Genomic DNA, 72,089 nt, shown 5'->3' with positions numbered 1-72,089 from the left:
GTTCAACTTCTGAGAACAACACCTCACTCAGGGCCAGCCAGGTGTGGTCTCTATTTAATCATTCTTAAGTAGGTTCTCAGTCAGTTTCTCAGTATCACCCAATTCAATCAATTATAAATCAATCTTCAGGTGGGGCCCCTGGGCATCTGCCAAATCCCATTATTTTATCACACCTGTCTGGTGGGCAATATATTTCATCCTTAGTCTTCTAGAATTATGATTTGTCATTGCACTGATAGAATTTTAAAGTCTTTAAAAGTTGTTTTTCTTTAAAATAATGTCACTGTGTGAATTGTTCTCCTGGTTCTACTTACATCATTGCATTAGTTCAAAGAGGCCTTTCCAATTTTCTCTGAAACTGTTCACTTCATCATGTTTTATGCGACAAAATATTCTGTTACATTCACGTACCTTACTTTGTTTAGTCAGTTTTCAATAGGTCAACACCTTTATAATGTTCAGTTTCTTGCAACTATGAAAAGAACTCCTAAAAATATTGTTGTATAGATTGGACCTTTTCTTCTATCTCTGGTCTCTCTGGGGGTATATAATTAAAGGTGTTATCACTAAGCAAAAGAGTATATGCGGTTTAGAGAACTTGGGAGCATGATTCCAAATTATATCATGTACATTCTTGATAAGGTTATTAGAAAACAAGAGATAGACTTTCATAAATAATATTTTATAGTAGATCACATATTTACAATTATAGAATTAACTGAAATATACAGGAAAAATAGGATTCCATTATGTGTGTGAGTGTGTGTGTAAAAAAATAATATTTGATTTGAGATAGTAAAATGGTTCCTTTGGGGCTCTGCTCCAACAAGTTGTCTCCCAAATCATACAATTCTTGGAGTATTTAACAACAGATATAATTTTGTTCTAGAGCAATTAGGTGGCAGAGTAGATAGAACACCAGGACTCAGGAGGACCTGAGTTCAAATCTGGTCTCAGACACTTAATAGTTGTATGACCCTGGGCAAGTCACTTAACCCTGTTTTCCTCAGTTTCCTCATTTGTAAAGTGAACTGGCAAACTACTACAGCACCTTTGCTAAGAAAATCCCAAATGGGGTTAAAAAGAGTCAAACATGACTGAAAAGCTAAACAATAATGATGACAACTTTGATCACCCCATGACAGCAATATCTATACTTATCAAAAGTCATAGAAGATGACCACTGCACAAGTTATCCAGATTAGAATCCAAAATAAAAAAGCCAAAAGCCACTAAATACTTTTATTTAGGAATGGCATTGTACTGATTTTATCAAGCCTTGGATCATTCAAAAGATTTTCACCTAACTACTCACATAAGGAAAAACAGGTGGAGGAAGTATGTGTATTGTCCAGATTATGATACACAGTTGGATGGACAACTATATAGTATCAGTATCTAGATCCTGAAGCAAACACTGAAGTAAATGGATAATGAGATTAGTCCAGAACTAACATCTCCATCCTTCTCCTGGAAACAAAAATCAATATTTTAGACACTCATATTTTCCTGGCGATGTTCTAATGTTATGGTCAAGAATACCACCATTTCCAAAGAATCACAGTTTCCAAAGAATGAAGTTGAAAATCACCCAAATAGCAATAAAAACACACATTGTGAGTGTACAAAAGATGTGACACAGTACAATCTATCAGTTAATCAATAAATAAGCATTTATTAAGTGGCCACTACATAATAAGCACCCTACTAGATGCTGGCAATATAAATATAAAGAATAAAATAATAATTACTCTTAAGAACCTTATGTTCTAATGAAGGAAATGTAGAATTTAATGGGAAACTAGACAAAAATATAAGAATCAACAGAAAAGGAATTAGAAATTATGGGGAAATGGTTTAAAGCAGAGTTGTCAATATCTACACTGCCAACCTACGAAATCCTCAGAGTGCCAGTCAGAATCAGATCAAAATGTAATTGAGAGATGTTTAATAAGAAAAAAAAACTAGAGTAAAACATAATGTTAATTTTTGGTTTCTAAGTTAATATGTGGTCTGCAGTGATCCATTTCTATTTGAGTTTGACACTACTGGCATAAAAGCTATCATTAGTGAATGAATAACCAGGAAAAGGGTGTATCAATCATGTAATGACATCAAGGAACCATGGGACACATGGTCACTAGCTATCCATATAATATCAAGAGATCCAGAGGAGGTTTTCAGAAAAATATTACGTAGATGCTTTGTGGTAAATTAATGGGAGGGCATGAAGGATATTCACACAGGATGATTAAACACAACCAGGTTACCTCATTGGCAGTAATCACTACACACATGAAATCATAGCTAAAATGAAGTGCTGAGGAATTTAGAACATGATAAGTACATAGGAGAGTGCAAAAGTGTTATGAAGTATTCCAGCAGAGAAATATAAATGGACAGATAATCTTTCTTAGCACTCTACTAAGAGGTAAAGAGAATTTTTAAGAATATAGGCAGCTAACTGGTTTAGTAGATAAGAGTGCAAGACTTGGAGTCAAAATGGCATAAATTTACATTTAGCCTTGGATACTTACTAGCTGTATAACTGCATAAGGCATTTAACCTCTCTCAGTTTCAGTTTCCTCAACTATAAGATGAGGATAATAATAGCACAAACCAGACCAGGTTGTTTTGAAGAACAGATGAGGTAAGATGGACAAAGCACTCTATAGACCTCAATTCCTACAACAGCCACACCGTGCCATTTGCTTCCCACTTCCTCAAAGTGTTATTGAAATACTAGTGATGACAATGATGATGATGATGGTGATTCTTAAACTCAAGAAATTTATAATTTATTGTGTTAAGTAATAATAAATAAACAAATAAATAGTAGGGCAACTAAAGAAAAATACATAAAGTAACAAGTAATAGTGTATGATAGTATACAACTATTTTACATACTTTATTCTCTAAATAGTCTGGAATAGCCAGGAAAGACTTCATACAAAATGTTGGACTTGAACTGGACACTGAAAATAGGGCACAATTTAGCATATTGAGAGTGGATAATAATGTATCCAAGTAAGTGGAAGAGCACCAGCTCTTCAAATGCAGGGAAGTAAGAATAAGCAAAATAGCATGAGGAAATAAAGAGCTAGGTCAAACTATAACAGAGAGCTTGTTTCAGGGAGCAGTAGAAGTTTGTTTAGGGTGGTTAGGTAAGAACATACAGGGCCTCAAAGTTTAGTCTTGAGCTTAGACTTGAAGGGGGTCAGAAATAATCCTTCTCTAACAATTTCTTAAAAAATAATTCCCAATCACCTTCTTATTCCTATCTCACACACACACACACACACTTTCTTCCTCTATTTACTTACCCCCAATCTATATGTTGTCAGTTGTAGGATTTTGTTACTTCCTCTATATCACTGGCTGCTCATTTATACATGCAAGAAAAATATGCATGTGAAGATGAATCATTTTCTGCCTTCTTTTAATCTGTATGTAAGAGAAATGCTAATTTCAAGAATCAGCAAGTCCCTAACTGACCCACTGAAGTCTGCCTGGATTCTGGGATCTGAGTGAAAATGGATATTTGTGCTTGTTCCCACAATCACATGCAGCAGCTTGAGTTTCAGCTCTCAATTCCTACTTCCCTCTGTTTGCCAAGAGTTGTCCAAAAATCAAAAGAAAAGAAATTTTAATTATAACTTGAAGGAAATAAGTTAGGCATGTGATAGTTGTCAAACATTAGCTCTGGGGTATAGCCCTGATCGTTGTTCTTTGAAAATATAGATTAAATTACTTAGATTCAGTACTTCTTGGTGGGCAGGATTATTCATTAAGTGGCTCCTTACTCTAATGAATAATTTTTTGAATTCTTCCAACAGCTATGGATTTTTAAAATATTTCTTCACACTATCATTACCCCTGCATTTCAAACTCATTGCTTTCTCCATTGGGCACACAGTTTACAACTCTAGACTGGCAATTCAAGGACACAGCCCAACTACAAGGAGCCTGATAAGATGCTGTTTCCTTGGTGCCTCAAGAAAAAAACACCAGGGAGATTAATTTTAAAATTGTTTTCTCTGGGGCAGGTAGGTGGTGCAGTGGATAAAGCACCAGCCCAGCCCTGGATTCAGGAGGACCTGAGTTCAAATCCGGCCTCAGACACTTGACACTTACTAGCTGTGTGACCCTGGGCAAGTCACTTAACCCCCATTGCCCCGCAAAAAAAAATAAATAGAAAAAAGTTTTCTCTGTGATGCATAGAGAGTTCTGATTGAGGCAACCACTAAAGAAAGTTTATCTTAATTTATGTCAACCAGGGAAAAAAATGCATGCCAGAGATTGTGTGTGTGTGTGTGTATGTGTGTGTGTGTGTATGTTTGTATCCCTATGGGTATGTCTATTTATAATATAGATTTAGGAGCCTTAAAGGCCATCTAGTGCAAATCTCTCATTTTACGGATAAGGAAACTAAGTCCAGAGGGGTTAAGTCACTTACCTAAGGTCATGCAAGTAGTCAATACCAGACCTGGGATGCTAACACAGGCCCTCTGACTCCAAATCCATCACTCTTTCTAGCCAAAGATGTCTCCTATTAATCCCATTGTGGGAAAGAATCATTGAAAACAAATTCTTTTTTTTTTTTAGTGGTCATAATACTATACAGTGGCCTCCTTGTCTTTTACTGTGGAATTCACTTTGGAAGAAATGAATTTTGATGAATCACCCAGCATTCTGGACAAAGGAAAGAAGGGAGGAAGGAAGGAAAGGAGGGAGTGAAGGAGGGAGGGAAAGAGGAAGGAAAAAAGGAAGAAAAGAAGGAAAGAAGGAAGGAAGGAAGGAAGGAAGGAAGGAAGGAAGGAAGGAAGGAAGGAAGGAAGGAAGGAAGGAAGGAAGGAAGGAAGGAAGGAAGGAAGTGAGGAAAGGAGGAAGAAAAAATTCAATCTCAGGCTATTCAAAGTATTATTTGTTAGAATGGAGAAAGAAGGAGCAAACCTGTGATTTCATTTTTTATAAGGTAACTTTCATTGGGGAAACTCTATCCACTCATGTACATCAGCAACCTGACTGCAATATATAGTTTCAGAGAGTTACCCAGGGCATTAAGAATTTAAGCTATTTAAGATGCTCACACAATTAGTAGATTATAGAGTCAGGATCTAAACCCAGGTCTTTCTACACCAAAGATAGTCCTTTAACTACTCCATCACACAGGGCTTATAGGACTAAAGAAATTATAATTATACTGTATTCTGTTTACCCATGATTATGCTGGTAAATATTTAAAAGATGGCTCTTTGTAAAAATCCCCCTTCCCCCCAAAATACATGTCAAATAATATTGTGACACACTTTTAACTTTAATCTACCATATTAATATTTTCTCCATCACTTTATTAGGTCTAGACAATCAACAAAATAACAAATCAAGCCCTAACTTATGGTATTTGCTGTTTCACATAATATTAATGCTCATACTGAAAATTTAACAATAGGTTCTTAGAAGCCAATTTGAACTAACATACCACTGTAAAATAATTTAAAAGATATTAAATCTCCACATAATGTTTATAGGGTGGCAACTAGGACTACCTATAGTTCATGCCATATGAAGATTGTTTAAAGCAACTGAGATGTGTCTGATGCAGTGAATAGAAATGGCTTTAAAGGCAGGTAGACTTGAGTTCATGTCCTACTTTTGATACATATTAGCTGTGTGACCCTGGACAAGTTTCACTTAACCTCAGTGCTCTAGACCAGGGGTGTCAAACACAGAATCCTAGTCCACCAAATGCCTTAGTGCAGCAGAACTAGATTCCGATGTAACTGGGAAATGTTTAACAAAATAAATAAAAATACAATAGAATATAGATAATGCTCATTGGTGGTTTTTCTGAGTAAATATCATTCCTACTGGGATTGTTTTCTATTAGAGTTTGACACAGCACTAGACAGCTGTCTTAAAATGTAAGTTGCAGAGAAGGTATCGACTTGCATTAGTAGAGGAAGTTTCTTCATGAAAGAGTTCCCTATGCCACTGAAATCACAGATCTAACCCCCCTGGAAGGAAATGCCAATGCTTAGCTTGAATAAGAGAAGACAGCGGTATTTTACTGTACTTGTCAAGCACCCATCAAGGGCTATCAACTAGAAAAGGGACTAGCCTTATTCTGCTTAGTCTCAAAAGGCAGAAGCAGGATCAGTTGTTGAAAGTTTAAAATAAGTAAATAAAATTTTGATGGAAGAAATCACTTCATAACAATTACAAAGGTGAAATGGACTTCCATGGAAGGCAATAGACTTTATTGGAGCTCATTAAGCAAAGACTTGGGTGATTCTACACTGGGTAAGAATATCCTCTTGCACATATGATATAGACATGATTGGTCCCTTTTTGTCCTTTCTAATTCTGAAATTCTGTGATTCTGTAACTTGGTGGCATGATGGGTATAGACTATATTCTGGAGGCAGTCTGTAAAAGGACAAGATAGAACTATTTCTATTCCATTTTGCCTAGAAGTGGGGAAGTCAATCAACTAGTTTAATCTTTCATTGTATAATTCTTCGAGTCCTTCCCAGAGCATCATATTCTACAATTTCATCCCCTAATACCACCTGGGAACCCATTACATTGTACATTATTCACACAACTCTCTCTTAGGGACCAACAATTCAGAGTAAGAGAGAGCATTGCAACAATTTGCTTGGGACTCCAGGGAGTAAAGAACCTGGGAGATTCGTTTTAAAGTTATATTTTCTGTGGAATCCTGACTGGGAATTCTGACTGAGTTGAAAAATGGGGGTAATTCCTGAGTTTTCGTTAATAAAAAAACCCAGTGGTTGTTCCTTTAACTTTTAAAGGACAGAAAGTATGTGCAATGATGCCAATCTTTCGCTAGGATTTATCAAGTAACATTCCTCTTGTAGCATGTTCATTTGGCATTCCAATCAAGTGTATAGAATCTTGTGCTGGGCTTACTTCTGGATGTGTTTGATGAAATATCCACTCCCCTGCCCCTTCCCACCCAATTCAGAACAGACACAGGCATCTTCTGATTGCTTAGTCAACCATAATGATTAAGAGGTTTGTATTGTATAGTGATTCAGTCTTTTAATTGGCTGCTGAGCTGGAACCCCATTATTTAAGAGGCAATCCATACCTCCACAGGACTCTTCTTCTTGCCAACCTTGAAGCATAAAAAGTCTCTGTACTGGGACAGTCATGTGGAAAGCATCACATCCTCCCCACTTCATCACAATCCATGTGCTCATGGCCTCCTAGGCAAGAGGGTACCTGGGATGGCTCTCCCTCCCATTTGTGTCTTCTTTCTTTTGGTACAGGGTCTTATGAGGTCCCAAAAGGCATTTAGTATCTCTTCCTGATCTAAATCGCCAAGTATTGGCTACCAGAGTAGTTTTAGCAGCAATAGCAACAGAGGCAGCCTAGTTGAAAAGGCATTGATCAAGTTATACATAGTAGAAATGAAATGTTGAATGACTAATTAGCAGCTCTGCCTTTTATATATGTCCTAATAAGCCTTCATGACTAGGTTCTCAGCTGATTCTAGTCATTTTATGATTCTTAGTGGTGTAGCATTCCTTTTTCTATATGGTAACAAACTACCTTCTCTGTACCTGCTTTCTAAGTCATGTTTGAAATCTGAGTGCCTTTTTTTGTTCCCAATTCCTCCTTCTCCCCTTTGCTGGGGAGAAATCTTAAATTAGAACTAAAAATAGAATTATTACTCAGCCATCTAAAGAGAGGGTGAAACCGAAACCCTGGGAAGCCTAGATCCCTCACTGAGAAGATAGTTAACCCCAAAGTAAAGAACCCAGAGCAAATCTTGAGGACAGGTAAAGGATAAGGAATGGAGAAAGTCACCAGCTCTTGTGGCCTCAGTCAAAAACTGCCTGGACAACCTTGGTGCATGAGTTGTTATTCTATTTTTATTCAATGGGTCCCTTTTCTTGATGTAGTTAGCTTAGTATAAAGCAGGCTCATTTAAAACAGCTTTGGATGGAATGGATTTTAAGAAATCATGAAACAATATGGTCCCTTTATTCCTGGCATTTACCACAAATGTCATCAACAAAGAAAATCCAAGTGTGCTCTTGTCTTGTAAGACAATTCTCAATTTACCAGGAAATGTTTAAGTTCTGAGTACAGCTGGAGATAACCCTTACCCAAAGCTATTCATAATCCCAACTTCAAACCAGTCTCTGCCCAGTTATAAAGAAAAAGGATCTGGGTCTTCCAGAAGTCCTCAGAAAACACATGAAAGTCCCTCTTGTTGAATTTTAAGTGTGAGCATTTATACCTCAAAAATCAGAAAACGTAAATCAGATATTTATTTATTGTTTTGTTCATTGTTCACACTTTAGAAAGCAATGGAGAAAATGTTCACAATGACGATTAATCTTCAAAGCATGTGTGATGTGTGTGCATGCATGTACTTCTGTGAACATACACATATTTTTTTCCTCCAGACACTAATTGGCCAAATATTTCCCAGCATTCCCTTGTTCTTCCCCCACACCTGGGGAGGTCAAGTAGATTGAGGAATAATGCTTACCACTGGTGGCTAGAGGAAGAGTCTGTCTTAGGGAAATTTGGGGGTACTTCTCTATTCTCCAGCATGATTAGATCTTCTCAAATGATTAGATCTTCTGTGCATATATCCTATAGACCTGGAAATGTCTGCAGGATAATTTTTCTCATAATAATAATCCATATAGTTGGATAAAGTTATACTCTTCAAAAAGTACTTTCATATATAATGTCTCACTAGAACCTTACAAGAACCCTGTAGAGAAAAGAAGGACAATAAATTTTATGCCTTATTTAAAGATACCTATACTGAGGTAAGTGATTTAGCCCAGGTCACACAGTTTAAATGGAGAAAAACTATGACATACTAGATTCATGAGAGTTCAACAGACCTACTGTAGTGGAACTAAGGGTTGGCCCAGGGTTTGCTGCATCATCCAAAACACCAGATTCTTAAGCTCTGAGTACAGAGTAATCTGTCTCCAGAAGTAATCAGAAAAGTTTTTGCATTCCAAAGGAATTGTCCTAGACAAAAAGAACAATATAATCTGAAATTGGCAGGGCCCAAATCTTTCACTGTGCGTGTTCTGTGGGATGGCCATATTACAATAGAAACAACAAGATTTAGCAACTGGTTGGATGTTGGAATTACAAGTCAAGGGTAAATCCAAGGTGACTAGAATGATAAGAGGCAAACCTGACCAGAAAAAGGGAAATTAGGGAAGAATTAAAATCCTTTATGTGTGTATTAACACAAATTTCTTTTTTTAAATAATGTTTTTCTCAAATATATTTAAAAACACTTTTTAAAATTTATTTTTAAAAAAATGTGCTGCAAATTCTCTCCCTCCCCCCAGAAAAGGAAAGCAGAAATCTGGAGAATTTTTTATAAGTATCTTTGATAAAGGCCTAATTTCTCAAATATGTAGAGAACTGAGTCAAATTTATAATACAAGTCATTACACAATTGATAAATGGTGAAGGGATATGAACAAGCAATTTTAAGATGAAGAAATCAAAGCTATCTATAGTCATATGAAAAAAATTCTCTAAAACACTATTGATTAGGGGGCAGCTAGATGGCGCAGTGGTTAAAAGCACCGGCCCTGGATTCAGGAGTATCTGAGTTCAAATCCGGCCTCAGACACTTGACACTTACTAGCTGTGTGACCGTGGGCAAGTCACTTAACCCCCATTGTCTAAAAACAAACAAACAAACAAACAAAAAAAAACCACTATTGATTAGACAAATGCAAATTAAAACAACTCTGAGTACTACATCACATTTGATTAGCTAATATGACAGAAAAGGAAAATAATAAATGTTGGTGGTAATGTGGAAAAATTGGAAAACTAACATACTGTTGGTGGAGCTGTGAATAGATTTTTCCCAAAGGGCTATAAAATTGTGCATAACTTTTGATCCAGTAATAGCACTAATAGATCTATATCCCAAAGAGATAAAGAAGTGGAGGAGGGAGAGAATCTGTTAGTACAAAAATATTTAGAGCAACTCTTTTTGAGGTAAAAAGAGTTCAAAGTTAATGGTATGGTTATCAATTGGGGAATGACTAAACAAGTTATGGTATATAATTGAAATGGAATATTATTGGGCTATAAGAAATAATGAGCAGGCAGATGTCAGAAAATCTGGGAAGACTCATATGAACTGATACAGAGTGAAGTAAGCAGAACCAGGATAATGTTGTACATAATAACAGCATGATGAACAATTGTGAATGACTTAACAATTCTCAATAATACAATGGTTCAAGAGAATTCCAAAAGATCCCATCAAAAATGCTACTTGCCTACATAAAAAGAACTGGTAGAGTCTAGATGAAGATGAAAACATTATTTTTCACTTTATTTTTCACATAAGAGTTTTCTTCCTCAATATGACTATTATGGAAATATTTTATGTGACCACATATATAACCCATATCAGATTGATTAGGGAAGGGGGAATCACAGAGTTAGAGGGGGATATTTTGGAACTCAAAATTTTTTAAAAATAAATATTGAAAATTATTTTACATGTAATTGGGGAGAAAAATAAAATATTTTTTGGAAATTTTGTAACTTATTCAATCATTTATTTCTGTCCCTAACACAGTATTTTGCACAGTATATTTGCTAGGAGAAGTTGACATGTGAATTTCCTAAAAGTGTTATGGTGAGATTGAATCACTAGGACCTGAAGACCCCTCATTTGTGGAGACTGACCACTCGGTGCTCCCTTTCCAGGGAAGATGAGGGAGGGGGGATGTGGCAGAGTTGGCAAGAGTTTCAGGGAGGAGAGATCTTGGTCTTCTACCAGTTTCAAAAGAGAACACATATGGTTCCAGATTCTCTTCAGGATGGAGTCCCTAAAGATATACAAGGACTCTGAAAGGAAACTGAAGTGAAGAGCTAGCATTTCAATCATGCCCCCAAGCTTAGCATCCCATCCTAGGGACATCAGGGAATTTTCCCCTGAGGAACATCAAGAATTCTCTATCTTAGTTGATATTAGATAACTTTCTCTAATTGGGAGAGATCATTTTCTTCTGTGTATTGCCTGATACATATCTCATGCGTCTAATTTCTCTGACTTGTTTGCTATCAGCTGAGCTCTGAGAGCAGCAAATGCATAACCTTAGCATAACTGACCAAAAATCACTGAAATAAAAATCCCCTCTATAATATCCTCAACAATTAGTCATCAAGCCTCCTCTTCAACAGCTCCAGTCATAGGAAAAGAAGACAGCAGTGAATGTCACTGTTGATTCTCATAAAAATCCAACCTAGTTGTATTTTGATGCTCTGATTGGAACAATAACTTCCTTGGTTTTTTCCCTGTATCTACTGGAGTCTTATGGGAAACTTCTCAATCCTTTGGGTTTTATGTCTAATAATCTTCTAGGTAGCAAGGGATGTTGTTGTTTGTCCTTCATTATCAAAGAGGACCATGACAGATGTCATGACTTGTAATGAATTGGATTTAAGTGAGGAGGGTTGTGCCAGCCTCACTCTCTCCTCCAGAACCATGTGGGTCCAGTGGCAAAATATACATCAGGATGACTTGAGATGGCTCCAAATGTTTTAAGGCAATTGGGGTTAAGTGACTTTCCCAGGGTCACACAACTAGGAGGTGTCTGAGCTGAGATTTGAACATGTGTCCTCATAACTCCAGTGCCCATGCTTTATCCACTCTACCACCTAGCTGCCCCACATAGCAAAAGATAGATAAGAACACCCAGATATTTACCAACAAAAGAAAAACAGAACTTTGTCCCAGGTCTTGACATGCAAGAAACACATGCCTTTTATTTGGTAGCAAGATTTACCACTCAGACTACTTGCTCCTTGGCTTAGAAAAAAAGCTGATGTATACTCCAGGGTACACCAGGATACTTAGACCACCACAGCTTTCTACCATGGCTCATCTGAAGGAACAAAGTCCTCCCAATGTACTTCTTGGACAGAAGATCCATGCACTATGAACCAAAGACAAGTAAATATATTAACCGAGATCAACAATTATGGAAGTGTTGCCTGACACAGTTCACATAGTCCTAAACTATAAAAGTTCATCATCTTTCACAGCACTCTACAACTTTTTTCCATTATTAAGAAACTCCTTTTCATCCCAAATATTTCTTGTCATATTATTTCTATTTGATGCTGTTCATTGAAACCTAGTATTATCCTAAAGACAAATTTATGAGCAATCTTTTCAAGGATACATGTGCTTTCTCATTTACCCTTCTATCATCAGGATTAGGAGGAGAAATTGTCATATTATTGGCTTGGCATTGTCAACTCCAGACCTTCACTCTATCACTGTTATGCAGCAACTAACCTATTAAGATCCTCGTTGCTATTAACTATGAATTTCCAGTTCATTTTATCTCTTCTCCTACAAATTTAGTGCCTGACTCACATGCTTCTCAAGTGTCCAACTTCCTCAACTACCATCATATCTGTATGATCATACTTTTAACAACTGTCCCAAACTTCCTGAACACCAATTCAAATAAATTGGTCCCAGACATAATTCCTCAGCAAAGTAATGGTATCAAATTCAGGGAAGATGACTATATACATAGAGGACTAGAATCAGGAACTAAAAGAAAACAGTAATGACTTTGCAAAAAAGGGGGAATTCCTTGTGATATGAGTCTCTGTAGGAATCTCTGTCTGTATATTACTAATGAGGTCCCAGGAATTTTCTCAACAACAATAAAACCCTTACATTACATCATCAAGAGCTTTGTAGACATAAATAAATGCTATTTCCTTACCTATAAATGAAGGGGAAATTCTGGATAATGTCACAATTAGAAATGTTAGTCTTCAGAGCAAATCAACTCCTAAAGCATTTCAGAGATTGAGTTCTGTGCCCTCATTCTCATCAATGCTAAAAAGGATTAGAAGTCTCTGTACCATGACCATAATAACTTTCATAGAAGACATTGACCTACCAAGACTCTGTCTCTGAAGAAGCTTTAAGATTCAATGCTAGAAGGTAAGTATTGGATAAAGTTGATATTATTCTTCATTCTCAAAAAAAAGATTTAGGGAACTCCAGGGATTTGCAAATGAAAGGACATCTCCACATTCTATTCTACCCATCACTGACAATAGCAATGGACAAAAGACTGGGTTTATGTGGTTTAAAAAGAGAGAGAGATTTTGGAGTTCTGAGGAACTCCAGCTCAGAATTAAAGAAATACAGATTTTGAGAGGTAGAAAGGAGCTTTCATCTAATTCAAGTCATATATCACAACTCCACCCAAATACTCACTAGAGCAATGAAGGTAATCCAGCTTCTCCTTGAAGGAGAACCCATTACCTACCAAGTCTAAATTCACTTCTTTGCAACATTCATACTTTGCCATTGTTACTACTCTTTGAGGACAAGCTGGAAAAAATCTAATCTCATTCAGAGATAAGTCTTTAAAATACTTGGAAACAGTTATCATGTCCAACTGATTCTTCCCTTCTGCAAGCTAAATTTTCACAAGTCATTCAAATTATCCTCATATGGTATGTACTCAAGAACATTCATAACTTTCATTGTCCTTCTATGAATATTCTCCACTTTATCAATGTCCTTCCTAAACTATGGCAAGCAGAACTGTGGTTTGACCAAGGTAGGGTGTTGTTGGACAATCACTTCCTTATCCCTGGAAAGTATGCCTCTTTTCATTTAACCAAAGATTACTTTAGGGTTTGTTTTTTGTTTTTTTAACTGCCATATTAAATTGCTCAGTTACATTAAATTTCTAGTCTACTAAATACCCTGATCTTTGTCAAAGAAGCTGACTTTTAAACTTATCTCCATCTTTTTTTTTATTTTTGGAATTAATTCCTATAACTGTAATGTAGGATTTTACATTTATTCCTATTAAATTTTGTCATACTAGATTAAGTCTACTGTCCTGAACTATCATGATATTTTTGGATCCTGCATTGGTCAAACTATGAGTTACATATCTCTCTGAGCTTTGTGTCATATTCAAATGTAAACCATCAATACTTTCATTTAAATCACTGATCAATGTGTGAGCAATAGCCCAAGACAGAATACTAATCCCTAAAACACTCTATTGAAGACTACCTTTCAAGTTGACATTGAATTATTAAAGACTACTCTTTGTGAGGTGTTCCACCAAGTTCAAATTCATAAAACTTCACTTTATTTCCATTTCATGTCTCTTTCCATTTTCCATTATATGTTTTTATCAAATATTTTGTCAAAATTTAAATATAATAAGTGTATGCTATTTCTCTTGTTGCCCATTATATTAATCTGCCATTTTATTCAAAAATGTGCTAAGACCTGAAGAACTCTCCCCATGGAAGACAACCAAATTTCTTACTAGCTCATAGAATTCCAATTATGTGCCCCTAGTAATGACTCTGAATCCCCTTTTCCTTATCTTTGAAAAGGAGACTGAGGTAATAATAATTCCCAACTTGATAAGCTCCAAAAGTAATTGATAGGAAGCTCAACAGCCACTGGACTGTGAATAGTTTCACAAAGATTCAAGAACTTTGATGAATTGCTGTGAAGTGAGTTGATTTTTGGTTCTATATTTTATGTTGTACTTGCTATGTGAACTTAAGCCATAATGTTCTTTAAAATTTATATATATATATATGTATTTACATATATATATATGATACCTACTTAAATATTTTCACATACATTCTATTTTAGTTGTATGGGTCAACATTATTATTATTGGATGTGAGAGAGAAGTTCAAGCATGGCTCTTTACAGAAGTCTGGTTTACATGCCTTATATACTTGGTAGGCTGACAGTCTTCAGTTGATGGAAGGAAAATAGGCAGAGACAAAAGAAACAAAAAAATTTATAGGGGGCAGCTAGGTGGCACAGTGGATAAAGCACCAGCCCTGGATTCAGCAGGACCTGAGTTCAAATCCAACCTCAGACACTTGACACTTGCTAGCTATGTGACCCTGGGCAAGTCAATTAACCCTTATTGCCCTGCAAAAACAAACAAACAAAACAAAACAAAACAAAAATTTTAAAAGGATAGGAAAACAATTTCTATTATAATTTCACTGTTCTTCCTGAGGTCTCACTAAAGACTGGCAATAATGAGAACCCCCTTTTCCCCTCTTGTCAACAGATTATATCTTTTTTTACTCTACATTCAAAAAGAATGGAGAAAGGAAATTATTCACTAGTGACTGAATTCATCCTCATAGGACTAACAGACCATCCTGAGCGCCACCTGCCACTCTTCTTCCTGTTCCTAGCAATTTATTTAATCACTGTGATGGGGAACTTGGGCATGATTATACTTATTGGGCTGAGTTCTCATTTTCACAACCCAATGTATTTTTTTCTCTGCAATTTGTCCTTCATTGATCTCTGTCAATCAACTGTCATCACACCCAAAATGCTAATGAACTTTGTGTCAGAGAAGAACACCATATCTTATTCTGACTGAATGACTCAGTTCTATTCTTTTGGGTTTTTTGCCATTTCTGAATGTCAGATCCTGGGTGTGATGGCATATGACCGTTATGTTGCTATTTGTCATCCCCTCCGTTATAGTCTTATTATGTCCTATCAGGTGTGCTCATGGTTGGTGGGTGGGGCGTATGCATTGGGTTTGGTTTGGACCATAGCTCACATAGGCTGCTTGCTTCAAGTACTATTCTGTAAGGAAAATGTCATTAATCATTACTTCTGTGATCTTCTTCCACTCTTGGAACTCTCTTGTTCTAGCACCCATGTCAATGAAGTGTTGGCTCTGGCCTCCAGTGCGTTTAATATCCTTTGCCCATTCCTGATCATTATTTGCTCTTATGTTTTAATCATTGCTAGCATTTTGAAAATTCACTCCACTGAAGGCAGATCAAAAGCCTTTAACACCTGCAGCTCCCATATTGCAGCAGTTGGTGTCTTCTTTGGCTCCCTTGCATTCATGTACCTGCAGCCATCTTCATTCAGCTCCATGGATCACGGGAAAGTGTCCTCTGTGTTTTACACTATCATTGTGCCCATGCTAAACCCCCTCATCTACGGTCTTAGAAATAAAGATGTCGAAATTTCTTTAAACAAAGTGATAGCTAGAATACTCCAGTGAAAGGAGAAATCCTAGAAAAATGGCTTAATAGGTTTAGTGCATGCTGAGCAGGGGAAGGCAGGGAGTGGGAGAGAGATGGAGAGGGGAGAGAATGAAGGAGAGAGAGAGAGAGAGAGAGAGAGAGAGAGAGAGAGAGAGAGAGAGAGAGAGAGAGAGAGAGAGAGAGAGAGATTAGTATAAAACAGACACTATGCCCCACACCTATAATTCATTAGAAGACTAAATTAGAGCTACTTTGGGGACATTTCTCAAACTAGTCAGATACATTTCTCTTTCCGCATTTATCCTTTTTGACTTGCATTCCAGCTGGGCTGTAAAATTCAAGCATAGCTTGACCTGCTCCTGATATTTAAAGAGTTGCTTTGCTATTTTAGATTTCTCTATGTATATTCAGTTTTCCCAGATGCCCCTCTGTGGGCCAGTGATTCCTGTAGCTAGCAGTTAAATCTCAAAGGTTTCATAGGATGATTGTTACTGAGAATGCTAAAGCTAGAAGAGCATTTAATGGTTTACAAGTTCAAGTTCTTGTTCTTCCGCTGAAGATACTGCCTTTAAAAAACATAAATTATTTGCTCATAGTCACAGAACAGGTCAAGAACAAAACCAGCTCTTGCTTCCAAGTCTCTTGATTCTTGGCCTATTTTCTTCTCCAAAACATCAAGTAGTCATCTAGACAAAGGAATTAGATGGAGGGAAACACAATTACAACCTTCAGTGCGAATGGATGTGTAAAGGAGGTATTAAGGATCCATCCTCTAACACCATAATAGTTGGCCTCATAATGGTAAGGAGGAGTGTTTCTAACAGACATTATTTTTCTTCTTGCCCTGAATAAAGCACAGCACCAATAGCAGCTACAAGAGCATGAGTTGTTAGAGAATTCTGCTACACTGGATGTTTTGTTTTTGGTCTTTTTGTGGGGCAATGAGGATTAAGTGACTTGCCCAGGGTCACACAGTTAGTAAGTGTCAATTGTCTGAGGTCAGATTTGAACTCATATCCTCCTAAATCCAGGGCCAGTGCTTTATCCACTGAGTCACCTAGCTGCCCCCTACACTGGATGTTTTATTTTTTATTTATTTATTTTTTTTTAGTGAGGCAATTGGGGTTAAGTGACTTGCCCAGGGTCACACAGCTAGTAAGTGTTAAGTGTCTGAGGCCGGATTTGAACTCAGGTCCTCCTGACTCCAGGGCTGGTGCTCTATCCACTGCGCCACCTAGCTGCCCCCTACACTGGATGTTTTAAAGCTGACTTTGGCACAGGTGTGAAAATGGCAGATATTTTTAGATTTTTTTTAATGTATTGATTGGGTTTGATCATTTTTATCCTCCCTCTTCTTTTTCTTTAAAAAGTGTTATTTGTTACATGGGAAGCCTCTGTGAGAAATGGAGAAAGCCCTGATTATTAATAGAGAATTTAATTACAAAAAAAGGTTTTCCAGGCCCAATAGTTTAAAATTTGTAAATTACCTTTCATCATGTCTTCTTTAAAAGTACACCTCACTGCCATTATACTCTGGGCTATCTATTTTCATGAATGTTTTCTATATTTGTGTGTGACATTTCTCTCAAGGTTTAACTGTGAGACCAACATTTTGCTCTTGCTCTGATATCTTAAATAACCTAAACTATGCTTATGTAGTGGAAAGGATTAAGACTGTCATGAATTCTGAGTCAAGCACTGCCTCAGGAGTGTAATCTCTGGGACAGAGGATGTGACATATGCAGGAATGGTTGGAGCCACATCAGAAAGTACTGAATGTGGTAATGTGTGTTTGGTACAAGGAAGAGATGGAATAGCAGCTAGTGTAAGATATTTGATAGGCGTGTTGAGGTTCAGTAGACTCTAGGACAGCTTCCTAAGCCCTTGGCTCTGACACCACCTGTACTTTCAAAGGCCAGAATGAGAGGTTGTTGACTAATTTTCTAGTTGGGAGAATAGATAACAAACTCTGAAGTATGGTGTCCATTTCTTTCTTCATCTTCTCTTGCCTGAGGAGGGCAGAAGGTGACTTCAAAGCTTGATTCATTTTGGAATTGCTTTTCGAATTTCTTCATAAATAATTTCAATTTTTTCTTGTCTAGATAAATCTAATCACAATACCTGCTCTTAAGTTATGTGTTGTCTAATTTTCCAATATGATGAGTAACTGAATGTGTTATGATACATGATTAGCAGGTAATATTATAACCTATAAAACCATTAATGTGGGGGAAAATTGGGGCAATATAATAAACATAAAGCTTATGCCTCAAATTTATAGTTTTATTTGAAATTAAATAGAATATTATAGTTATGAAACTAGGACATAAACCATAGATTAAACTTTATTGCATATGTACTTACAGAAAGGTAAAGAAATTAAGCCTATTCTAAAAGCTGTTCATTCCAAGAATGTACCAAGTTTTTTATCTGTTTATTTTAGTAATTTTCAAATGTTTGGGTCTCATCCCAGAGTCCTTAAAACCCTATGTTATATTCTGTTATGCTTCACAATAGAAATGCATCTTTGAATTGCTTCTTTATTATTTTGAGGAACAAAATTTGTCATGATTTGCAACTTTGCATGTAGAAAGATATTCATCAAGAAAGTATTATTTAGGTTGCTTTTTAGAATATATAAAATTTTTCATTTCCTTCAGTGCCTTTAACTTCTCTCTTATTTCATATTGTAACTCTGTTGTACCTCTCTCCTTGAAATTACCTAATATATAAAATACTATACACACAAGTATATAAATTTAAAATATAGATACATTTGAGTGTGGAGACAGAAACATTGTGGTAGTAGTAATATTGATGTTATGTATAATATGCACATATAGACAGAGATAGGTTAGATAGATGATAGATAGATAGATAGATAGATAGATAGATAGATAGATAGATAGATAGATAGATAGATAGATAGATAGAATACACTTTTAATTCTAATAGAACTTACTCTAAATATAACACAGAAAATTTTCCCCCTCAACAATTCTGGTATTTTGCTTTGGATCAGTGGCTCTCAAAGTGTGGTACAAGAGGGGTCAGCTAGGTGACACAGTGGATAAAGCACCAGCCGTGGATTCGGGAAGAAGATCTGTGTTCAAATCTGACCTCAGACACTTAACGCTTACTAGATGTGTGACTCTGAGCAAGTCACTTAACCCTCATTGCCTCACCAAAAAAAAAAATAAAGCGTGGTACAAGAATACCTAGAAGTCTTCAAGACCCTTTCATGGGGCCCATGAGGACAAAACTATTTTCATAATAACACAAAGATTTCTTTTATTTCTAATATAGTAAATATACATATAACACACCAAATAAAAGTTTCTTAGGGCACTCAATGTTTACCAGGATAAAGGAGTCTTGAGAAAAAATACTTGAGAACCACTGCTGTTAATCTGTATTTCTCAGTACACATTTTTAAAGGGAATAACAGATTGTCACACTACAGTAGTCAGTCTTCACAAAATCTGAATGGATTCCTTGCAAAGAAGTGACTTTCCATGACTGAAAATTGCAATTAATAATAATTATTATATTATAATAAATAATAATAATCATTATAATAAATATTTTTTTACTCATTCAGTCATTCATTTTTTGTCCTCAGCACAGTAGCTTAAATACTGGTTCCTGTGATCAATTCTATACAATTTATCAAACATTTAGTGAGTACACACTAAATGTAGCACATTGTATTAGTAACTGGGAATAAAAAGACAAATGAAAAACAGCCACTCACTTTCCATGGGGTTTGTGATTTTTTAAATTATTTTATGATATTTTCATAATAATACTAAGACATTTAAATGTCTATTGTGGTAGACATAGATAGATAACTCACATAAATGAAAGGGTTGGGTTTTTTTTAAGAGTACTAAATATTTAGCAGGATGAAAGTCCTAAGACCAAAAAGTTTGAGAACCACTGCACTAGATATCTATTTCCTAATACAAGCTTTTAAAGGGAACAGACTGTCATACTGCAGTAGCTAGTCCACACAAAATCTGAAGCAATCCCTCACAATAAAATGACTTTCCATTAGTGAAAATTCTGTTATTATTATATAATTAATACTGTATTGCTATGAATGTAAGATCCTTGAGGGAAAGGATCATTCCATTTTTGTATCTCTAGCCATCCATTTTCCTGAAATGGTGCTTTGATTCATTCTTTACCTTTCACTCAGACCCTGACCTATCCTCCACTTTCTGCTTTTGGGTCCTGGACTTCTAAAAGGTAAGAGTTCATCATTTGTGGCTATTCAAAGACCCATCTCAATGCAATCTACCATCTTCTTGCCATACAGCAATTCTGGTCCCCACCCAGATACATTCACACTCACTCACACACACACACACACACACAAATTTCATCTCTACCTCTGAGAATAATAATCAGAACCATCATGATTGCTAGAAAGAATTTTGAATCAGTTGGCCTATCACTCCACCCACAATCACTATGATTTCCTGGCCCAAAGGGATCCTCCCTTGCCATCCTTCCTATATTGTCTTCCCTCTTTAGAATATAAATTCTAAAGACTTGCTTTATGTATTTGTGACCTCAGCATTTAGCATAGTCACTGGCACATAGTATTCACTTAAAAAATAATTTTTCACTCATTCATTCATTTCTATCTTTAGAACAGTACTATATATTAATATTTGCTCAAATAAGTTGACTTGTAAATTTCTGAAAAGTGTTATGGTGGAATTTAATCACCAGGGCCTTGTGATGTTTAAAATCTAAATATAGTATCTAAAAAAACTAATGTGTGATCCCCTTAAATTAGAAGCTTTACCACCAGTCTTTGGGCATTAAGCATTTATTAAAGCATACTAAGTATTAGAAAAAAGAGAACATGTGGAGTTAAGAAAAGGCATGTCTAGCCTAGAGTTCCAGCCTGGTCTGGTTCTTCCTCAAGTCCTCTGCCATAAGCCTGCTTCAACCATGAACTCTCTCAAACTGAGTGTGCAAGCTTTTTATAGGTATGGAGCAGAGGCAGTCCTTACACACTGCTTCAAGCTGATTGGCACGTGTCATCCAAATCCATTGGTTCACTGGACTTGAAGGTGGTCTCTAGTTGAGTTCAAAGTCCTTAGCTTCTGAGAACAATACCGTCTTAAGGGCAGGCCAGGTGTGGTTACAATCTAATTAATTTGAAGTAGGCTAATCAGCAAAGTCAATCACTTTCACTTAATCCAATCAGTTTAGATTAATCTCCAGGTGAGCCTTTGAGTATCTGCCAAATCCCATTATTTTCTCACAGACTCAAGAGTCCTTATTTGTGGAGATTGACTACTCAATACTCCATTTCCAGAGGAGAGGGAGGGGGGAAGTGGCAGAGTTGGCAAGAGTTTGAAAAAGATCTTGGTCTTCTGTCTTCCAACTTGAAGAGAGAAAACACATGGTTCCAGATTCTCTTCAGGTTGGGGTCCCTAAAGATAGATAATAACTTGAAGAAAGCTGAAGTGGAGAAGAGCTAGCACCTCAGTCATGTCCCCAACCCAGCATACCATCCTAAACACATGTGAATTTTCCCCTGAGTGAGATCTAGGACTCTTAGATGAGATCAGATAACTTGCTCTAATTGGGAGAGATCATTTATTCCATGTAATGCCTTATAAATTCTCATCTGTATAATTCCTCTGATTCCTGTTTGTTATCAGCCAAGCTCTGAGAGGAGCATCTGAGTAACCTTAATGAAAACCGTCCAGGTCACCAAAATAAAAATCCCCTCTATAATATCCTCAACAATTGGTCATCAGATTTCCTCTTCAACAACTCCAAGCATGAAGAATACAAAAGTGAATGTCACTGTTAATTCTCATCATAAAAATGCAAGCTATTAATTTGGAACTATGCCCAACGGGCTATAGAAATGGGCATACCCTTTGAACCAGTAATATCACTGCTAGGTTCTTATCCCAAAGACATACCCAAAAAGAGAAAAAGATCTATTTGTACAAAAATATTTATAGCAGCTCTTTTTGTGGTGGGTAAGAATTGGAAAGCAAAGGAATGCCTATCAATTAGAGAGTAGATAAACAAGCTGTAATATATTATGGTAATAGAATATTATTGTGCTATAAGAAATGACAAGCAGGATGATTTCAGCAATGCCTGGAAAGACTTATATGAACTGATGTACAGTGAAGTGAGCAGAACCAAGAGAACATTGTACACAGAGACAGCAATTATGTTTGATGAAGAACTGTGAATGACAACTGTTCTCAGTAATACAATGATCTAAGACAATCCAAAAGGACTAATGATGAAGCATATTATCCACCTCCAAAGAAAGAAATGATATTGATTGAACACAGACTGAAGCATGCTATTTTTCACTTTCATTTTTCTTTTATTCAAGTTTTCTTACACAAAATGACTAATACGATAAGGTTTTACATAATTACATATGTATAACCCACATCTGATTGCTTACCACCTCAGAGAGGAGGAAGGGAAGGAGGGGAAAAAATTGGAACTCAAAACTAAATAAAAATGTTCATTATTATTTTTAAAAAGAAAGAAAAATGCAAGTTATTGTTATTTTGGTTGAGAATTAAATTACCGTGGGGCTAGCCTGTGTTTTCTAAAATATTGCTACTTATAAATTAATGGCTATTGTATAACTTTTGTCAGTAAGCATTTATTATTAATTAATATCACATATTATTAAAGTATTGACCACGTGTCTCCCTAACTTTCCCACTAGTCACAGGCTTACAAGCCTAAACAATTATATATCCTGCTTATTGAGTGAAGAGGATAGTACATGGAGAGAGTCCCAGCAAGAAGAGGGCAAGCCCTCTGTTGGTGCAGCATTTTTCCTCTTAATAGAAGTTGCTCCTTACATACTTATTAAAGCTAATTGGCAGGGCAGATAGGTGGCACAGTGGATAAAGCAACGGCCTTGGATTCAGGAGGACCTGAGTTCAAATCCAGCCTCAGACACTTGACACTTACTAGCTGTGTGACCATGGGTTACCATGAATTCAGATAGGTATACCTTAATCCCATCAGTTCACTGAGCTAGTCAAAGTATCTATTCTCCAACTCTATTGTATGCCCTGCACAGGATTAGAACTCCTTCCTAAAAATTGACCTCTGAAGTGGGGGGGGGTAGAAAGCCAACCAAAACTGGGTCCCTCCTGGGTCCCCCTAAGAAATCCGTTATGAATAATTATTTTCTCATATGGTCCTGTGATTAGAATAGTGACTTCATTATTTTTTTTCCTTATCTCTACTAGAGTCTTATCAGAAACTTTCCTAATCCTTTGGATTTTATATCTAACACTCTTCTACCTAGTCAGGGATAGATAAGAAGACCCATATGTACACTAGCATGAGGACACCAGAGCTTTGTCATAGGTGCCAACATGTAGGAGGCACATACTTTGTTGATAGTAAGATTTACCAATCAGCTGTTTGCTCCATTTCATAGGAAAAAAAAAAAGACTGATATATACTTCCGGGTATAACAGGGCATCTTGACCACACGACTGTCTACCATGACTCATCTGTGGGAACAAAGTCCTCCTAATCTACTTCTTGGACTGAAGACCCATGCACTGGCACCAAGCATATATGTATATGTATATATGTGTATATAGTATTATATATATTGTGTATAAATATATGCACATATTAACACAAGAAGTCAGCAGCTAAGGAAATATACTGCTGGACACTGTCAACCCAACTCCTATTACAACTCATTCCTTTTCAGTGTGCACCCTAAAACTCTTTTGTATTATTAATATACTCCCTTTCACCTATAAGAAATAATTATTAATGACCAATATCTTGAGGGATCCAAAGATCTCCCCTTCTTTGTTCTCCCTACCCCTCCACACAAAGGTCAACTCTTTGAGATTCTATCATCTTATGTAGGTCAACCCACCTGAACCTGAAGCTCAGGAAAGGATTTACAGATGAGATTAAACTACACCTAGATGAAACTATTTTGCTCTGACCAGCTTGAGTGGGAGGTCTTGTATTCCTTTATCTGAAGTCATCCTCAGACTTATTTTAATGTAACCCATCTTCAAATCATGTCAACCAATCAGATTTGAATAATGCTAACAAATTAGATTTGTTTGCTGTGTGACGGACCTCATAAAACCTTGTTCAAACCATATGTGGGGTATTTTGTCTGGTTCTGTTTTCCATAGTGGAAGAAGGATATTGACAAGGTAGGAAACACCCAGAAAAGGGCAATGAGGGCCACTAATTATCTTGAGTATATACCATATAAGGATAATTTGAATGACTTGTGAAAGTTTAGCTTAAAGAAGGGATGAATCAAGGTGACAGGATAATTGTTTCCAAGTACTTTAAAGGCAAATTATCGGCCCTTGGCAATGACTGAATTCTCTGAGACTCCTTTTCCTTAGCTTTGAAAAGGAGAGAGAGGTTATTGTTCCCAGGTTTGCAGACTCCAAAGGTAGTGCACTGGTGTGCAACTTAAAAGCCACTGGGCTGCAAACAGAGTATCACAAAAAATCAAGAAGTGGAAGGAATTACTATTAGGAGATGTTACTTTTGGAATTGGTTTCTTATGCTTACTATTTATGGGAACTTAAACAATAATGTTCTTTAAGATTTGTATTTATTCAATACATACATAAATATTTTTACAGACATTTTAATTTATGAGAAAATATCTTTGAAAACAGTTGTAGAAATCAAAATTATTATGATTAACGTATACAGAAGAGAAGTTCTTTCCAATAGAATGGCTTATGTGTCTAATTCCATTTAGCCAATAGTATTTAATTTGTCCTAGAAAAAAACTGAGACAAAAGAATCAGAAGAATTTATATTATAATTTTATTTCTCTATTTGAGGCTTCATTTTAGACTTGTAATAAAAAAGACTCTCTATTTTTTTTCTTCTGTATACAGATGCTTACTCTACACTCAAGAAAGAATGGAGAAAGGAAATCATTCACTAGTCATGGAATTCATCCTCATAGGACTGCCAGAGCAGCCTGAGTCCAGCTAAAGATTTATGTAGTAACTGTGATGGTGAACCTAGACATGATTATACTTATTGGACTGAGTTCTAATCTTCACAACCAAATATATTCTTTTCTCTGCAATTTGTCATTCATTGATCTCTGTCAATCAACTTCATCACACCCAAACAACTAGTGAATGGTGTCAGAGAACACCATCTCTTACTCTGACTGCATGACTCAGTTCTATTTTGGGTTTGTTTTCTGTTTCTTAATGTCAAATGTTGGCTGTGATGGCATAAGACTGCTAGGTTGTTATTTGCCATCTCCTTCATTATATTCTTATCATGTCCCATCAGGTGTGCTAATGGTTGGTGGATGGGGTATATACATTGGGCCTTGTTGGGGCCACAGCTTACACAGACTGCATGATGAGTGTGCATTTCTGTGATCTCCTTCCACTCCTGAAGCTCTCTTGTTCTAATACTTATGTCAAGGAAGTAGCATTCCTGTCATTCAATACATTTAATATCTTTTTCCCAACACTGATCATTATTTGCTCTTATGTTTTGATAATTGCTAGCATTTTGAAAATTCCATCCACTGAAGGTAGATCAAAAGCTTTCCACACTTGCAGCTCCCAGATTATAGCAGTTCATGTCTTCTTTGGGTCTGGTTCATTCATCTCCAGCCAGCTTCATGGATCAGAAGAAAGTGTGTTCTGTATTTTACATTAATGTAGTAGCCATGCTCAACCCTCTCATCTACAGTCTGAGAAATAAAGATGTCAAAATCACCTTGAACAATGTGATAGAAAGTGAAAATCTATTAGAATAATGGCTTAATGGGCTCAGTACATCCTGGGAAGGGGAGAGAGAGAGAGAGACACTATGCCCCATGCCTATATAATTCATCAGAAGATGAGTTGATCAGAGCTACTTTGGGGACATTTCTCAAACCAGTTGGCTATATCTCTCTTCCCACATTTATCCTCCTGTTACCTCTGACTTGCATTCCAGATGGGCTGTGAAATTCAACCATGCATTGACCTGCTTCTGATATTTAAAGAACTGGCTTTGCTTTTTTGGTAATCTTTATGGGAAAATATTTTTTCCTAAATGATCTATGGAACTAGCAGTTAATTATCTGAGGTTTCACAAGATGAATGTTACAGAGAATGCTAAGGTTATAATAAGATTTAATAATTTACAAGACTAACCCCCTTATTTTTCAACTGAAGAAACTGTACCTGAAAAAGTAAAACCAAGTTTTGAATCCAAGTCTCTTTATTCTTGGTCTTTTTATTTCTCCTTCAAAACATCATATAGGGGCAGCTAGATGGCACAGTGGATAGAGCACCAGCCCTGGAGTCAGGAGTACCTGACTTTAAATCCGGCCTCAGACACTTAACACTTACTAGCTGTGTGACCCTGGCAAGTCACTTAACCCCAATTGCCTCACTAAAAAAAAAAAAAAAGAAAAACATCATATAGTCATCTATACACAGGAATCTAATGGAAGAAAACACAATTACAGCCTTAAATGTTAATGGATATGTAAAGGAAGTGTCAAAGATTCATTCTCTAACACCATAATAATATATTCTTTTTATAAATTCCTTAATCTTGCAAGCAGTTTTTAAGATGACCTCACACAAGTAGGGAGAAATGTTTCTGGGAGATTTTGTCTCAAATGCATTTTTCTTCTTGCCCTGTTAAAAATACTTTCTCAAGCTCAGAACCAATAGCAGCTATAGAAGCTACACTTGCTGTTTTAAAGCTCACCATGCCACAAGTGTGGACAATTGAAGATATTTTCCAAATTTTTTCAATGTGTTGATTGGTTTTGCTGACTTTTTTTTCCTGCTCTCCTTTCTTTCTTCTCTTGGGTCATATGTTTGATTGTCAACTTTTCTCTTTTCATCAAGATTTCTTTAAAATTCTCTATTTCATAAGTGTCCATTTAATTTGACTGAGAAAACATCACTCTCATGAATTATAGTGAGAACCTTAGTTTCTGTGAGAGTAAAGAGAATGGCTTCCCAGGAAAAAGATGATTCCAAGAAACATATTTGGAACAACTTTCCATTGAGTTTCTTTTTTTCTCTCTTGAGAATATCCAAATTCAGAGTAGCTCTCAATTTTTCACAACTTTCTAATTGCATTGCCAAATTCTTATTTCTCAAACAATAATTGCAATTAAGGTGGTATAAAATAAATTTCTAGTAGTGGGCTTGAAGTACATGAAAATGCTAAACTTAAAGAAGATGAAGGGAACTGTGATGGGTGAGCTACAGGTACCTAAGACTTTTGACCTGCCCTCAGTTAAGCATGCTAGACAAGATGAAACACAAAAAGAACCAGGGTGGAAGCCGAGATACTAACTCCCCCAATAATAAAAAGAACTTCATTAACATGAGCACTTGAGCAAGAAAGCTTAACAGGTGTGGAAATTTATTTTGATTTGGGGACCCTACCTTTAGGCTGAGATTATAAAACCTTAGGCCCTCAGGGTCTCTTCTGTGTGGGAGGTGCTGGTGACCTTCCCCCTCCTCTTCAGCTGAGCCCAAAAGCCCCGTGGGCTGTACAAGATGCCAGGTCAGACAGCTGGGGGGAAAAAGCCCCCAGCTCCCTCCGACCTGAGGAGGTATCTGAGAGATGCTGGGCTCTGGCATAGCCTGTGCTCAGGCACGTGAAGCTGGAGCGCACCCCCACCCCACCCCACCAGCCGCAGCCCTGGCTAGCAGATTAGCTTGGTATGTGGGTGCAAGAAGCCCAGAGATTTAAGGGGAGAGAAGAAAAGGTATATATAGACCTGGGGATTAGATTGGGGGGGGGGGCTGACGAGATTAGAGGGGTTCGGAAGGAGGAGAGGAGGCAGAGAAGAGGTCAAGCTGCGGCTGACGAGATTAGAAAGTTTGGAGTGAGGCAGACTAGAGACGGGGCTACAAGGACGCAGGAGAAGATGAAAAGGACTAGGAGCAGGGAAAAGAGAGACCGAAGGGCAGACTGACAGAGCAGACAGACAGAAAGTCAGTGAGAGAGAAACACAGGGGTTCAGTGGTGGCAGTAAAGAGAGGAAAGTTAGAAGCAGGGGGATTTACAAAGTGAAAGGGGCTCGGAGTTAGAATAAAGGACTGAGTGCCCTAACACAAGAGGCGGCTAAGGCCCCTATTGTATTCAAGAAGTTCCAAAGAGACCCAGTGGAAAGAGAAGTGCCCCAATGCAGTCAGGTTGTACATTTTATTACCCTGTAGTCTTAATTTTAAATAGTAGTTCATAAATAAACTCTGCTTTGATTATTTAGTTAAGAGGCTTCTTAATCCTTTGCTTATCAATTTGGGAGCAGTGTGGTGGAACTTCATAAATGGTCCACATTAAATTAATAGCAGTCAGATAGCCAAATAGTTAAAAGTCCCCAGATTAGTCATCCATGGATTAGTTCCCCCCAAATTAGGCTAGTCATCAAAAATATTTCTACACAGGGAAAGAGTATCAAAGTAGTAATGTTTGACAATGTGAGATCCACTAAAGAACAGCATTGCCACATTGCTAGCATGCATTGAGGAACCAAAAAACCCCAAGGCGTACAACACAAACATTAGAGAACACAGTCTTTAAGATATGGGAATATTGTAAAGCAAAGGACTGCACATAGCAACATAACAATCAAAAGCTGTTTCTGTAACCTAAAGCAAAGACAAAAATAAGGAAAAAAATGCAGTTTAGTCATGCATTCCAAAAAGGTAATTACACTTTCTCAGACACAAAGTTCACTAACATTTTAGGGGTAATGACAGAGGAGTAGCAGAGATCAGTGAAGGGTGAATGATTAAGAAAATAGGGCAAGAAGAAATGAAGTTGAAAACTGTTAGTAATCAATGATATAAGCAATCATCATGCCAAGATTTCTCATCTTAACAATATTATGGTGGAATAAAGAAATTATGTAGTAACATACAGACAACAATTTGTTTAGCAATATGCATAGTTGCAGAAACAAACCAGATCCAAGACTCTTGGTAACCAAGGACAATGACCTTTGGATTCTAAACAGTGAATTTACAATTTGGAGGGAGTAAAATGCAGGATTACAGGAATTGAGACACCTGGTGTTTAAATTGGTCGTGAGGTTCAGAAGACACTGAAGTGAGAGGACGAGGGAGTCATTTTGTGACATTCCTAACATTGCATGACTTTTGATAGGGGGAGTAATCTTGTGATTTCTCCAAAATCAGATGGCTTACAAGCAGCTGAAACTTGCCTTCATAAAATGGTAGATAAAACTAAATAGAATCACTAATACTTGTATTCAATGTAACACCCCTACCCCCATGATCACTTATTCAAATGCTTCATATCCTAAGGATTTCTGGATAGATTGATAGTCTACCTTATAGGCATTGAAAAGGTGGAATAAAAGGCAAAGGCACAAAGATACAAGCAGAGTCATAATGTCATATATCCCCTAAGGAGACAAACCTTGCTAAATAGACTCTACAGGTAAACTAAGTCAGTCAAGAGATCCAACTGCTTAGAGGGCTCACCATGGACTAATTTGAGAGAGGAGATTTATGTGTCACCAAGGTAACCAAGAAAACTCAGCAAACTTAAACACCATGAAACGAAAAGGCCAAAGCAATACAATAATGATAATCAATATTAAATAACATCAAGTCTTTCTATAACCTGGTAACCCACTCCCAATGTTTCAGTCCCAGATGTCCTATGTAGTCATCTGGTTTCTAGAAACATCTTCCCTTGACATTCTAAAATAGGCGTCATCCTCAGCTCTAAAGGAGGTTCCTCCTAGTTGATCTACCCCTCTGGTTCCAAGTCACTTGCAGAGATTCCTAGGTAATTCTGCTAAAAATCTGCCAGTAACAAGACAATATAATTTATTTTCAGTTATTTCAGTTGTGTCTGACTCTTTGTGACCACATTTAGGATTTTCTTGGCCAAAAAAAAAAAAAAATGCTGAAGTAGTTTGCCGTCTCATCTCATTTTACAAAAGAGGAAACAAGCAAACAGGGTTAAGTGACTTTCCAAGGGTCACATAGCCTAAGGCCAGGTAGCTTAGAAAGATGTCTTTCTGACTCCAGACCCAGCATTCTATCCACTGTGTCACGTAGCTCCTCCATACAATTTAGTACAACCTCCTAAATTTATTTTTCCAGAAAGTAATTCATGTAGTAAAAACTGTCTCCAGCCTGATGATTCTAATCCTGTTAACAACAGAGCTACAAGAAGAATGTCAAATCTATTTTTTTTAAATCCAGGAGAACCTGAATTGGAAAATGCGCTCTATGGTTCAATGTGTCCTCTTCAGCAGGATCCATTGTTTCTCACCTTGGTATCTTAGGGACCCCAGGACAACAATGTGGTAAGAAATAGAGCTGTGAGAACAGATAGGCAACTAGGTAAATGAAGCCTCAAAGGATATTGACCATTCTGTCATATAATAAGTTCACAAGACATAGTTTTTGGGTAATTAGTCATTTTATTAATCATGCTAGCAATATTTAATAAAAGGAATCAGTGACACTCCAAAATGCCAAAACCCCCTCATTGTATGCAATCCATATTTATATGTCCTTGGAAGAGTGGGTGTTCCTGAGAGTGGCCATCAAATCTAATTGGTTAACAGTTAAAGTTCTATATTTGGGTGGGGTTTCCCACCCAGGATGGAAGAAAACAGTACCTGAGGTATTTGAGTAATCTCATACATCAACAATGTCCTTCAGAGACTGAGCAACCTACTGCTTCTGAAAAAAATGCTGATTCAAATTCAATATATTATTTTTCTCACCACTGACTGATAAGAAATATTTTCCAGAGGCTGGACAGAGTTCTGAGAGCAGTAGCTCGATAAACAGCACAGCTGACCAAGTCACTGCAAGAAAAATCCCTTCTTCAATATCCCCAACAATTGGTCATCAGGCCTTCTTTTCAGAAGCTCCAAACATGAAGAATATATCTGTGAGTTCCACTGTTGATTCTCATCATAAAAATAAAAACTATTGTTATTTTGGTTCTGTGATTAGAATAATGCTTTCATAATTTCCCAGCTAATGTATGTTCTAGGGTACACCAGGGTATATTGAGAACTACAACTCTCTACCATGACACAACTTCAAGAACAAAGTTCTCCCATTGTACTGTTTAGGCAGAAGGCCCATGGACTACCTACCAGGGATCAATTAAAACAAATTCAGCTTCAGACCCTTGACACTTACTAGCTGTGTGACCCTGGGAAAGTCACTTAACCCCAATTGCCTCACCAAAATAAAATAGTGTAATATCCATACATACACACATGAGATTAGCAGCTAAAGGAGTGCTGCTGTTAACCTAATCCTAAACTACCACAGTTTATTCCTTTCTCCTGCACACTCTAGAATTCTTCTCTATTATTAATAAATTCTCTTTCATCTTAAATCTTTCTTTTCATATTTCTTCCATGTTCTAGAGTTCTCCTGAAGACATGAAAACCTTTGGCATGCTTTTCAAAGGTGTTAATACTTTCTCACATGCCCTCTAACATATAAGATCAGGAAGAGAAGTTGTTATATTCTTTACTTGGCCTTGCCACCTTTGGACAATCAATCTATCCCTGTCACTCAGCCACTGTCTTACTGATATCAATATTGTTATAAACTGTGAACCTCTAGATCAATTTATCTCTTCTCCAATAAGTTCAGCTTCTGATTTTCATACTTCTCCTACCCCTTATTCTCCTTCCCATCAACATCCAGGCCTACCAGTTTCCTCAACTACCATGACCTATGAGTTCAGGCTACTTCAACCATGAGGAGTATTTATATCTTAGACACTACCCCAAGATTTCCAAATCCCAACTCAAATAAATTGGTTCCAGGTTCCAGAATTTTTATGTATTATATAGGAATCATACTATATTATATACATGGAGAATAAATAAAAGTGAAAGAATTAAGAGCTAGAGGAAAATATTAATGACTTCTTCCCAGAGAGGGAGATTCCCTTAAGAGATGAGTTTCTGTGGAAGCTTCTATCTGTGTTTTAATAATGAGGTCCCAAGGATCACATAAACATCCCTAAAAAAACTTCAGATGCATGATCAAGAGCTTTGTTGATGCTGATGAACACTGTTTCTTTCCCTATACCATACAAGGGTATTCTGAATAAAGTTGCGAATAATCATATTCAAAACAAATAAAGTCCCAGAGCATTTCAGAGACTGGGTTCTGTTCCCTAATTCCCATCAACACTAAAAAGGATTGTATACTCCATGCCAGGACCATATTAATCTTCATAGAAGACATTTACCTGCCTGGATTCTCTGGATGAAGAGGCTTTATGATCCAATGCTAGAGGGTGAGTATTTAGTTAATTTGAAATTATTCTTCCTTCTAAATAGACATTAATGGAAGCTCAGGGCTTTGCGAAAGACAAGACATCTTCATATTCTATTCTATGCATAATTGACAATACAATGATAATGAAAACTGGGTATAGGTGGTTTCAAAACTAGAAAGGGATTTTGGAGATATGAGAAATTCTAGCTCAGAATTATAGAACTACAGCATTTTAGAGTTAGAAGGAACCTTCCATATAGTCCAAGCCCTACCGCATAACTTTCCTCAATAACCCTACAGCAGTGGTTAGTCATAGAGTCTTCACTTGAAGATCTGCTTTGAGAGGGAAGCTACTACTGCCCAGGAAAACTATCTCACTCTGGGTTGTTTATAATTGTTAGAGGTTTTATCCTAACATTAAGCCTAAATTTACCTCTTTGCATCTCTCATATATTGTTCTTTTTTCTGTTCTTTGGAGATAAAGTGGACCACTCTAATCTCTTTTGATATAAGTCCTTAAAATACTTGAAAACAATTATCATGCCCCCTTGATTCTTCTCCTCTCCAGGCTAAAATTTCACAAGTCATCCAAATGATCCTTTTATGGTATGTCTTCAAGATAACTCATGACCCTCATTGCTTTTTTCTGAAAGTTCTCCAACAAAATATATACAAGATTATGTTTTGTCAATCTTACAACACTAAGTAAATATCATTTATTATTAACTGTTGAAAGGAATTTCCCATCCCCCAGGGTACATCTGAGTACCTTGACAACCACCACTCTTTACCAGGGATCAACTGCAGCAACAAAGTTATCCCAGTATACAGTTTGGACAGAAGACCTCCGAACAAGGCACCAAAGATACATAAAAATATTTGCAGGGAAAATCAACTGTTAGGGAAGTGCCACCAGCTACTATAACTCTATCTCTAAGTTATCACAGCTCAACCCTTTTCACTGTGTACTCTAGAATTCTTTTCTATTATTAATGAATTCCATTTCAACTTAAACCTTTCATACTATATTTCTTCTTTTTTTCTGGTGCTTACTGAAATCTAGCATTCTCCTGAAGACATATCTTTGGGCATCCTTTTCAAGGATTTAAGTGCTTTCTAACACAAGATCAGGAGAAGTTAATATATTCTTTGCTTAGCCCTGACACTTCCAAACGGTTAGTCTATCCTCATCACTCTGGAACTATCATACAGAGATCTTTCTTTCAACTATGGACCTCCAGTTCACTTTATCTCTTCTCCAGTAAGTTCAGTACCTGTTTTTCACACTTCTTTTCTACCCCTTCTTATCTCTCCCTTGAACACAAAGGCCTACCAGTTACCCAACTTCAACAATTACCATAACATATGAATTCAAAATAATTCAACAATGAGAAAGAATATTCATTACTTAGACACAGTCTCAAGATTATCAACCCCCAAATAGATAAATTGGTTCCAGATTCCAGAATTGCTAGGTAATGCTTTGGGATCATGTCCTGAAAAGATCATTATGCATATAGATGGAAAATAAAAGAGGAAAGAATAGAGAACAAGAGGAAAATATCAATGGCTTCTTCCCAGAAAAGGGGGAGGGGGTCCCTAATGAGATGAGTCCCAGTGGGAGTTTCTGTTCATGTATTAATAATGAGGTCCCAGTAAGCTTATGAACAGATCATTATGAACTCTGATGACACTAATGAACACTGTTTCCTTCTCTATAACTGAAGAGGACACTCTGGATAAAGTCACAGTTAGAAATAATCACCTTATGATCTAATCAATTGCCAAAACATTTTAGAGACAAAGTTCTGCACCCTAATTCTCATCAACATTAAAAAGGATTGGAAGGCTCTATTACAGAACCATAATAACCTTCATAGAAGATATTCATCTGTCAGGACTCTGTAAGTGAAGAGGATCTAAGATCCAGTGCATGAGGGTGAGTATTACATGAATTTGACATTTTTCTTCCTCCTAAATAGATATTCATGGAACCTCAGGACTTGGCAAAAGAAAGGCTATCTTTACATTCCATTCTACCCATCACTGACAATGCCATGGGACCAAAGGCTGGGAAGAGGTGGTTTAAAAAATAGAATGAGACTTTGGAGATATAAGTGACTACAGCTCAGAATAATAGAATTTTAGAATGAGAAGGTACCTTCATCTAGTCCAAATCATATCCCAAAGCCTCCCCCCAACACCCACTACATAAGTGGTGGTCATCCAGCTTCTGCTTGAAGATGTAAACTGAGGGGGAGCTTACTCCTGCCCAGGCAACCCAGGTCACTTTGGGTTCTGTACAACTGTTATACATTTCATTATCACACAAAGCCTAAAATGACCTCTTTCCATTTGTCATGCATCATTCTTGGGCAGAAACTGAACAAGTCAAATTCCTTTTTCACAGGTAGCCCTTGAACACACTTAGAAACAATGATCATTTCCCACTGATCCTTCCCATCTCTAGGCTAACATTTTACAAGCCATTCAAATTATCCTCACATGGCATGTACTTAAGATCAATCATGACATTCATTGACCTTTGCTGAAAGTTCTCTAGCTTATCAATGCCCTTCCTCCATTATGGGAAACAGAACCTGACAAAACACCACAAAGGCAGTTTGGACAGGATACAGCATTGTACAATTATAACCTCCTTATTCCTAGAATCTATGCTTCCCTTCATTTAACCTAAGATTAAATTCTTTCTTTACTCCCACATGCTGAGTTATACTGAATTTGCATTCTACTAAGAATCCCAGACCTTTGTCAAACAGATTTTTAAGGATGCCTCCATGCTTTTGTAGTCTTGAAACTGGTTCTTTTAAGTGCTGTTAAGGATTTTACATTAAATTTAATCATATTACATCCAGTCCATTTTCCTAACTTGTTTTGATATTTTTGATCATGTTTGGTCTGCAAGTTAGTGATCTCTCCAGGCTTTATGTTCAGATACGACAAGCACACCATCTAAAGTTTTATTTAAGATATTGATCAAAGTGAGCCATGAATTTTGATTTGAGTTTTAAATATTAATCAACAAATACTTTGCCAAAATTTAGGGACATTATATCTACAGCTTTTCTTTATAGCTAGTTGTAGGAAAATAGAGACAGAAAAAGAATTAAAATCAACATTATAATTTTACTGTTCTGTCTGAGGCCTCACTTGAGACTTATAATTATGAGGACTTCTTTTTTTCCCTTGTGTCTACAGGTTCTTGCCTCCTCTTACTCTACACTCAAAAAGAATGGATAGAGCAAATTACTCACTAGTGACTCAATTTATCCTCATAGGACTAACAGACCAGCCAGAGCTCCAGCTTCCCCTCTTCCTCCTATTCCTGGGCATCTATGTGGTCACTGTGGTGGGGAATCTGGGCATGATCATACTGATTATACTCAGTTCTCATCTTCACACCCCCATGTACTATTTCCTCTGCAGTTTGTCCTTCATTGATCTCTGTCAATCAACTGTTGTCACTCCCAAAATGATGATGAACTTTTTATTGGAGAAGAATACCATCTCCTACCCTGAGTGCATGACTCAGTTCTATTTTTTTGTCATTTTTGTAATTTCTGAATGTCAAATTTTGGCTGTGATGGCATATGACCGTTATATTGCTATTTGTCATCCCCTCCGTTATAGTCTTATTATGTCCTATCAGGTGTGCTCATGGTTGGTGGGTGGGGTGTATGCATTGGGCTTGGTTTTGGCCACAGCTCACACAGGCTGCTTGCTTCAAGTACTCTTCTGTAAAGAAAAAGTCATTAATCATTACTTCTGTGATCTCCTTCCACTCTTGGAACTCTCTTGTTCTAGCACCCATGTCAATGAAGTGTTGGCTCTGGCCTCCAGTGCGTTTAATATCCTTTGCCCATCCCTGATCATTATTTGCTCTTATGTTTTAATCATTGCTAGCATTTTGAAAATTCACTCCACTGAAGGCAGATCAAAAGCCTTCAGGACCTGCAGTTCTCATATTGCAGCAGTTGGTGTCTTCTTTGGTTCTGGTGCATTCATGTACCTGCAACCATCTTCATCCAGCTCCATGGATCAGGGGAAAGTGTCCTCTGTGTTTTACACTATCATTGTGCCCATGCTAAACCCTCTCATCTACAGTCTGAGAAATAAGGATGTCAAAATTGCCTTGGACAAAGTGATAGAAAGAACATTCCAGTAAAAGAAGAACTATCAGATTAATCGGTTAATGGGTTTAGTTCATGCTGAGAGAAAAAGAGAGAGAGAGAGAGAGAGAGAGAGAAATTCTTGCTTTGTACCAACCTGGTACTCTGCCCCACACCTGCAATTACTGAGAACCCCACCTCAGCTGCTGTGGAGACATTTCTCACACCATTGTAGATTGTAGACTGGATATCTCTTCCTACTTTTGTCCTACTATTTAATACCTCTCTATCTTACACTTTAGATTAGTAGAATACCCATGCAATTCAATTGTGCATTAACCTGCTAATAATATTTATTTGGTTTTTGTTTTTTGTTTTTAGTGAGGCAATTGGGGTTAAGTGACTTGCCCAGGGTCACACAGCTAGTAAGTGTCAAGTGTCTGAGGCCGCATTTGAACTCAGGTACTCCTGACTCCAGGGCCAGTGCTCTATCCACTGCGCCATCTAGCTGCCCCCTGCTAATAATATTTAAAGAGATGGATTTGTTAGTTTAAAAATCTGTGTGAAAATGAATTTTTCTGGATATCCTTCTTTGAGGAAATTTCTATTACAAGTAGTAATTAAATCCCCAAATTTCACAAGATAAATCATGCATGGGATTTTGAATGAGAAAATTTACAATTTTACAAATCTAAGCCACTTTTTTTCAGTTCAAGAAACTATACCCCCCAACAAGGATAAATGGCTTGCCCAAAGTAATAAAGCAAATCAATAGAAAAACTAGGTCTTCTCAAGGTGACAAGAAGATGATACTGTCAATAAATTGAGTTAGTTTAAAGTTATAATTAATAGGAAAACCTGTCATCTACCACACTTTTACATACTGGGAAAATTCTAGCACATCTGATTTTTATCTTTAAAGGGCTACAGACTTAACTGTTATATTTCCCCAATGTACATTGTCTATATTTGTCATTCTTTATTCAGTTAAGGAAGGTTTTATCTCCCTAATAAACCCTCCTAGGAGCCAGGTCTCTGTCTCCACTCTGGCTATCTCTGGTCTACTAAAAATGTCCTTGGAATGAAGATGGGTCCCATTAATCCATCTTGCATTTCTTTTTTTTTTCTAAATTATTTTTTTTTTGCGGGACAATGGGGGTTAAATGACTTGCCCAAGGTCACACAGCTAGTAAGTATCAAGTGTCTGAAGCTGGATTTGAACCCAGGTACTCCTGAATCCAGGACTGGTGCTTTATCCACTGTGCCACCTAACTGCCCCTTGCATTTCTTAATGACAGAAAAGGTGCTGTCCCTTTTTTCTTTTCTTTTTAATTTATTTTTGTCTTTTTGTTTGTTTGTTTGTTTGTTTGTTTGTTTTTTTGGTGAGGCAATTGGGGTTAAGTGACTTGCCCAGGGTCACACAGCTAGTAAGTGTTAAGTGTCTGAGGCCGGAATTGAACTCAGGTACTCCTGACTCCAGGGCCGGTGCTCTATCCACTGCACCACCTAGCTGCCCCTATTTTTGTCTTTTTAATTTTTAACGTTAAACATATTTCCACATTAGTCGTGTTGTGAAAAAAGAAACAGAGTTTGGGGGGCAGCTAGGTGACAGAGTGGATAAAGCACCAGCCCTGGACTCAGGAGGACCCGAGTTCAAATCCGACCTCAGACACTTGACACTTACTAGCCATGTGACCCTGGGTAAGTCACTTCACCCTCATTGCCCTGCAAAAAAAAAAAGAAAAGAAAAGAAACAGAGTTCAACTCAAGGAAATAGAAACATAACTTTAGGCAGATGTATACTTAGTTATAAACATCAATACAAAATAAAATCAATGTCAGTATAGAATTAATACAGTAGAAACTGTAATTTGATCTTCTCAATTTCTCCTTTTGATTCAGTGAGGAACACTGTTACCTCAATAAATCACTAACTGATATGCCAATTATCAAATGACACACCCTCCCTGTAGCAGTACATCCATAGGAATATAGCAATAATTCCTGATGGTTAATTTTTTCAAAAATATATGTATATTACATGTATGCATACATGTGTGTATGTATGTGTGTATGTGTGTTTAGGCATGTCTCTGTATATATATGTGTGTGTGTGTGTGTGTGTGTGTGTGTGTGTGTATTTCTTCAATAGTGTTCCATTCTTTTCTGACTAAGCATATCATCATTACCGAGTGCCCCTAAGCACCCATGCTTCAATTCTAAGAAGCATCTTGCTTTAGGTCCATTGACCTGGAATAAACTTTAAAAGGATTTTTTAAAATTTGTATACGGTTTGAAGTTTAAATGTCTATGCTTTCTGGGGGGGTTTCTTAATTTTGAACTTAAATACAAAAAGAAAAAAAAAAGAACATTTCCAGGTACACAGCACAAGATAAAAAGAGGATTCAATATAAAACTATGCTCACTTCACTATACATCAGTTCATACAAGGTTTTTCAGGCCTTTCTGAAATCATCCTGCTTGTAATTTCTTATAGCATAATAATATGCCATCATATACCACAGCTTCTTTAGCCATTTTCCAATTGATGGGCATTCCTTTGATTTCCAATTCTTAGCCACCACAAAAAGTGCTGCTATAAATATTTTTGTACAAATGCATCTTTTTTTCTCTTTTGGGGGATGTCTTTGGGATATAAACTTAGCAGTGGTATTGCTGGATCAAAGGGTATGCACAGTTCTATAGCCCTTTGGGCATAGTTCCAAATTGCTCCCCAGAATAGTTGGATCTTTTCACAACTCTACCAACAGTGGATTAGCATCACAGCTTTCCCACATCCCCCTCCAACATCCGATATTTTCCATTTTTGTTATATTTGTCACTCTGATAGGTGTGAGGTGATACCTCAGAATTGTTTTAATTTGTTTTGCTCTAATCAATAATGATCCAGATTATTTTGTATATGACTATAAATAGCGTTGCTTTCTTTTTCTGAAAACTGCCTGTTCATATCCTTTGACCACTTATCAATTGGGGAATGACTTCTATTTTTAGAAATTTGACTCAGTTCTATATATAATTGAAAAATGAGGCCTTTATCAGAGAAACTTGTTTCAAAAATTCTTTCCCAGTTTTCTGCTTCCCCCGTAATCTTGGTTACATGAGTTTTGTTTGTGAAAAACCTTTTAAATTTTATATAATCAAAATGATCTATTTTACATTTTGTTTTGCTCTCTATATCTTCTTTGTTCCTAAATTCTTCCTCTGCCCATAACTCTGACAGATAAACAATTCCATACTCTCTTAATTTGCCTATGATATCATTCTTTTTGTGTAAACCATGTACCCATTTTGACCTTATTTTAGTATGCTGTGTGAGGTGTTGGTCTATACCTAGTTTCTGCCATACTGTATAGAGAAGTGAGCAGAACCAAGAGAACATTATGCACAGAGACAGCAATATTGAAGAACTATGAATGACAACTATTCTCAGCAATACAATGATCCAAAACAATCTCAAAGGACTAATGATGAAACGCACTATTCACCTCCAAAGAAAGAACTGATATTCATTGAACAGACTGAAGCATACTATTTTTTACTTTCACTTTTTTCTTTTATTCAAGTTTTCTTGTACAAAATGATGAATATAGACATTTTACATAAGTGCACATATTTAACCTATATCTATTTGCTTAATGCCTGAGGGAGAAAGGAGGGGAGGGAGCGAAGTAGGGATAAAATTTGGAACTCAAAACTATAAATAAAAATGTTTATTATTAAAAAATATATAAAACCATGACTTTCCATTTCACACTGTTTATTTTGGATAAACTATGTAAGAAATACTACACATCATTTTCAAAGCTAGCCTGCTTTTTGTGCTTCTTTTGAAGTTTTCTTTTATTCTCTACCACTTTTTTGTCTTATTCGTTTCTCCCTCCCTCCCTACCAAGAGCAGAAGAGATTTAAGAAAATACTTAGCTGTGTGATGGAAAGATCAAGTAAACGTTTTTTCAGCATAAGGGAGACATAGATATGTTTGTAGACTATAAGAAATGAGCTGGTAGGCAGGAAAGATTGAAAATAAATGAAAGAGTAGGGATAGGAGAGGGAATAATTTTTTGAAGGAGATGGGAATGAAATGGGAAACCTTGAACAGCAGAGGAGTTAGCAGTGGCAAGGAGTTATTTTCTTAAAAAGTAAGATATATTCATATTCTATTCAAGATAAAAATGAGCAGGTATGTGGTTTGCTAAATACCTCCTCATCTCTGCCTCTTAGAATCTGTAGCTTCCTTCAAGTCTTAGTTCATTGGTCATCCTGCAAGTGAGTTGAGGGGATTATAATAACAAGTAGTTAATGGATGACACAAGATAGTTTATTAGTTACTACTCTTAACTAACATAACTGACTGTACTGAAATCCTATTCCTTAAAACAAAAACATCTACATCTATGTTTCACAAGCTTGTTTACCTTTGTCTAAGTATACTCATGTCAATCTTTCAGAATGACATACTTTAGGAATTGAATCTTATACATATGATAAGTTCAAACCTAGTTTATATAATTCTTGCTTATGTCATGGAATGACTACAAATTCAGATCAAAATAGCAAGAACTTTCCCACTTACAACTAGTTACAGTAATTTGGATGCTTTGGTATTATTCTAATACCTAATAGATTCAGTATTGCAATAACAAACTTCCACTTTGTCTTGCCTGCCCTGATAATAGAAATATGCTATGACGGCTATAAGGAGGACCATAGTAATAACAGGATCAAAACTGACTCTCAAACCTGTACCACTACAAGTAGCCTAGCATATGGAAGCAGGTGGACAGATTCTTGTATGGGAAAATGAAATTTAAAAAGCACAACCATAGCCTTTTCAAGGTAACCTACCTACCTTATTTCTAGGCACAGATATGGACAGATATTGATTAGCCTTAGATCTCAGATGTTGATTCCATTGAGCAGTTGACTACTGATGTTCCTCTTTTTTGTTTGTTTTGTTTTGTTTTGTTTTTGTGGAACAATGAGGGTTAAGTGACTTGTCTAGGGTCACACAGATGGTAAGGGTCAAGTGTCTGAGGTGGGATTTGAACTCAGGTCCTCCTGAATTCAGGGCCAGTGCTTTATCCACTGTATAACCTAGCTTCCCCCTGATGTTCCTCTTAAAGAGTCCATTTAAGTCCAGTTCAAAGACACAATGATCCTAAGAATGAAACTCAAAAAATATTTTCAGGGTCCCAGAAAAGCTTTTCCTTCAAACAATAAAGTCTCACTAATCACAGTAGGTTTGGACATAATTGTGATCAACATCAAATTATTGGAAGAAATTAGCTTACAAATGAAAATTTGGGAGGTCTTCTAAAACCACACAAAAGATTTTTTACTTAAATATACATACAAAAGGGGGGTTTTTTGCAAAAGAATTTTTTTACTTAAACATTCCTTCATAGAAGTATTTCTCTTTCTTTAAAAACAGCTTAAAATTTATCCTGATGTTTAAAAAAATCACTAAATTTTCATGAAGTAGTTTATTTGGAAATTTCTATAATGACAGATTCAACCTTAAAGCAAAAATAAATCTTTAAAATTGGAATTTTATCAAAACTAAATTGGTGTAAAATGTCTTTAAGTAACACAAATAAATCCCAAAGTACTGTAACAAAATAAATTTGTTACCCTCCCCCTGTCATCAAAAAGTGTTTGCAATAGGGAGGAAATTCAGTTTTTCTAAGTCCCCTCCCGCCAATATGACCAATTTACTCAATATCTTTACATTCGCTTTCCCTTTAAATTTTTCACTAGAAATCAAGAAAAATTAATTACATTCTGGAATCCCATATACTTAAACTCCTAGAAAACACAGACCTCCAAATATATATATATATATATATATATATATATACATATATATATATATATATACACACACACACACACACACACACACACATATTCCTCTCTAAAGGAATTTTGTATTCATCCATTAAAGCAAAATTATCTTTAAGAGTGGAGTTTAAAACTAAATTGCTTCAAGATAATATATAACCTCCACAAGTGATAGACAACCTTAGATGAAACTCTCTCCAAATTATAAGTAGGTTTGAAAATTTCACCCCCATTTTGTGCAAGATACATAGCAGGAGGGACAGCTAGGTGGTGCAGTGGATAGAGCACCAGCCCTGGAATAAGGAGGACCTGACCTGTGTAACCCTGGACAAGTCACTTAACCCCAATTGCCTCAAAAAAAAAAAAAAAGACATATAGCAGGCACCTAATATATTCTTGATGATTAGTTCATTGAAGTAAAAGAATTGATCAAGTTACAGCAAAATTAAGTAGCAGAGCTCAGGCTCAAATCCCTCCGATTAAAAAGGACAGCTAGAGGAGCAGGTACATGGCACGGTGGATAGAGCACCAGGTTTTGAGTTTCAAAAGAGAAAGGAAGTGATTGAAAGGTGAGCCTGAACTAGTGGTGGTACAATAAGTAAGGAGAAGGAGGGGGATGTGAGTGATACTAAGGAAATAGGATCAACAAGATTACTGATGAGACACAGAGGAAAAACAGGAAGATAACACTTCAATTTTTTTATTTTTTTATTTTAATGTTTTATTTGGGTTTTTTCTGTTTAGAATTTTATTTTCCAAATTACATGTAAAAACAAATTTTGACATAAATTTTTTTTAAACTTTGTGTTTCAACTTCTCTTCCTCCCTCTCTTTCCACCTCCAACCCACCCAAACTCAAGCAATTCAATATAAATTTTACATGAATAGTCATGAAAAACATCTCTACATTAGCCAGGTTGTGAGAGAAAACAGATAAAAACAAAACTTCAGATTAAGGAATTGTCAAAAAATAAATGTGTTTCAGTTTTCAGATACCATCAGTTCTTTCTCTATAGATGGATTGCAATTTTCATAAGTCCTTCAGAGTTATATTGGATCATTGCCTTGCTGAAAATAACCATGTCCTTCCCAGCAGATCATCTTACACTATTGCTGTTATTTTGTATACAGTGCATTTCACTATGCTTCAGTTCATGTAGGTCTTTCCGGGCTTTTCTTTTCTTTCTTTTTTTTTTTTTTGCAGGGCAATGAGGGTTAAGTGACTTACCCAGAGTCACACAGCTAGTTAAGTGTCAAGTGTCTGAGGCCAGATTTGAACTCAGGGAGTCCTGAATCCAGGGCTGGTGCTTTATCCACTGCTCCACCTAGCTGCCCCCCAGGCTTTTCTGATAGCATCCTGTGCATCATAACTTTTATATAGTACCTTAATTTTCTTCACAATAGCCCAGCAAAGTTGGTACCATACATTTTGCCATTATGGTCAATCATCATAACTATTTCCCTCCTTCCTATTCCCTTCCCATGATATTTACTCTATTTTCTATCTTCTTTTACCCTATTTCTCCTAAAAAGTTTTACTTCTGACTGCCCCCTCCCCTGCTCTGCCCTCCCTTCTTTCACCCTTCCCTCCTTCTCCCCTTTCCCTCCTACTATCCTGTAGGGTTAAATAGATTACTCCTCCCAATTGGGTGTATATGTTATTCCCTCCTGGAGCCTACTTTGATGAGATTAAGGTCTTTGAGCTAATTATATGTTCTAAAGTTTTCTTCCTCCCTCCCTCCTAAACCCTCCCTATGAAATCAAGCAATCCAATATGTCATACATGTGCAGTTTTGCAGAATATCTTCACCTTCCTTGAAAGTGTTTTGCTTTTTTTACTGCTCCCTCCCCCAATCTTCCCTTCCTTCCTTCCTTCCCCTGTTCTCCCACCCTCCATCTCCTTCCCCTCCCAATTTTCCCCAGGGAAAAAATATATTACTATAACCACTTGAGTATGTATGTTATTCCCTCTTTGAACCAATTCTGATGATAGTAAGGTTCACTCACTCCCCAACTCATTCCCCCTCTTCTCCTCCCCTCCATAAGCTTTTTTCTTGTTTCCTTCATGTGAGCTACCTCTCCCCTTCCCCCTTCCCCAGTCTATTCCTCCTACCCCTCAACCCTATTTTAGAGATTTCATCATGGGTTAGGTAGGTGGCACAGTGGACAAAGCACCAGCCCTGGACCCAAGAGGCCCAGAGTCCAAAGACAGCCCTAGACATAAGACACCCCACCCTGCTTGCCCCACAAAGAACAAGGATAAACAAAAAATAAATGCTTTACAGATATCATCTCTTCATATTCAGTTCAGACCTGTGTCCTCTAACTGTATTCCTTTTAGCTGCCCTAATACTGAGAAAGTTCTTATGATTTTAAAGTATTATCTTCCCATGTATGAATATAAACAGTTTAATCTTCCAATATCCCTCATGATTTCTTCTTCTTGTTTACCTTTTCATGCTTCTCTAGGATCTTGTCTTTGAAATTCAAATTTTCTATTCAGTTCAGGTCTTTTCATCACAAATGCCTGAAAGTCCTCTTTTTCATTGAAGTCCCATTTTTTTCTTCTGAATGATTATACACAGTTTTGCTGGGTAGGGGACCCTTGGCTGTAGTCCCAGTTCCTTTGACCTCTGGAATATCATAGTCCATGCCTTCTGGTCCTTTAACATAGATGCTTCTAGATCTTGTTTTTTCCTTATTGTAGCACCACAGTATTTGAATTCCTTTTTTCTAGCTTCTTGCAATATTTTCTCCTTTACCTGGGAGTTCTGAAATTTGGCTATAATATTCCTGGATGTTTTCCTTTTTGGGTCTCTTTCAGGAGGTGATTGGTGGATTCTTTCAATTTCTATTTTATTTTCTGCTTCTAGAATATCAGGACAATTTTCCTTGACAATCTCTTGGAAGATGCTGTCTAAACTCTTATTTTGGTCATTGTTTTCAGGTATTCCAATGATTTTCAAATGATCTCTCCTGGATCTATTTTCCAGGTCAGCTGATTTTCCAAGGAGATATTTCATATTGCCCTCTATTTTTTTATTTATTTGGATTTGTTTTACTGAATCTTGGTTTCTCATAAAGTCACTAGCTTCCATTTGTTCAATCCTAATTCTTAGGCAATAATTTTCTTAAGAGAGCTGTTGTATCTCCTTTTCCATTTGACTTTTCAAACTGTTGACTTTTTTCTCATGGCTCTTCTGCATCACTCTCATTTCTCTTTCCATTCTTTCCTCCATCTCTCTAAATCTTCCTTCTATCTCTCCTACTTTCTCTTCAAAGTCCCTTTTGAGCACTTCCATGGCCTGAGACCAATTCATATTTTTCTTGGGAGCTTTGGATGTAGGGGCCCTGAGGTTGTTATCCTCTTCTGAGGGTGCACCCCAATCTTCCTTCTTGCTAAAGAAACTTTCTATAGTTCTCAACTTTCTTTGCTTGCTCATTTGCTGTCTTTTACTTGACTTTTAACTCCCTCTTATAGTGGGGCCCTACTTCCAAGCTATACTGTCATAAGCTTCAGAGGGTCCCAGGTGTTTCTATTTGAGGGAGGGCAAGTTTTTCTCTCACCTGGCCTGTTCCCTGGTCGGAAGATAACCTCAAGCCAATTTTCTGATTAACCAGCCAGCAGAACTTTGTGTGCTGTGGTGGTTCTTAGCTTCTGACAAGCCTGAACCCCTCCCCCACCTGGGTCTCCCACTGCTCAAGATTTCTTCCTGGTTCCCTGTTGGGTTGGGAGAGCTGAATTCCTACTTAGGTCCTGCAGACTCCCCTGTATTTCACCTCCACCCCCAGCCAACCATTCAGCTCTCTCACCTGACTATAAGCTTAGTTATAGAAGACGCTGGTGCTGTAGCTGATTTGGAGGCTTGGGGTAAGTTCCTCTGGCACAGCATGCCTGGGGTCTGTGTCAGAGCAATCACAGGGTTGGACTCTTCTTGCAGCCCAGCACAGCCCCTGATAATCTGTCTTTGACTGGAAAATAATCTCAGCTTATCTTCTTATGAGGTTTTCTCCTCCAGGACTTGTTTTATTGTTGTCAGGAACTCTGTGTATTTAATATCTTTCCTCTGCCATCTTGGTTCTGCCCCCTTTTTATTTGTTTTTTGAATATATCTTCATTTCCAAGAATAACGCCAGGTACATAACAGGTATGTGGCAGACTAAATCAAGAATCAGGCTTGAAGTCAGGAAGACCTGAGCTCAAATCTGGAGAAAGAAAGAAGTAAGTGAATGATGAGTCTTTACTATGGTGCTGGGACTATGTTTAAAGAGGAGAGTGGTGTGAGGTATATTTTTCACTAATTACACACCAGCATCACATTGGCAAATCAGCAACACTCCATTTACACACTAACTTCAAACCATCAAAGTCAAGAACAAACTAATTAATTGCCAGCATTACGCAGTCAAATAAAAACATGCCAATCATACACCATTACATACCAACATAAAAACATCACTCAACAATGTAAAGTATCACATTGAAATTTTTTACAATTTTTCATTTCCATTTATTATTAAATTTTAATTAGAAAAGTTCTAATTTTTGAAATGTTCAAATTTGTGATTAAAAATTTTTGAACTTCAAATTTGTAATTTTGAATCTTAAAATTTAAATTCAAATTTCAATTTTTAAATTTTGAATTCTTATTTCTAATATGAAATTCAGATTTTAAGATTTAAAATTTCATTTTCAATTTTTCAATTTTGAATTTTAACTTTTGAATTTCAAACTTTGAGGTTCAACTTTTGAATTTTGATTAAAAAATATAAACTTTCAACTGCCAAAATTTTAGAAATATCAAATTTTACATTCCTATTTCTAATTTATATCTTGAATTTCCTATTTCAGGTTTTCTATTTTTAATTTGAAATTTGAATTTCAACTTTGAAGTTTTGAATTTAAAATTTTGAATATTTAATTTCATTTTAAATTTTGAAATTTGAATTAAAATTTAAAAACATGAATTTCAAATTTCAAAATTCAAATCACAACACACATCAAAGTCAACAACATGCTAATTACATACAAGCATCATGCCACCAAATAACAACACTCCAATTGCACAACACTCCGGCAACATGTCAAAGTCAACATGCTAATTACACATCAATTATACTCCAACAAGAAAGTAATGGTCACCAACACACCAATTACATGTCAGCACCACATCATCAAAGTCAACATCATGCTAATTACATCAGCAACACACCAATTGCATGCCAGCATCAAACCACAGTCAACAACATGCAGTCAACAAAGTAAATTATCAAATTGAAAATTGTTTACATTTTCATTTTCATTTTTTCATTTTTTAATTCTTAAAATTTTAAATCACAAAATTTTTAAATTTCAAAGAATTCAAAGTTGAAAATTTTAAATTTCAAAATTTCAAATTTTTAGTTTTCATTTATATTTTCAATTTTCAATCCAAATTATGAATTTCAATTGTCAAATTTTGAATTTTAATTTAAACCCAATTACATGCCAAAACATACCAATTACAAACCAACAACAAACTGTCAAAGTCAAGATGTTAATTAAATTGAATTAAATTTTTAAAACTGTCAGTCCAAGCCAGTTAAATTTTTACTATTTTCATTTTCAGTTTTTTAATATCTTGATTCTTAAATTTTTAAATTAGAAAATTTTGAATTTCAAAATTTAAAATTTGTAATTTTCAAATTCCTATTTTAAATTATTTTCCAAATTTTCAAATTTCAAATTTTAAGTTTTCTATTAAAATTTCATATTTTGAGATTTGTTTTAAATTTCTTATAAATTTAAATTTGAAAGCAAAATTTGAAATGTGAAATTCCTTAATTTGACATCTATGATTCAAAATTTGAAATTTAATTATAAATTTGAACTTTTCAAATTCAAAATTTTTAAATTTCAAATGAACACTTTCAAATTTTAAAATTCAAAAATCTGTTTGAAATTCATTTTTAATAATTTTCTGATTTAAACATTTACTGATTTAAAATTTTAAAAACCCAAAATGAAAAATTTTAAATTTGATAATTTAGTAATTATATTTTGTCTTTCTACCAAATCTTATCAGTAGTCTTATTGATTCCTTTTTTCTCAACATGGCTTACATCCCTGTCGTCTTTACTCACCATACCACTACTATAGCTCAGACTCACTCCTTTCCTCCAGATTTCAAATTGGGTTTCCCTGACTTCAGGTCTGTTTCTCAATTCACTCTACCACTTAAATGCTATGTGACAGACAGTCTGCTTGGAGATAAAGATGTCCCCAAGTATATCACATCTCTTTGATTACAATATCATTGTTAATGATAATACAATAAAGATCCCATGTTTACCTAATGTGAATTACAACCAGGGCAACTTCAGTCAGCTTCAAATTTTTTAAAATAAATAAAAATGTAAAGTTAAAAAATTAAAAACTAAAGTATTAACTTCCCATCTCTTCTTCATGTCTGATCCATAATCTTGTTGATTCTATTTCTTCAATATCACTCACCTTCCACTCTTTCTCTTCACTCATAGTACCACCACCGTAGTTTAGACTTATTCATTTCTTTCTTTCTCAGAATTTGAATTCAGATCTTCCTGACTCTAAGACAGGTACTTGATTCACTCTAGATGAAGATGTCCTTAAGTATACTAAATATTTTTAATAACAACAACATTGTTAAAAGGAATACCTAAATTATTCAGGGTTTCCTTCATGTAAGAAACAGAGTTTCCTGGAGTCAGCTTTAAAATATAAACTTTAAAATAAAAAATTAAAATTAAATTTTAAAACATAAATAGACATTGACAAACTAAAAGGGGAAATGTGAAAAATTAATTTTCCAAAATATGATTTAAAGGAGGCACAGGAATTTTGGATAATATATCAGATAACAATTTAGATGAAAGGGACAGCAGGAAGAAAAGGAATCCAAAAGTCAGAGACTTTAAACCTGAGGACTCATTGACTTTTTTTAAACCCCTCCCAATGAACTGGAGATTTTTTCTTTTTATACTTAGAGATCCCTGAGGACAGGAGCATGATGATCAAATTGTAACTCACTCCTTAACCTACCTCCAAAGCCTGAACAAGGAATAGGAAAAAGAACCATAATCATTGAGGACTCACAGGATAAAGTTAGAACAGATCTACCATCCAGAACAGTTATAAGAGTCAATATCTATCAATCAATCAATGAATAAAAGTTCATTAAGCACCTACAATGTGCCATGTACATTGTAATCCATAACAAGAGTTATGGATTAAAAAAAGAGTCAAAAGACGTTCTCTACTCACTAGCAGTTTATAATTTAATGGACTTTATAATCTAATAAAAGGAAAATGGCAGAGAAAACGTGCTTGCCCTGGAATTAAGAAAGACCTAGTTTTCAATACTACCTTCAACACTCATCAGAGGTATAAATGTAGCTCTCAATAAATCATAAAGGACTCTACCTAAGTTCCTTCTGTTGGATTCAGTACAAAGTGAGAGTTAGTCCTGAGAAGCAACATCATGGATTCTTTCTCACTGGAGCCACTCATTTGTCACAGAGAAGCATGTGATCAAATTTAATTTTGTTCAGAGAATGAAAGTAGAAGAAAAATGAAATAAGGATTTAAAGATAAATAGATCTGAACAGCTAGGTGGCACAGTGGATAAAGCACCAGCCCTGGATTCAGGGGGACCTGAGTTCAAATCTGGCCTCAGACACTTAATACTGACTAGCTGTGTGACCCTGGGCAAGTCACTTAACCCTCATTGCCCCATTTAAAAAAAAAAAGAAGCTAATTAGGTCCTAATGTTAGTAAATCCTTCAGGGGTTGGAAGAATACCAGAGCTAGGATTTTATCAAGTCAGAATCCATCCTTTATGACTATATCATTTTGAATTATAATCTCAATATCAAAATTTCCAAGATTAATAGAATTAATAGAATTTTCAGAAGTTAGACTAAGATCCTCCCCTCCTTGCTCCATTGTTTCTCACTTTGGTAGTTTAGGAACACCAGAAGAATACTGCATTAAGAAAAAGACTTGTGAAAACAAATGGGCACTGAGACTTCCAAAGATATTAATCTACCGCTGGTATTCCTTAGTCCATAAAGAACTTTCCCAGTCTGTTGGGCAGACTTCTGAGAGCAACAGCTAGATAAGGTTACCACAGCACAGCAGATCACTAAAACAGAAATCCTCTCTATAATTTCTGCAACAATTGATCATCTGGTCCCCTCTTGAACAGCTCCAGGCATGAGAATGCAGTGCGACTTCCACTATTGATTCTCATCATAAAAATGCAAGCTCTTGTTATATTAAGTATATAATTATAACAATGCTTTCATAATTTCCAAAAAATTCTTATCTCTACCAGAGTCCTGTAATAAACACTCCCTAATCTTATTGGTCTGTATATCTAACCCTCTTGTACCTAGCCAGGGATAAGCAAGAATACCTGGATCTTTACTAGTACAAGGACACCAGAGCATTTTCCCAGGTCCTGACAAGCAACATTTCTTTCTCCTTTTTCTATAGATAAATTAACCACCTAGCCTACTTGATCCCTTACACAGACAAAAAGCTGATGCATCCCTAAGGGTACCTTGACCACCATACCTCTTTACCAGGGCTCACCTGCAGGAACAGTCTTCCCAATATACTATCTGGACAGAAGGCCCATTCACTAAGGCACCAAAGATAAGTAAACAAATTTACAGAAGAGATCAACTGTACACTCTAAAATCTACCATATTATTAATAAATGCTCTTTCAACCTAAATCTTTCTTGTGATTTTTCCTCTATTTTCTGGTGCTCACAGAAACCTAGCATTCTCCTGAAGACACAATGTGTTTGGGCACCCTTTTCAAGGATTCAAGTGCCTCTTCAAACATCTTCTAACAACACACAGGACAAGGAAAAGCTAATATATTCTTTGCTTGGCCCTGCCACTTCTAAACCTTCAGTCTATCCCTCTCGTTTATCACTATTTTCTAAAGATGTTTGTTGCTTACAACCACAGATCTCCAGTTCATTTTATTTCTTCTCCAATCACTTCAGTGCCTGACATTCATACTTCTTTTTTACCCCTTCTAATTCCTCCCTCAAATCCTCAGGCCAGCCAGCTACCCAACCTCCTCAATTACTATAATTTCTGAACTCAAACTACTTCAATCATGAAAAGTATTATTCATTACTGAGATACTGCCCATGTTTCCCAACTCAAATAAATTGGTTCCAGATGCCAGAATTCCTAGGTAAAGCACTGGGATCATTTCCTGAAAAAAATCATTATGTACTTGAAGGGAAATTTTTTTTTAAAAGAATTGAAAGAAAGAGGAAAATATCTGTGGCTTCTTCCAAGAAAAGGGGTATCTCTAATGAGATGAGTTCCAGTGGGAACATCTGTGAATTACTAATGAGGTCTCAAGAATCTTCTGAACAGCCAGTAAACCTCAAGTTTCATCATCAGAAGCTCCATGGACACTGATAAACAGTTTCTTTCCCTATGGTTGAAGAGCATACTCTGGATAAAATCACAATTAGAAATAATTATCTTCAGATCAAATCAATTACCAGAGCATTTCAGAGACTAAGTTCTGTGCCCTAATTCCCAGCAAGATTAAAAGGATTAGAAGGCTCTATGCCATGACTATAACAATCTTCATAGAATGCATTCACCTCCCAGGACCCTGTAAGTGAAGATATTCTAAGATCCAATGCAAGAAGGTGAGTATCTGATCAATTTGACATTATTCTTCCTTCTAAATAGAGATTCATGGAACCTCAGCACTTTGCAAAAGAAAGAGTATCCCTATATTCCATTCTACCCATCTCTGACAATGGCATGGAGCTGAAGAATGGGAACAGGTGGTTGAAAAAGTAGAAAGAGATTTTGGAGGTATGAGTAACTACCACTCAGAATTACAGAATTTCTGAATCTTAGAGTTGGAAGGAACCTGCCATCTAATTCAAATCATACCCTACAAGGTTCCCCCCAAACCCATTAGAGGAATGGTAGTCATCCAGCCTGTACTTGAAGATGTACTTGAAGGGGAACTCATTCCTGCCAAGGCAGCTCAGGTCGCTATGGACTACATACAACTGTTATATATTTCATACTCACATTAAGCCTAAATTTGCCTCTGCAACTTTTATGCATTGCTCTTCAGCACAAACTAAACTGGTGGAGTCCCTTTGTCATATGCAGCCCTTGAAACACTTAGAAGCAATTATCATGTCCGATTGATCCTTTCCTTTCCAAGCTAAAATTTTATAAGCCATTCAAATTATTCTTATACGGCAAGAACTTAGGATCATTCACAACCTTCATTGTCCTTTTGTGCATGTTTCCTACTTTGTCAGGGTTCATCCTAAGATGTAGTTTGAACAAGATAGAGTATGGTACAATTATTCTATTTCTAATTTATTCTATTCTAATTATGCTCATTATTCACAGAATCAATGCCTGCTTTCATGTAACTAAATATTACATTAATCTTTGACTACCACATTATATTACTGTCATACTAAATTTACAGTCTATTAAAAATTCCAGATCTTTGTCAAACAAACAGACCCCAAAATATATCTCCATGTTGTTGTTGTCTTGAGACTAATGTTTTAAGTACCATCAATGATTTTATATATTTTCTGATTAAATTTCATCATATTAGATTGAGACAATTTTGCTAGCCTGTCATGTAATTTTTGGATAATATTTGATCAAACTACACATTAGTAATCTCTCTAATATTTGTCCTGTTTAAATTTGATATGTATACCATCCATGTTTTTATGTAAGATCTTAATCAAGGTGATCCATGAATTTTGATATTAATATCAAAGGTTGATCCATGAATATTTTGCCAAAATGTAGGTACAGCTTTATACTCAAGGTGGGTTCTAGGGAAAAAGAGACAAAAAAAGATAATTTAAATAAATATTGTAACTTTACTGTTCTAGCTGAGCTCTCATTTGAACCATAATAATGAGTATTGCTTTTTTTTTAACCTTTCACATTAACAGGTTCTTGCCTCCTCTTACTCTACACTCAAAAAGAATGGCTACAGCAAATTATTCACTAGTGACTGAGTTTATGCTTATAGGACTGACTGACCAGCCAAAGCTCCAGCTGCCCCTCTTCCTCCTGTTCCTGGCTGTCTATGTGATCACTGTGGTGGGGAACCTGGGCATGATCATATTGATTAGACTCAGTTCTCATCTTCACACCCCCATGTACTATTTCCTCTGCAGTTTGTCCTTCATTGATCTCTGTCAATCAACTATCATCACCCCCAAAATGTTGGTGAACTTTGTGTCAGAAAAGAACACTATCTCCTATCCTGAGTGCTTCACTCAGTTCTATTTTTTTGCCTTTTTGGCAATCTCTGAATGTCACATGTTGGCTGTCATGGCTTATGACCGCTATGTTGCTATATGCCATCCCCTTCTTTATAGTCTTATGATGTCCCATCAGGTGTGCTCCTTGTTGGTGAGTGGGGTGTATGCATTAGGCCTGGTTGAGGCCACAGTTCACACAGTATGCTTGCTTAGAGTGATCTTCTGTAAAGATTATGTTATCAATCATTACTTCTGTGATCTTGTTCCACTCTTGAATCTTTCTTGTTCTAGTACCTATGTCAATGATGTGGTGAATCTGGCCTTTGGTACATTTAATGTCCTTTTTCCAACCCTGATCATTATTTGCTCTTATGTTTTGATAGTTGCTAGCATTTTGAAAATTCAATCAACTGAAGGCAGATCAAAATCCTTTAGGACCTGCAGCTCCCATATTGTAACAGTCGGTGTCTTCTTTGGCTCTGGTGCATTCATGTACCTCCAGCCATCTTCATCCAATTCCATTGGTCATGGGAAAGTGTCCTCCATGTTTTATACTATTATTGTGCCCATGCTAAACCCCCTCATCTACAGTCTGAGAAATAAAGATGTTAAAATCGCCTTGAACAAAGTGATAGAAAGAACATTCCATTGAAAGTATAATTATTAAAATAATGGGTTAATGGGTTTAGTTCATGTTCAAAAGGAGACAGAGTGGGGGGGGGGGTGAGGGAGCAGGGGAGGGGGAGAGAGAGAAAGAGAGAGAGAGACTTAGAAGCCCAACTCAGATCTTCTTTAGAGATATTTCTCACACAAATGTAGGCTGCATATCTCTTCCTACTTTTGTCCTAATATTTAATACCTCTCCATCTTTCATTTTAGATTAGTAGAGTACCTATGAAATTCAATCATTGATTAACCTGCTTCTGATATTTTAAAAAGATAACTTTTCTAGTTCAAAAATCTGTTTCAATTGAATTTTTCTGCATGTCCTTTAGGGCAATAACTTAAAACTAGTAATTAAATCCCCAAGTTTTCACAGGATAAATAAGGAGAATTTTGAGTGAGAACATTTACAGCTTTACAACTCTAACCCACTTGTTTCTCAGTTCAAGAGACTGTCTCCCAAAAAGATAAAATGACCTGCCCAAAGTCCCAGAGAAAGTCAATAGCAAATCCAGGCCTTGAAACAAAATCTCTTGTATTTATGTGACAGTTTACCCAAGGTTTAATTTGGAAAAGAGCATTATTACTGTGATATCTTAAATAATATTAACAACCACTATATATAGGTTAAATGTTATTGGAAAACACACTGACTAGAAGCTCGTGAACTACAGTGTCAGGAGTACAAACCCACAGTCTTACAGAATCAAGGTAGCAGCAGCCCTCTAGGGACCAAATCCATTTGTGTGAGTACCAACTGAAGGGAAGACAACTCCCAATATATGGATACCTGCAAACATTTCTTTTCTTTTCTCTTTTCTTTTCTTTTTTCTTTTCTTTTCTTTTTTCCCCAGCTCTCAGCCCTGGATCTAGAGTTGGCCAACCAGCTTTTATTTCCTCTCTAGAAAGGACATTCCTGTGTCCTGTGTCCACAGGGCACAAACTTGAAAGGGGTGGACACATCCATTCAGGATAAGACCTGAAGAACTAGAAAAATTCACAAGGGCTCTTCCTGCCCCTGATTTTGCCCTTCTGCAGTAGGGGGTGATTCCTGTAGAACTTCCCCTGGGAAGGGCAGCTCCCCGTTATTACTGGAAGTATCTGCTGGTGTTGGCTCTGGGGGGAGAGGGGAGCTGCTCCACTGGGGGAGGAGAGAGTGGGACGTCCAGCCTCATCCCTGGCATCTGCTCTGAAAAAAACAACCCCTATAAGGCTTGACTAGTGTGTCTCCTCCCCTGAATGGAATCCATGGGTCTTGGGGGGGGGGGGGGTCACTGCTCAGTCCTGATGGCTGGCCATTTAAATGTTCATTTCAAACTGTGACTCCTCATGGCTTCCTGGCTTATCCTCATGGCTGTTTGGGTGGTTTGGGTTCATTGCAGTAGCAGGTTCATGGGGGGTTGGAGGGGAAGGGGGGTGGCTGGTGACCCCAGGAATGGTGGGTAGATCCTGGGGAGGTGTTTTGGCCACAGGAGAGTTACAACGTTCCATCAAAAACTTTCTGTCATAGATGATCCTGGTACGTCAGGGGATGGTGCTGAAAAGCATGCCTCCTGGAGTGGTGCTGTAATCCCCAGGCGGCAGCTGCAAACTGTCACTGAGCACCACCTGAAGGGTGGTCAGGATAGCCAGGCTGTAAGATGATGGGGATTGAATTTACACCTGACTAAAGAAAGAATTATGTGGATTCCCAAGAAAGCATACAATTATATTACAGAATATTGCTGACTGCCTAATGAAAGAAATCAAAATATTGAAAGAAACTGAAAAGGACAAAATGACAAAATTTATGGCCTTCATAGAAGAAATAATTTCTAGCATAGAAAGTCTTGACTCCATAATAGTGAGTCTTCCCAAAAAAGAGAGAGAATTGATTGGGATTAAAAATATATGTGAAGTGAAGGACAATTTGGGGAATGCAAATATACTTAATTAAAGAACAAACCTGAAAATAAATAAAAAAGTAATAAAGTAAAAAAGAACACACAATCTCTATACAAACAAAGCACATTAACCTGAAGGACAGGATGCATGGGGAAAACTGAAATCTTATAAAGCTTCCAGGACAATATGACAAATCAAAAAACCTGAACTAAAACAAGAATTCTGTTCGGAATTTAAGAATATAGAAAACAATACACCAAGCAAAAAATGTCACAAATCACTTTCAGGTGGGAAAAAAAAAACTTTTATGCTGCAAATGTCATGAAATATCGTAATTAAATGTTTAACCCAAATAATAACAAATTCTTCCAGAAAACCAGTAGAAACACTTTCTGTTTTAATATGGTTCCTATTGATTTATCTGTTTGTAATCTAGGATTTTGTTGTTGTTGTTATTGTTTTCTTCTCCATGAGATCTTTGGTGGTTAAATCTTTTTTTCCCTTATATTACCTAATCACTCACTTTCTGACTCCCTGTTTGATGTGAAACTTTGTGGCCTAGATGTTAAACTGTCTCAGCCTTCTTGCAGATTGTGAAATTCCTTTTTCACCATACTGAATCCCTGTCTCAAGTGACTTCTGGGGGGAATAACATTGGTTGAAACTAGATGCCAATCCTCTTTTCCTTTCTTTCTCTTTCTTTCCTTTCTTTCCTTTCTTTCTTTCTTTCTTTCTTTCTTTCTTTCTTTCTTTCTTTCTTTCTTTCTTTCTTTCTTTCTTTCTTGGTGAAGCAATGGGAGTTAAGTGACTTGCCCAAGGTCACACAGCTAGTGTGTCAACTGTCTGATGCCGAATTTGAACTCAGGTTCCCTGAATCCAAGGCCAGTGCTTTATCCATTGCACCACCTAGCTGCCTCTAAAAGTGAGAGGGAGAGGTAGAATGGGAAAATTTTTCTTTTCTTTTTTTTTTTTTTTGTCTTTTGTAGGACAGTGAAGGTTAAGTGACTTGCCCAGGGTCACACAGCTAATAAGTGTCAAGTGTCTGATGCTGGATTTGAACTCGGCTCCTCCTGCATCCACAATCCTCTTTTCTTAAGGCTAAGTGAGTCCCTACATTCTTTGTTATAAAGGCTGGCTCTCTGGAAGGGGAAGAGAGTAGGATATGGGGAAAACCAAGGCAATTTAAAAACAAATTATATCCAAAAATTTCTTTAAAAATTAAAAAAAAATTAAAGAATAAAGTAAAAAGTGAGACATCCATTTTTATATGCAAACACCAATTATAGTTGCTACCAATTATAATTAATAAAGCTAAGCCTACCCTAAAGCTGCTTTGGGGACAACTCTAGAATTACAGCTTAGTAGACTTGATATGCAATTAAACCATGCCTTGACTTTCTTCTATTTTTGTTAATATAAAAAATCAATATGGTAATGCAGTTCGAATGCATGCCTGCCAAAAGTAAGAAGACTGATGAAAATAGCAGGTAGATTTTTGAGGGCTAAGAAAGTCTAGGTAAGAAGGGAGACAAAGAAATACCTCTTTTACCTAGTCAAAAAAAATGGATGAAAATCCAATCCAGTGCAAGTCATGACATCTGTCATAGTCCTCTACGAGAACAAAGGACAAAGAACAACTAACATTCTGTGAGTAACAAGTGCCCCTGTAATGATTGGAATGACGCCACCTGCTGGAGACTTACTGTAGAAAAGCTCTGCCATGAGGTGAAGGTCTCTGAGGGCCAGACCATGTGTCTTTTCTTTGGTGTCAGGAAGTGATGTTTGCTTGTGGGAGGAAGAAGGGGGAGCCTGGCACTCTGACTCGCTCTTTCCTGTGGACTCTGGCAGAGAGCGGAGCTAGAAATGCGCTCTCCCTTTAATAGATAGATGAATGTAGGCCTTTCTCTATCTCTTTACCAAATTCTTATTCTCCTTAATAAATGCTTAAAAGCCTAACTCTTGCTAAAGCTTATAATTTATTGGTGACCACTCATTAGATTTTAGATAGTTTAGCTAGAATTTTAGCCCCTTAACACCCCACTGGTCAACTCCAGTTGGGCAATGCAGCTTCTTTTCTTCCTTCCTTCCTTCCTTCCTTCCTTCCTTCCTTCCTTCCTTCCTTCCTTCCTTCCTTCCTTCCTTCCCTTCTTCCTTCATCTCTCTCTCTCTCTCTCTCTCTCTCTCTCTCTCTCTCTCTCTCTCTCTCTCTCTCAGGAATCATACAATTATCTGTAGGCACTCTGACTAAAGGAATACAAATTTGTCTGCAGAAATCTCACAAGATTTCTTGGGGTCTACCTACAAGATGTCTTCTAAAGAACATGCCTTAAACATAAATAACTCTGGCCTTCATTGACTAGCCAATAATAGGTCCCAGCTCAGGCTTCATTTTGCTGTTGTTTGGCCCCTTGATGGATAAGGTTGGGCCTAAATAGCAATTGTATCTCTTTAGATCAAAAACCCTGAGGGGCTTTCTCTCCCCTCCCCACCTTTTATCTATCTTTTGTTTTGACTAGGTAAAAGAGGCATTCAGTGAATGGGCATTGCCTCAGGCAAAATGAGACCTATAAAAGGCCTTAGCTTAAAATGTCAATTCTCCCACTGCATCCAGGACAATCTCCTATTGTCTAGATAATATATCTTGCCACTGGATGCTTATGGCTCTGGAGGAGAGCATGAGGCTTGAATCCTTAGACCTGCCAACTACCCAACTTCCTCATTGTGAGAAAATGGGTAGTTGCCTTGTTTCAATGAGGATATAACAGTCAATCATACTCCTCCTGACCTGTTTTTAGGACAAAGGTCTCAGATCCCCTCCTCCCCCTCTGGCTAACAAAATCACATGGTTCAAGGAGCCCTGGTCTCAATAAGGTCCGCTCCTGAGGTGTGTCCATATAAGGAAGAATAAGGTCCACTCCTGAATTATGCCCATATAAGGAAGAGGGATGGGAATACTGCGTTCTGATTAGCTAGTTTTTGCATGTAGATTGTAACCCTTGAGTATCTGAACCAATAATGAAAAAGGTGAGGGTCCATTCACATAGAGATTAGGGCATAAAACAGGGCCTGCAAGCCCCCTTTCTTTGCACCCACTAGCTGCACACTAGTTTCTCAGGAGAAGGAAATAAAAGAGCCTTTGTCACATCACTGTTGAGTTCCCAAGAATTATTGAGAAGAGGATTGTTTTCCATCACTCTCGTGACCTCTGAATTCAAGCTATTTCAATTATGAAAACTATTATTCATTACTAATAACCACAAAATTTACTGAGAACTGAATGATTAACACCTACTGCCCCCTCACTGGCCAATGAATTGTCTGGGGCTAACCAATCTTTGTCAATTCCAGACTCTTGATTGTCTTATGGATCTCCCCCAAACAAACTATCCTCTCCCAAAGATTCCCCATCTTACTCCCTGGACTTTAGGTTATTATGTAAAAGGGTCCATTTACATTAAGTAGTTTCTATTTAGAGTTAAGTAGCTACTATACTTAACTCCAGGGCAGTATTATAGTTCCTTTTGTTAGAAGTTCATTTACATTAAATAATTTCTATACTTAACTCAAGGACAGTCTCATAGTTCCCTTTGTTCTGCTACCCCATATAAACCCTGTGCTCAGTCTCCATCTTTGGGTATTCCTAGAATCTTGTTTTGCAGCACTCTGAGTTATAACACCTCTGCCCCATTTAAAGACATTATTTCTCCTATATTGATTGCTTCATTAATTTTCAAGTTAACATATGGGGGCTCATCCTGGATTTGAAGACTCTGTGTCCAGCCAGCCACTATTCTTGACCTCTGGACATTTGGCACCAGGAAGAATCTTTTGTGTTTCAGTCTAGATTCAAAGTTCAGAGACTTGGTGTGGGTAAGGGTCTCTCAAATTCAGAACTCACATCCTTTTCTCTTGAGTTCCTAAAAGCTCTTTGTTTGGGGGTCTGATTATATCCATCGATGACTTGGTAGCTTGAGTCTTTCTGACAGGTCCCCCAAAAGGGGATGGCTGCAGTTTGTTTTATGGACCATATGTGGCCACTCTGAAAGGTCCCTAAAAGGAGGCTACTGGGCTCTATTATCAAATCATGTACTACATGATTGCAAGTACTTGGAAAATTAACAGAATTCAAGTATGACTCATAACACTGATGGCCACAGTGGGGTCTCTCTCCCTTTTTTTTTTTGAGTTTACACTTGGTTCTGTCAGCCCCCCCCAAAATTAAATGCCCTGAATAGGACATTTTTATTATTTTTTTCTTTTCATGGCTTTTTGAATAAACTAAGTGAGAATCTGAATCTGAACACTCCTCCCTTCCAAAAAAAAAAAAAAGAGTAAGAAAGTAGGATTTTTGAGAGGACCTTTTGTTCCTCAGAAAAATGTCTGATTTTTTTAAGGGGAAAAAAAAGAGGGACCGATTGATCTGACTCAAATTAGTGGGTCTTTGAGGATATAGAGGAAGACTTAATTTTGTGCATTCTAAATTATCTTAAGATAATTATTATTGTTTAATGATTTTTGTGTCTGTACTTGGAGAGTGTTATTTGTGTTAAAATGTGTGTGTGTATGTGTGTGAGTGTGGGTGTGGTTATGTCCCTTGATATTCAAGCTAAGTCCCTTATCTTGCCCTCAGTTTAGCAATCCTCTCTGCCACTCAAAGCAGAATTGTTAGAAAGGTAATTTACACAGACAGGCAGTTAGAGAGTGACTATAACTCAATTTTATTTACCTGTTTTAAGAATTTTGTTAGATCTTTAATCAAGAATTGATCTCCAATATTACATATTTTAAATCCAGGTTTTATGAACCCCCGAATTTAGGTTAATCAGGTTCTATTTAAATCTGGGGAACTATCTGGCTTCTTACTCATCAGTGTTTATCACCATGTAAAAACAAGTTTATTGATAATAATGGTCTCATGTTGAAATGCTAGTAGATGAGCCCTAGATAAATGAGAATTTTACCATTTGGGAATAGTTCCAGTTGTACTTTGTCTTATTTTAAGTGTGTTATGGGCTCATAGCACCCCAGAAGTTCTCTGGAGCACATCAAAGAACCTTCTCCTTGAGAAACTAAACCAGAGGACAGACAGACCTAGAGAGATAAATGAAACCAGATGGGACTGAGCTAGCTCCTGGACCCCCACCCTTCATTCTAGTCTCCCTTAGCCCTGGGGAGATAAGATTAGGTGTGGCTGCTTCCTTTGTGTCCTGAGGAGAGAGATGGCTTGAGAGATCTGCAGCCACCCCTCACTCAACTCCTTCAGCCACCACCAGTGGGGGATGGTCCTCCCTCACTAAGGGAACTTTCCACAGTCAGATGGTCATCCCCATCGGTCCTCTATAAAAGTACCTACCTGTCTTCTGCTTGAGGAGATTGGTATCTCAGAGCCACGCTCTGTGCCATGCCTTTTCCCCATGAGAAGTCCAATGATTTCTCTCTTGGTTTCCCTTCCCTTCCCCTTCCTCTAAATAAACTACTATCTTATTCTAACTGCTTTTGTGTGCAAGAAGGTGTAATTCTTTAAAGAGGAATTCCTAAGGACCCCTATCCCTATCCCCCACCCCTAACCCTAAGCCTCTCCAGTATGTGGATGATTTACTCCTTTGCTCCCTTTGAAAGCTGATTCCATTTTTCTCACCTCCTTCTACAAATGCCGTAAAGTATCTTGTTCTCAGGTTTTAAGTTTTTAGAACATCTGATATCAACCAATAGTCTCTGTCTTGCAGGATTAGAGAGCTCTCTACTATCCAAACCTAATGTAACTATCTCCAGGTGTAGAGCTCTCAACTCAGCCACTTTTCTCCCTGACAAAGGATGATCCTGACCACACTCAGGATCATGACTGTATTAAAATTATTGACTTTATTTTAACTCCCCAAGAAGATCTCCAAGAAACGGATATAGAAAACCTAGATTATTCCTGGTACCCTGATGGTTTCTGTCTCCAAAATAATGCTGGGTATGTTAGAAGGAATAGGTCAGTGACCCCTTCATTTGGCTTCCTCAGCAACAATAGGCCTAATTTGAAGTCTGAGCTTGTGAATTAGCTAAAGGACAACTAGTGAACATTTTTTTTTTAGTGAGGCAATTGGGGTTAAGTGACTTGCCTAGGGTCACACAGCTAGTAAGTGTTAAGTGTCTGAGGCCGGATTTGAACTCAGGTCCTCCTGACTCCAGGGCCGGTGCTCTATCCACTGCACCACCTAGCTATCCCAACTAGTGAACATTTTTACACGGATAACAGGTATGTGTTTGGAGTAGCACATGATTTGGGGATGTTATTAAAATATAAAGGGTTCCTGATGTCCTCTGGCAGTACCACACATCTAGAGATTGCTCGACTCCCTTTTGTTAGTAGCAGTGACTATCATTAAAATGCCAGGTCAGTCCCATGAAGATTTTCTCCATGCCCAGAGTAATGCCCTTGTTGACCTGCATACCAAGCAGGCTACTCATAAACCCCCAATCCCTATGTTTTTAACATCTACTGGGTCTGGCCCTAAGTTAACACTGACCCCAGTAGAGCTTGTATGGATCAAGAGAAATTGTTCTATCCCATCCAAGGCAGCCTAAGACTGGAAGGGTGAACAAAGGATTGTGTAATTAAAAATTCTAAATGTGGGTCCTAATCCGTTCCCCCAGTTTGGGGGAAAACTGACTAAAATCACTGATAAAATGAGTTTAGGTTTTTAAGGGTTTATTGAAAGATAGTAAAAGAAGAGAAAGATTGAGAACAGAATTCCTACAACCTGGCAATCCTATCTTTCCTCAACTCCTCTGTCTCATCCTCTGCCACCGCCACACTGCCACCACAGTGAGGTCAGGAACCAAAAAGAGAGAGAACTCCTCCCCCAGCGCCCGCTTCCTACTTCGTGTGTTCCTCCCAGTAATGGGAGGCTCCTCAAGTCGATTGGCTGGTAGCCTTGATAGACAGTACCCATGAGCAAATGTCACTTCCTGACGCCAAGGAAAAGCCACATGGCCTTGCCTTCAGAGGCATTCTCCTCATAGTGGAGCTTTCCTATAGTAAGTCTCCAGCAGGTGGATCAAGAGAAATTGTTCTATCCCATCCAAGGCAGCCTAAGACTGGAAGGGTGAACAAAGGATAAACTCTGTCATATGGTATGGGCCAAATGGATGCCCAGTCTTCCCCAACTCTCTGTGTTGACCTATGATGGAATACCTGCACTCTTTAATTCATTGGAATCCTGACAAACTGCTTAGTTTAGACTGCAAATATTGGTAGGGAAAATTGAGGCAAGCCTCACATGATGTTTTTACAATGTGAGATCTGTCCTAAATATAATGTAAGCATACCCATAAAACCTCCCCCTGGAAAAGTTCCTCTCCCTGATGCCTTGTTTCAAGTCTGGCAGATTGATTTTATTCAACTTCCACCCTCTTCCAATTATAAGTTTGTATTAGTTATCTTTTGTATGTTCTCCCATTGGGTATAGGCTTTCCCTTACAGGCAAGCCACAGGGACAGCAGTAGCCAAGTGTTTATTAGAAAGGATTTTTCCCACCTGGAGAATTCCTAAAGAAATTCACAGTGATAGAGGCACTCATTGATTCTACCATGGCCAAAAACCCTTCCCCTAGTTCTTCTGAACTTTAGTACAACCCCTTTTGGTAAACATTCTCTTTCACCTTTTCATCACTTTAATCATCTTGTCTCTCAGTAATTTTCTAGAAGCTCAACCTTAATTCAGTCTAACCTACAGTTTGAATCTGGAGACTGGGTCTATTGGAAAAGGTACCTACACAAGGATTCCCTACAGCCCAGATGGAAAGGCCCCTACAAAGTCCTGCTGATCACCCCCCTGCTGTAAAACTGAAAGGAATTGACAGTTGGATCCACTTATCACATTTGAAGAAGGCTCCAACCCCTGAATGGATGGACAGACACACTACCAATGAGACCAAATTTCATCTGACCTAGAAAAAGAAGTAGACAACAGCAGAGTAGACCACTTTCCCAAGACACTAGACATGGCCTGAGTATCCTGTGTTTCATACCCCAACACTATTTTTGATCATTGATGAATTCCAGAATTCATCTTGACCAAGAGAGAATGATAACCATAAAATTTACTGAGAACTGAATGATCAACACCTACTGCCACTTCCCAGGCCAATGAATTGCCTGGAACTAACCAATCTTTGTCAATTCCAGACTCTTCATTGTCTTATGGATCTCTCCCAAACAAACTATCCCCTCCCAAAGATTCCCCACCTTACTCCCAGGACTTTAGGTTATTATGTAAAAGGGTCAATTTACATAAAGTAGTTTTAACGTAAGGGCAGTCTTATAGTTCCTTTTGTTAGAAGTTCATTTACATTAAGTAATTTCTACACTTAACTCAAGGACAGTCTCATAGTTTCCTTTGTTATGTTACCCCATACAAACCCTGTCCTCAGTCCCCATCTTTGGGTATTCCTAGCTTCTTGTTTTGCTATACTCCGATTTATAACTTCTCTGCCCCATTTAAAAACCTTATTTCTCCTATATTGATTGTTTCATTAATTTTCAAGTTAATATTACTGAGATACCAACACCCAACTCAAATTAGTTTCAGATCCCAAAATTCCTAGATAAAGCACTGTGATAATGACCTGAAAAGAGCATTGTGTACATGGTCAGAAAATAAAAAGCAAAGATTTGAGGACAAAAGGAAGATACCAATCACTTCTTTCTAGAAAGGGGGGGATCCCTTATGAGATAAGTCCCTGTGGGAACCTTTGTCTGTGAATTACTAATGAGATCGCAGGAGGCTTATAAACCACCATAAAAACTTCCACTTACATCATCAGAAGTTCCATGGACACTGATGAACACTGTTTCTTTCCCTGTGGCTAAAGAGCATATTCTGGATAAAATCGAATTTAGAAATAATTATCTTCAGATCAAATCAATTACCAGAGCATTTCAGAGACTAAGTTCTGTGCCCTAATTCCCAGCAAGATTAAAAGGATTAGAAGGCTCTATGCCATGACTATAACAATCTTCATAGAATACATTTATCTGCCAGGACCCTGTGAGTGAAGTGGCTCTAAGATCCAATGCAGGAAGGTGAGTATTTTATTAATTTGACATTAATCTTCCTTCTAAATAGAAATTCATAGAATCTCAGCACTTTGCAAAAGAAAGAGTATCCCCATATTCCATTCTACCCATCTCTGACAATGGCATGGTGCTGAAGAATGGGAACAGATTTTTGAAAAAGTAGAAAGAGATTTTGGAGGTATGAGTAACTACTGCTCAGAATTATAGAATTGCAGAATCTTAGAGTTGGGAGGAACCTTCCATCTGGTCCAAACCATACCCCCAAAACCTCCCCCCAATACCCACTAGAGGAGTGGTAGTCATCCAGCCTGTGCTTGAAGATGTGCACTGACGGGGAGCTCACTCCTGCCCAGGCAACCTAGGTCAATTTTGGTTCTGCACAATTGTTCTGCATTTTTTTCCTTGCATGAAGGCTAAATTTGCCTCTGCAACTTTCATGCATTGCTCTTTGGCACAAATTGAACAAGTTGAATCCCTTTGTCACATGATAGCCCTTAAAAACACTGAGAAACAATTATCATTTCCCATTGATTCATGCTTTCTGAATACTAAACTTTCACAAGTCATTCTAATCATCCTTATATGCCACACATTCAATATCATTCATGACCCTCATTGACCTTTTGCTGGATGTTCTTCTCTTGGTCAATATCCTCAATTATGGGAACAAGAACTGGATAAAGTACCCAACAAGTAGTTTAACCAATGATCACCTCCTTATTCCTAGAATCTATACCTCTCTTGATGTAACACAAGATTGTATTAACTGACTGCCATATTATATTGTTCATTTATATTGAGTTTGCAGCCAACTAAAAACGCTAGGTCTTTGACAAAAAAACAAACTTATAAACATTCCTCCACATTTTTGTGGTCTTGAAATGGATTCTTTTAAGTGCTATGAAGCATCATTCATTTATCCTTATTACATTTCATTATATTTGATTCAGCCCATTGTCTTAACCTGCCACAATTTTTTGGATCATGTCTTGGTTAAATTATAAGTTAATGATCTCTCCATGCTTTGTCAAGTTCGAATTTGATGTGCATAGCATCTATGTTTTTATCTAGGGTAATGATCACGGTAAATCACACATTTTGTTATGGATAACAAATAATGACTAACAAATACACTGACAGAATTTAGGTACATTTGATCTATAGCCTTTCCTGTACCTGGTTGTAGAAAAAGAGAGGCAGAAAGGGATAATCAAAATCTACATTATAATTTTACTCTTTTGTCTGTGCCCTCACTTAAGACTAGTAATAATGAGGACTTCTTTTTTCCTCTCATATTTACAGGTTCTTGCCTCCTCTTACTCTATATTCAAAAAGAATGGCTACAGGTAATTACTCTCTAGTGACTGAATTCATCCTCATAGGACTGACTGACCAGCCAGAGCTCCAGCTGCCCCTCTTTCTCCTGTTCCTGGGTATCTATGTGATCACTGTGGTGGGGAACCTGGGCATGATCATACTGATTAGACTCAGTTCTCATCTTCACACCCCCATGTACTATTTCCTCTGCAGTTTGTCTTTCATTGATCTCTGTCAATCAACTATCATCACCCCCAAAATGCTGGTGAACTTTGTGTCAGAGAAGAACACTATCTCCTACCCTGAGTGCATGACTCAGTTCTATTTTTTTGCCATTTTTGGAATCTCTGAATGTCACATGTTGGCTGTCATGGCTTATGACCGCTATGTTGCTATATGCCATCCCCTTCTTTATAGTCTTATGATGTCTCATCAAGTGTGCTCATTGTTGGTGAGTGGGGTGTATGCATTGGGCCTGGTTGAGGCCACAACTGACACTGTGTGCTTATTTAGAGTGCTCTTCTGTAAAGAATATGTTATCAATCATTACTTCTGTGATCTCCTTCCACTCTTGAAACTCTCTTGTTCTAGTACCTATGTGAATGAAGTGGTAATCATGTCATTTGGTGCATTTAATATCTTTTTCCCAATGGTGACCATTATTTGCTCTTATGTTTTTATCATTTCCAGCATCTTACAAATTCGTTCCACTGAAGGCAGATCAAAAGCCTTCAGCACCTGTAGCTCCCATATTGTAGCAGTTGGTGTCTTTTTTGGCTCTTGTGCATTCATGTACCTACAGCCATCTTCATCCAGCTCCATGGATCAGGGGAAAGTTTCTTCTGTCTTTTATACTATCATAGTGCCCATGCTAAATCCCCTCATCTACAGTCTCAGAAATAAGGACGTCAAAATTGCCTTCAACAAAGTAGTACAAAGAACATTCTAATGAAAGGAGAAATGTCAGAAAAAATAGTTTTGTGACTGCTAGATGATGTACAGTCTGAGGAGAGAGAGAGAGAGAGAGAAAAAGAATGTTTTATACCAACCATAGATTCTACCCACACATTGTAAATCCTAAGAAGCCCAACTCAAAAATGCATTGGGAACATTCTTAAATCAGGGTAGGCTGATTTTTTCTATCTATGTTTGTCCTACTATTTGATACCTCTATCTTATATTCCAGAGTAGTAGACAGAAAAGGATAATAATATACAATTCAATCATGGATTAACCTGCTTCTGATGTTTAAAAAATGGCTTTGCTCATTTAAAAATCTGTGAGGAAATGAATTTTTCTGCATAGCCTTCTTTGGGGCAATCATTATTACAACTAGGAATTAAATCACCAAATTTTCACAAGATAAGTGATACAGAGAGTTTTGAGTGAGAAGATTTACACTTTTACAACTCTAACCCACTTGTTTATCATTTGAAGAAACTGACCCCCAAAAACCTAAATGACTTGCCCAAATTCACAGAGAAAGTCAATAGCAAAACCAGGTCTTAAACCTAACTTCCTTAGATTTGTGTGACAATGTACCCAAAGTTTAAGTTAGAGGCAAGCAATGCTCTTACTATGATACCTCAAGTAATAAAAACAAGCACCATGTCTAAAGGTTAAATGTAAATGAAAGCACACTGATGGAAAGCTCATGATTTACATGGTTAGGATTATAGAACCCCAGGCTTGCCAATTGGAATCAAGGTAGCAGCACCTATATATCTTGTGAGTGTAATTTCCTTGAGGGAAAGGATGATTCTAGTTTTGCCTCTTTAACCGTTCATCTTCTCGCCCTGTTGTTTTGGTCTACTCTACCGTTCACTCGTACCCAGACCTATCACCCTAGTTCATCCTCTGGATGCATGGGCTTCTGAGTGACAAGAAAACCTTTCATAGACTCATGTCAATCCAATCCACCTATCATCCTGCTATGAAGCACTAATCCATGCATATACTATTTACTTCTACCCCTGAAAAAAAAGAATCAGAAACATCATTATTTCCAGAAAGAATTGGTCAATTGCCCTATCACTACATCCACTATCTCTACAGTTGCCCAGAATAAACAGTCCCTCCCTTGCCACCCCTCCATTCTATATGTCTTCCCCTCTTGAATATAAACTTCTTCACGGCAAGGACTAGATAGCCACAAATAAGATTATTTGTGGCTCCAATACTTAGCACAGTGCCTGGAACTGTAGGACATACGTAATAAATGCTTTTTCATTCATTCATTCATTAATTTGCCCTCAACTCAGTATTTTCCACAGCATAGGTACTTAATTTTTGTTGAAATGAACTGAAATAGAAATTTCTAAAATGTATTATAATAGGATTTAATCACTAGATGCTCAAGGCTCCTGAATAAGTGGCAGAGCATTGAGTGGTCAATTATATGAGGGTTTGGGTTTGGTAGGGCAAAACTGTGAACTTGAGGAGAGCTTAGCAAAAAAGAAACCTTGATCTTAAGACTTCCATTTTCAGGAAAGAAGACAAATGAATCTACACTATCTTCAGTAATGCATCTATGAAGGTAGACAAAGACTGGGAAGAAGATGACATAGAGAAGAGCTGGCATCTCAATCAAGCTTATTACACTAAAGATTTCAGGGAAATTCTCCTTGAGCAATATATGAGATTCTCTCTTGGTTGAGCTGAATTACCTTGCTCCCATTGGGAGAGCCCCTTTGTTCTATGTACTGGCTGATATATTCTCATCCATATAACTTCTCTGATTTCTGTTTGCCATCAGCTTGGATAAATATGTTTGTTGTGAGTAAAATTCCAAGAAACAAAGTTTGAGGTAATAAAAATCAGTTTATTAACTAGGCCTGCCAATAATAAAAAACTAATGGTCAATGATGTCTCTCAGTAATCTAAGACAAGGGAAACTCTGAAAAACTTTAAATCAGGTGTGTTCCTTCTGATTGAGAACTTCCCTGACAGGTGAAACTAAATCCTGATTAATGGGCACTTAAGAATCAGTGGGCTGAAGGGCAGCTATATGGAGCAGAGGATGAAGCACCGGCCCTGGATTCAGGAGGAACTGAGTTCAAATTTGACCTCAGACACCTAATACTTACTAGCTGGGTAACCCTGGGCAAGTCACTCAAAACCCATTGCCCCACAAAAAAAAAAGAAAAGAAAAAAGAATCAGCGGACTGAGAGTCCTCAGTCTCTCCTGCTGACAATGTGACTTGATCATGAGACTTTGGAGCCTCCAGCAATTTGGATGGGGAAAGCCATTTGGATCTGGACTTCTCTGGCTAATTTTCACCTTCACGAACCAAGTTATACCAAAGTCAAATGAAGAGATGAAGACCACAAGCTTATCCATCCTGAATAGGGATCTAACTCAAGCTGGGCCTTGTTTATAAAGGAAATCACGTTCAGATTCCCAGTTGGGTGTGGGCCTTGGAGTTATAACATTCAATCATGTCCTTAACACACTAACTGGCCTTTTTAGGAGTGAGATCTTGAGAAAAATAGAAGAAAAAAAAGATGGATCACAAATTAATAATTGGTTGTTACTATAATAGTATAATGTTAATTTTTCTCAGGTTTATTTGCAATTCACTGTTGTCACTGAGTAACATTGGGCATTCGATAGGAAGGGAGTCAAGACTTGCATATATATCTTGGGGACTCCTTCCCCATTAAAGAATATGGATGAAGAGAAAGTATTCTGGGAAGATGGCAAAGTAGATCAGAAAACTTTCAGCTCTCCAAATTTCCTCTACAAAAAAGATGGAACATCATCTTAGAGAAGTAGAAATAAACACAGGGTAAAGCAGTTGTCCTCGGGGCAGCTAGGTGGCACAGTGGATAAAGCACCGGCCCTGGAGTCAGGAGTACCTGAGTTCAAATCCGGTCTCAGACACTTAACACTTACTAGCTGTGTGACCCTGGGCAAGTCACAACCTCAATTGTCTTACCGGAAAAAAAAAAAAAAACAAAAAAAAAAAAAAGCAGTTGTCCTCCTAAGACAATTTAGGAAGACCTCAGGAAAGACCTGACCTCCAAGGGTGAAGCTTCAGCTTGAGTAAAGGGCAAACACCTCCAGGCTGACTCTACAGAATCAAAAAACAACAAGCCCTAGGGGAAGCTTGCTTGAGAGGCAGCCTCAGCCCTAGAAACTTTCATCTTCCAGACAATGTGAGGGTCAGAAGACTGAGTAGGAGAAGATTGAAGGAGCTTCCACTGTGGAGGGATGCCAAGCACAGCTATGCTAACCAGACACATCCTGGGGACTGTGACTGTGGGGAAGAGTTACACCACATCTAATGTTTGCTGTAGCAAGGGGTGAGAACCCTGTTGACTGTGGGCACTTGCAGTAGAGCAGAGTCCCTATTTTCAGTTCTGGGGCAGAGAAGACAGCTGTAGTTTGCAGCCAACAGAGGGACTGTAAGGAGCAAGATCATTTGCAGGACAGGGGTGGGGGTGGGGGGTAGGCTAGCCATGATATTGAGAGGAGAGCCCAAGGTTGGGCCCTGAGACAGACCACAGAAAATAACATTAAGAAGGACCTGAGGCTTGGAGCATCTTTCCCCATAACTCGGGACTAGAACTTGATTACACTAATAGTTGTTAAAAACTATACACACACACACACACACACACACACACACACACATATATATAATATATACATATGTGTGTGTGTATATATATGTGTGTGTATAAATATATATGTATATATATATATATGTATATATGTATATATACAAATAAAAATGAGTAAACAAAGAAGAAAGGATCAAACCATAGATATTTGCTATGGTGATAGAGAAGATCTGGGATCATATTCAAAGGAAGATAATAGAGCATAAAAAGCCACTCCTTTTTCAATAATAAATGTCAAATTGATGTAGGAGGCAAAAAAAGGGGTTAACAGAATAACCTAAGACCCAAGCTCTAATTTAGATATGAGCTCTAAAAAGTGTGGAAATTTATTTTAATTTGGGGACCCTGCCTTTTGGCTGAGATTAAAAAGCCTTAGACCCTCAGGGGGTTTTGCTGTGTAGGAGAGGCTGGTGCCCCTCCCCCCTCTACTTCAACTGAGCCAAAGAAAGCCCCATGGGCTTTACAGTATGGCTGTGGGAAAAAGCCCCAGCTCCCTACGCCCTGAAGGGAGCTGCCCGGGAGATCCCAGGCTTGTCCTGCCAGGCCCTAGTGTGGCCCATGTGGAGGTCCCAGGTGCGCAGGAAGGGGCACAGGCCCCATCAAGCCCTGCTGGGCACAGCCCTAGTGCGGCCGACCGGCAGATTAGCTTGGCACATGTTGGGGCGCAGGGAGCCTGAGGTTTGAGGGGAGAGAAGGAACATATATACATGGGAGAAGACAGTGAAGGGGAGGCCAGAAGATTAAGAGAACAGAGGGAGATAGTACAAGGAGGGGGAAAAAGTGAGAAAGGGCTACAATACAGAGAC

The 72,089-nt window shown here is 37.3% G+C and overlaps 3 protein-coding genes and 2 pseudogenes across 3 annotated transcripts; all 5 read left to right on the top strand.

Moving 5' to 3' along the window:
* The first annotated feature begins 15,182 nt into the window (after positions 1 to 15,182).
* LOC122748854 lies at positions 15,183 to 16,115 on the top strand (annotated as a pseudogene).
* An 8,932-nt stretch (positions 16,116 to 25,047) lies between these two features.
* On the top strand, positions 25,048 to 25,912 carry LOC122747846 (annotated as a pseudogene).
* Positions 25,913 to 35,664: 9,752 nt separating this feature from the next.
* LOC122751759 (olfactory receptor 8G1-like) lies at positions 35,665 to 36,597 on the top strand. Its single transcript, XM_043998920.1, has one exon. It carries the CDS (start codon positions 35,665 to 35,667, stop codon positions 36,595 to 36,597), a length of 933 nt encoding a protein of 310 aa, XP_043854855.1.
* A 16,834-nt stretch (positions 36,598 to 53,431) lies between these two features.
* On the top strand, positions 53,432 to 54,379 carry LOC122748739 (olfactory receptor 8G1-like). Its single transcript, XM_043994668.1, has one exon. The coding sequence runs from the start codon at positions 53,447 to 53,449 to the stop codon at positions 54,377 to 54,379; it is 933 nt and encodes a 310-aa protein (XP_043850603.1). The 5' UTR covers positions 53,432 to 53,446.
* A 12,282-nt stretch (positions 54,380 to 66,661) lies between these two features.
* On the top strand, positions 66,662 to 67,606 carry LOC122751568 (olfactory receptor 8G1-like). The gene has a single exon (XM_043998656.1). It carries the CDS (start codon positions 66,677 to 66,679, stop codon positions 67,604 to 67,606), a length of 930 nt encoding a protein of 309 aa, XP_043854591.1. The 5' UTR covers positions 66,662 to 66,676.
* Positions 67,607 to 72,089: the final 4,483 nt, after the last annotated feature.

The sequence above is a fragment of the Dromiciops gliroides genome, chromosome 3 (genome assembly GCF_019393635.1).
Source record: "Dromiciops gliroides isolate mDroGli1 chromosome 3, mDroGli1.pri, whole genome shotgun sequence".
Taxonomy (NCBI): domain Eukaryota; kingdom Metazoa; phylum Chordata; class Mammalia; order Microbiotheria; family Microbiotheriidae; genus Dromiciops; species Dromiciops gliroides.
The sequence above is the reverse complement of the archived record's forward strand: the minus strand, read 5'-3'. Positions and strand labels throughout refer to the sequence as shown.

Bases quoted from the DNA above. Each gene is read 5' to 3' on its own strand.
- LOC122751759 (XM_043998920.1), top strand. From the start codon at position 35,665: ATGGATAGAGCAAATTACTCACTAGTGACTCAATTTATCCTCATAGGA.
- LOC122748739 (XM_043994668.1), top strand. From the start codon at position 53,447: ATGGCTACAGCAAATTATTCACTAGTGACTGAGTTTATGCTTATAGGA.
- LOC122751568 (XM_043998656.1), top strand. From the start codon at position 66,677: ATGGCTACAGGTAATTACTCTCTAGTGACTGAATTCATCCTCATAGGA.